Source organism: Myotis myotis, unplaced genomic scaffold, assembly GCF_014108235.1.
Source record: "Myotis myotis isolate mMyoMyo1 unplaced genomic scaffold, mMyoMyo1.p scaffold_m19_p_3, whole genome shotgun sequence".
Taxonomy (NCBI): Eukaryota; Metazoa; Chordata; class Mammalia; order Chiroptera; family Vespertilionidae; genus Myotis; species Myotis myotis.
Genome location: NW_023416335.1, coordinates 60,875,645 through 60,947,733, shown reverse-complemented (window position 1 = coordinate 60,947,733; position 72,089 = coordinate 60,875,645).

The window sequence follows — 72,089 nt, the reverse complement described above, 5'->3', positions numbered from 1 at the left end:
GCACTTTGGCTGGATGCTCACTAAGCTGAAATATCTGTGGACCCGCTCTGGACCTTATGAGAGCTTGATGACATCTCCCACATTTGGATGGTGTAATAATCACTGATATTGATGTTTGCTTAGACTCTGGATGCAAAAAAGGCTTCAGGCCATGAAATGAGAAGCAGCAGTAATGTAGAATGTGAGGGGAAAATCGGGTCCGCCTCTATTCATCTCAGTAATACTGGCAAGCATAAAAAGAGAATGTCATGGTTTCTCTGCCTCCACTTAAAAGAGCATGGAGGCCAGTGGAGGAAGGAGAGGTTGTGGGACTGCTCCAAAGGCTTCTAGCCCAGGCACAGAACTATCTTCTTGGGGTGTGGGTTGGGGGCTCAGTCTTTGGCAAAGGTTGGATTGGCTGCCTCTGCTACATAGATCTTCACCTGGAAGGTGGGAGGCTTAAGCTGAATACCACCCAAGAAAACAATAGGCCACATCAGCAGAAACCCCCAGAATAAATAAGAAGTACTAGTATAAATAAAACCAGCTCAGCCAGCATGGCTCAGTGGTTGAGCATCAACCTACAAACCAGGAGGTCATGGTTCAATTCCCCATTAGGGCACATGTCCAGGTTATGGGCTCAGTCCCCAGTGCAGGCGTGCTGACCAATGATTCTCTCATTGTTGATTTTTTTTTCCCCCCTCTCTCTCCTTTTCTCTCTGAAATTAATAAAAAAAATATTTTAAAAATAAAATAAAACCACAGGATTTAACAAAAACCACTCAAAACTACTTGATAAAAAGCAATACATTGCAAAACTTTAAGTGATAAGGACAGGAAATTGAGAGGAAAGAATATAGGGAGATTCAACTTGGGTTGTCTAGGAACTTCCTATAGCTCAGCTAACAGTTTTCAGTAATTGCAATATGCTGAGCATTGTGCAAATATTTCCCATAGATAATCTGATTTAATTATTACCATAATTTTATGAAGTAAAGAATGTTTTCTAAATGTTATACTTCAACATTGACTTTGAAGTTTAGAAATAGACTAACAGTAAAAACAAAAATCCATCTCCCCTTTTTTTCCAATTAAACGTCTTCCCAACTAGACTATATTTTCCAGACTTCCTTGCAGTTAGAAATGGACATGTGATGAAGTTCTTGCAAAGCTGCTGTGAGTGGAAGTGATGGATGCAATCTCAGACTTGGGCCTCAGGACATAGGGATTCCTACTTTACATTATCTTTCACTTTCATTCTCACAGGAACTCAGACATGGGAACTACCTACCTTCTATCACACATAGGACAACATCACTCTAGGGGTTGACAGAGTAACCTAATGTAAGGAATCTGGGTGCTTGCCTTGATGCCCTAGATCCATGGTTGGCAAACCACAGCTCAAGAGCCACATGCGGCTCTTTGGCCCCTTGAGTGTGGCTCTTCCACAAAATACCACGTGCGGGCATGCACGTACAGTGCGATTGAAACTTTGTGGCCCATGCGCAGAAGTCAGTATTTTGTGGAAGAACCACACTCAAAGGGCCAAAGAGCCGCATGTGGCTCATGAGCTGCGGTTTGCCGAGCACTGCCCTAGGTCATTCACCTCAGAACTGTAATAAACTGTATCTTTAAGCCATTGTATTTTTGTGGCTTTTTAATTATAAAAATTTAGCTTTATCTTAATAATACAAATACTATCAACTCCATTTTAAGATGTAAAAGTTGATGTTCAATGACTTTATATAAATTATCTTAAGGTTTCAAAAATTCAGTTAAAATTTAAACTTAGCTAACCTTTACACTATTTCTCCTGGTCACTGAGAATGACTACTCAATATTTGCTTGTACAAGTCTTACACTTGGGGGAAGTGGTGTTCTTGGTTTTTCTAAATGTTATACTTCAACATTGTCTTTGAAGTTAGAAATTTGGAAGATATAAAAGGAAATCTGTAAATAGTGTATATAAAGTGAAAATTTAAAGCAGAATATATTTATCTATACTAATAAAATGGTAATATGCAAATTGGTCAGGATGCCCTCATGCAACGATCGAACAGCAAGCTCGTGGGGCAACCAGGCTAGCAGGGGGGCAGTTAGGGGTGATCAGGCCGGCAGGAGGGCAGTTGGGGGCAACTGGGCCAGCAGGTGGAGCTGTTAGGGGCAACCCAGCCGGCAGTTACGGGTGATCAGGCAGGCAGGCAGAGGCGGTTAGGGGTGATCAGGCAGACAGACAGGTGAGTGGTTAGGAACCAGTGGTCTTGGATTGTGAGAGGGATGTCCCCCAAGGGGTCCCAGATTGGAGAGGGTGCAGGCCGGGCTGAGGGGACCCCCCCCCACCCAGTGCATGATTTTCTTGCACCTGGCCTCTAGTTACATTATAAAAATTAAAATCTGAGTGCCACTACTGTCAAGGAAAACCAGAACCAGACAGAAGTTAAAGTGGTAAAAGCAGACCTGCCCAGTATGGCTCAGCTGGTTGGGTATTGTCCCATGCACTGAAGGGTTGTAGGTTCAAGGCACAGCCAATGGAGGTCTCACTCTCACATCAATGTTTCTCTCTCTCTCTCTCTCTCTCTCTCTCTCTCTCTCTCTCTCTCTTCTTTATTCTTCTTCTCTCTCTAAGAATCAATAAAAATTCTGTTCGAAAATTGGTGAAGGCAATTTTTATTCAGGAATCATTGGGTAAAAAAGACCTCAGTGTAGAACTGGGATCAACTCCAAATGCAATAAGGGCAAGTGGATATTTATAGCCAAGGAGCAGAGTGAGGGTCAGTGAATGGAAATTTTCTAAGAGAAGGGGCAGGGGAATTCTTGCTAAACTGACTTGATAGATTTCTTGCTGAAGGCTGACCAAGGTGATAAGATACTGAGGGTGGAGGATGAGAAATTTGATTTGATATGGAGCTTGGTAAGATACCAAGGGTAGAAGATGACGAATTTGATTAAGATAGTAAGGGTGGGAGATTTTTTGCTAAACTGACCTAGCAAGATTCTTGCTAAAATTGTGCTGAATGGGTCAGGGACAGAGACCAAGGGCAAGGCCCAGTGGGGGAAAAAAGGTGCAAGAAAGCCTGACGGACTAAATTTTGGTTTGGTTAAGGAGAGAGTCTTATGTTATTAATATTGCCTGTTTGGGGGGGCGGGGGAGGGGGGAATAAGATTCAAAAAGGTTACACAGACTGTCACACTTAACAGGGAGAGATGGAGACAACTTCCCAATCAAATCAATTTTATTTCAAAGCCTATAGTTTATCTACCATTAAATTGTGCCTCTCAACATCCAGGGCATTTGAGTGTGTGTGCACATGTGTTCTACTAATATAAATGTTGCACGAAGAGGAATGTACTTCCAGCCTAGATCCAAAGTTTGCTTATTCTATCATTTATCATAGTAAGTCCTCTCAGTCCATGAACTGAGTTACCTTGTAATATGAAGACAAAAATTACACAAGATCTCTAACCTTATAATTGCACATCCTATTTGTGACATTATGTACGTTAATGCTTGGATCTAATGTACAATTAAAAAATTAGCACACTGAGAATAAACAACAAAAATGCATTTTTTCCACTTCTTGAGTAGCCAAAAATGTATGAATTATATGGGAGTAGAAAAGCAAAGCAAACATCAAAAGATAGAGTTACAGATATGCATGTGCAACAATGTGAGATATTGTGTATGACTAGTACATAAATCCTTTCTTCATAGTTTAAGATGCATCTGCTGAGTCCCCTTTACCTGGACTCTGGGGAATTAAAAGCAAATATAATATTGGTCCCTGAAAACTAGGTTTACACTTTAGTTTAACAACAGGCAACAAAACTCAGGTATAAAACTAATAGGCAACATGCATAAGAGCAAAATAAGATCAGTACGGCTCCTGATGAGCTATGCATGCAAGTCTTTCTTTTAAGTGCATGTCATTGAGGGCAATTTAGTTAGGAGGTTAAGAAAATAAGTATGGACTCATCCTTTTGGATTTTGATTCCTGGCTCTGGCTCTCCAGAGGACCTTGGCAAGTTATTTAATCTTTCTCAATTTCTTTATTTGTAAAATGAAATTGTTCTGAGAATTTAATAAGATATATTGATGAAGAACCTAGAATAGTGCCTGGTACATAATAAGCACTCAATAAAAGCTAGTTGTGGCTGTTATTTATATAACCACCTACCATGCTCCATGAAATCTTTTCTCAGATATGGTGTCTATTTCTTCTAACTCAACATGGGCAGAAATAAAGCAACCCTATATTTAAACTTTATTTTATTATTTAAATTACCCCCTTTCATTTCTCTTTTAAGCAAAGTCAAGCTCTTTTTAAATTATGCTGTTTCTTTCTTAAGGTATTATTTCCATTATTCTGAAAGGAGATATTTTTTGATGGAGTCATTTATGGAATCAGAAAGGACTTCAGAATGGGAAAATTGAAAAATTTCCTGGGCCATGGTTACACTGTGATTAAATTTTCACTCAGGTTAAATTTTAAATGGTCATGGGCTGCTCAATTATAAGCAACAGTGGAAAATAAGATGCATTCTACAGACATCACAAAAAGAGAGGCAGTCAGAATGCCATCAGGCCTCTAGACCTAATTATCGGTAGACAAGAAGTATAGAGGCCAGAAGAACCCATCAGATGACACCATGGAGATGCAACCTGCAAAATCAGAGATTCCACAGGATACATGCCTGGTTTCTTCAACAAGTAAAATACAGAAAAAAAAATATAGATTGAAAGATATTAAAACACATGTCAACCATTCACAATGTATAGACTTTATTTGGATTCTTGTTAAAATAAACATGCTGTAACAATATGACTTTGATCAGTCATTTAATGATAGTAAGGTATCATTAGGTTTTTAAAGGTATGAAATGATAATGTGTTTATATTAAAATAAATAATCATTTTATTTTAGAGTAATATACTAAAATACCTATGGATAAATTTACATAAAAGTGGGATTTGCTTAAACAGAGTATGTAGAGGGGGAAAATAAGTGAGAGAGAGCTAAACCTAGATAGACTATGACAACAATTGTTGAAGCTTGGTGACGAATATGTAGAGTTCATTATACTATTTTGTTTACTTTTGTATGTTTGAATTTTCCATAAAAAAATATTTATTTTAATAAATAAGTATAAAAATAAATTTAAACAGAAAAGATTATTTCTGGTCTTATAACAATGAAACATAATAAATATGTAAAAATTAATTATTAATTGCTCAATTCTCTAGTCTCATACATTATAATTTCAAAAATGTTTGAGGGTGGCCAATCAAAAACATTTTATGTTGATTTTGGTAGGCTACTATTCTAATGTATCATATTTTTATGATACATAAAAATATGATGTGGCTGTGATGGGGGAATCAGAGTGGGTGGTGAGAGAGGTCATTTTTCTATAGCTCCCAAGAGGTTATTAATACATATTTATTGATAGAAACCATCAATGCATTATAGCAGGGGTCCTCAAACTATGGCCCGCGGGCCACATGTGGCCCGCCGAAAACATTTATCCGGCCCACAGGGTGTTTTCACCGCCGCTGCCTGTGGCTTAGCAGCCAACTCGTCCCGGGCCCCCAGTGCGCATGTGTGGAAAGTGCGCCGCACCTTCCGACTACCCTCCTCCTCTCAGTCTCGGGTGTGATCGGACCAGTCACGAGCTTGCCTGTGCAGAGCCTGCTGCTGCCTGAGGACCGAGATAAGAACAAGTTAGGATTTATTTTTTTTTGAAGTTAGGAGGTCTATTTTTTTTTTTTTATTTTGCAGTTAGTAGGGACTTTTTTTTTGAAGTTAGGAGAGCCTTTTTTTTTGAAGTTTTTTTTTTTACTTCAAAATAAGATATGTGCAGTGTGCATAGGAATTTGTTCATAGTTGTTTTTTTTTTTAACTATAGTCCGGCCCTCCAACGGTCTGAGGGACAGTGAACTGGCCCCCTGTTTAAAAAGTTTGAGGACCCCTGAATTATAGAGTTAAGAGTATACCAATGTACATATAGTACATTACTTTTCTATTTTATTTTAACAACTAGAGGCCCAGGGCATGATTAAATCTTGCGGTAGGGTCCCTAAGGCCTAGCCTCCTGCAATCAGGGCCATCTTCTGCCCGTTTGCCAGTCCTCAGGCGGAAGGCCGCCTTTGCCACAGGACTGTCAGGCTGTTGGGATCACCAGCTCATCCCCATCTCATCCCCAGCTGCTCCGGGGCTCAGGCCTGCAGGAAAGCAGGTGCTGCCCACTTCACCACCATGCGTGTGCGCCGGGCCGGCTGTTGATGGAACGCACTGTCCGTTCAGGGCCACTCATGCTGGCACCGCTGCCGCTGGGGATGAGCTGGTGATCCCAACAGCCTGACAGCCAGCCCAGTCCCCCCACCACCCACCCTGATTCCCCTTTTCACCATCGCTGATCCATCAGAACCTGTGAGTCAGGGCAGGAACCAAGAGGTCAGCTGTTCAGCCCACTCACTGGTCCCCAGTCCTGCCCCTCACAGGCCAGTTGGGGAGGGAGGGGACCGAGAAGTGCTCAATGCACCTCATGGTGACTGGTTGTTTAGTTGTCATGGACACTGGCTTTTTATATATATACTAGAGGCCCGGTGCACAAAAATTTGTGCACTCTGGGGGGAGGGGGGGTCCCCTCAGCCTGGCCTGTGCCCTCTCGCAGTCTGGGACCCCTCGGGAGATAACGACCTGCTGGCTTAGGCCTGCTCCCGGTGGCAGAGGGCAGGCCAAATCCCTAGGTGCAGCCCCTGGTCGGGCTCAGAGCAGGGCTGATTGGGGAGTTGGGGCACCGCCCCCTGTCATGCACAGAGCAGGGCGGATTAGGAGGTTTGATGCCACCCTCAGTCACACTCAGGGTAGGGCCGATTGGGGAGTTGGGGCACCGCCCCCTGTGACACTCAAGGCAGGGTCGATGGGGAGGTTGCGGCGCCACCCCCTGTCATGTAGAGAGCAGGGCCTCTCAGGGGGGTGGGGCTCCGTACCCTGTCACGCACAGAGCAGGGTCGATCAGGGGGTTGGGGAGCTCCCCCCTGTCACACACAGAGCAGGGCCCATCAGGGGGTTGGGGAGCTCCCCCCTGTCATGCACAGAGCAGGGCTGAAAGGGGAGTTAGGGCACCCCCCCCCGTCACACACAGAGCAGGGCAGATCAGGGGGTTGGGGCGCCGCCACTGTCACACTCAGGGCAGGGCCGATGGGGAGGTTATGGCTCTACTCCATCACACACAGAGCAGGGCCCGTGTTATGGAGGGGTTGGGGCACCGCACCCTGTCACACACAGAGCCGCAGGGCGATCAGGGGGTTGGGGCACATTCCCCTGTCAGGAACAGAGCAGGGCGGATAGGTAGGTTGTGGCCCCACCTCCTGTCACACACAGAGCCGCAGGGTGATCAGGGGATTTGGGCACTGCCCTCTGTCACGCTGATCCCGGTGCCGGGAGGCCTGGAGGCTCTGCTGATCCCGGTGCTGTGAGGCATATTACTCTTTTACTATATAGGATAGAGGCCTGGTGCACGTGTGGGGGCCGGCTGGTTTGCCCTGAAGGGTGCCCTGGATCAGGGTGGGGGTCCCCACTGGGGTGCCTGGCCAGCCTGGGTGAGGGGATGATGGCTGTTTGCAGCTGGTCACACACCGTTCAGGGTGGGGGTCCCCACTGGGGTGCCTGGCCAGTCTGGATGAAGGGCTGAGGGCTGTTTTCAGGCTGGCGAGTGACTGAAGCTCCCAACCGCTCCTTTTTTTCTTTTTTTTTTATTCTGGGACAGCTTTAGCTCTGAGACTTGGCTCCAGCTCTTAGGCCTCCGCTGCTGAAAGCAGGTATCTGGTTTGTTTGGGTTCTATAATTGAAACACTGTTTCAACTCTAGCTCTGAGATTCCGGCTGGCTGAAAGCAGGTTTCTGGGGTTTTGTTTAGCTTCTATATTTGTAACAATGTTTCAAACTGCAAGCTCCGATGCTGGCAGCGGCAGGCGGGGAACGTTGGAGTCCTCCGTCACTGAAGCAAGCAAACCTCATGTTCGCTTCAAGCTGCCTGGCTGCCGGCCGCCATCTTGGCTGGCAGTTAATTTGCATATCTCCCTGACGGGTAGCGGATGTATGGCTAATTACCATGTTTCTCTTTTATTAGATAGGATAGATACAGTTGTTAATAACGCATTCTAAAATAAAAATAAATTGCATAATTATGTAATAATTATCAATTATATAATAATTAATTATATAATTATCAATAATTTTGAATTATATTCAATTACTAAAATTTTTGCCAGAGAAACAAACGTGAGATTCAATAGATTTAATCCAAGAATTTTTGCTGTAACAGATGAATCTTTTAGTAGATTTTGAGAAAACTGAGATATAAATTCATGAAAACAAAAAGTTGAAGGATGCTGTATCTTATCTAATTTCATGTTTAAAATGCCATTTTTATAAGGCTAATATTAAATATTATAATTTTATGAAATATTTTAATTTTTTTAAAGTAATCAAAATATGAGAATTCAGACTTTTTTCATTGTTCAGACATGTATAAAGCTATATTTTATAAAGACAAATAGCTTCTTATTGCTGCTCTAACAATTAGCATCATCTTAATGGGTTAAAACTACACATAATGATCATCTTATAGCTCTGGAGGTCAGGAGTCCAAAACGGGTTTCACTGAACTAAAATCAAGGTGTCCACGTGGCTGTGTTACTTCCTGAAACTCTAAGGAGGCAGCAGGTTTCTTGCCTTTTCAAGCTTCCAGAGGCTGCCTATTTTCCTTGGCTCATGGCACCCTTACAATTTCAAAACCAGCAATGGACAAGCAAATCTCTTTCACATAGGATCGCCTAACACTAACTTTTCTGCCTGCTTTTTAGATATTTAAGGACTTTTATAATTCCATTGGGACCACCTGGATAATTCAGGATAATTTTCCTATCCTAAGGTCTGCTGATTAGCAAACTCTATTGCATCTACTAACTTTACTCCATCTACTACCTTAATTTAACCGCATCACCTAACATAGTCACAGGCTCCAGGGATAAAGATGGATGTGGACATCTTTGGGGGGATCAACCCAAGGTGGGATCGGCTCTGCCTACCACGTAGCCCAACTAAACTCCATACTTTTTAAGACTTTGCTCACAGACACTTCTTTTTCACAATAAGTATAGGTTGTGTTTTACTGGTAGAAAAATATGGCTTCTTAAAATTAGTAGTGCTGCTGAGTTCTTTCAGGTGACTCAAATAAAAGCAATATTAAAGCCATTTTGAACGCATACCTGAAATCTGAAGAAATGTTACTGATGTGTGCAAGTGACATATCCATAGTTTTAAAACACTGAACAAAGTACAGGGGACTAAAGAATAAATACCCTTACCTCAGCAGCATTTGTTTAAGATTTAGGCGCAATGTGTGGTGCCGTCTGGGGGCTGTGTGGTTTCCCCGAACATCTAAAAGAGAGACATAACATTGCCAGGAGCCTATCCTGAGGTGTCAACGCAGATTCAGGCCTTTGCATCAGGGCTGACAATGCTGTGTCTTTTGCTGAAGAGGCTGTCAGAGCTTTTCAGAACTTGCTCTTTTAACAAAATTCACTACACAGGACAAAATGCCTTAAAAGAAATGATGGAGAAATACCCATTAGTCCTCAAGATAAAAAGCCCAAAATTCTACACAATGACATTCTTTAAAAACATTATTTATCCTAGGATAGTTGCATGCAAAATCATACGCTATGTCATGAATTAACATATCTTCTGAAAACTATTTTGATACTTGAGCCAAGAAGGGTACACGTAGACTCCTGCCTGCTTTCTTATTTAGACATTATAGTTTTCTGTAAGTCTTTCAAATTTAGATCCAACAGTCATAATAACTGCTTTCGGAAATATATTTCTTACATGGCCCTAATGGTCTGCTCCTAAAGTACTTGCATTTCCATGGTAACTCCTACAGGTCATTTGATGAAGTACAATATAGAAACACATTATATGTTTAGCTAAATCCACATTAAACATTCAGTATATGGGGAAGATACAAAGTAGCGTAATGGATATTACACTAAAATTAGAAGCCGCCTTTAACAACAGAGGTCCTCTCCACCATTTAGCCTTGTCAATTGTTTTAGTGCTCCAGTGTCCATTCTGTTTATTTTTCTTCTTTTCTTCCAGAGAAATCTATCAGATTCATATTCCAAACTTACCTAACTATGCATATCTGTGCTAGCTATTGAATAAAAACAAATTCAGAAAATTATCATTTAATGTGATATATTTTTACTAACTCAACCCTTTGCCTTCCTAAGTTCTTTCAATGGTACCACAATTCTCTCAGTTCCTGGGAAGCAAGACATCACCCATCTCCCATCTTCTCATCTTATCCCCAGGGGTAACAATAATAAAAATAATGATGTTCAATGCCACCTATATCCTATATTCAAAGTGACATAGTCTCTCTAATGCTTACACTATTTCAAGGGAGATGTTAGGATTCCTTTTTGACAGATTAGGAAAATGAGTAGCAAGAGGGTTGAGTGACTTGCCCAAGGCCATATAGCTAGCGTATACTGGACTTGAGATTCAAACCACCCAGGTCTGTTTGTTCAAATTATAAGCCAGTTCCATGGAACAATGATGTCTCCAGTCAGCAAAGACTGTCTCTCAAGTTACCTGTAAGGCTTCCTCCCTCTCCAGTCTCATTGCTTTGTTTCTTGTCCAGGCCTTTGTCACCTCTTATTTAGCCTCCTGAAATAGCTTTGCAACTGGTTTCTGCATTTCCAATATTTCAACTTTTTAAAGTCAGATTAAATAGCTTTGATCATGTCCCTCCCCTGATCAAAAACCTCCAATGGTGTCTCATGGCTGGTAGGTGGGTTTTCCAACAGACTGATCACAGACCTTCACCAGATGGATCATAAAACCACAACACCGCATTCTTTGCTGTCTTCCTCCTCTCCCATGTTGTGACTCACACATTTGAAATGACAGGGAGAGCTGCCACACCAGTCACTTCCTTGCATTTCAAATGCCCCAGATTAGAGAGAACTTGAATGATTAGAAGCTTTCAGCAGGCCCTTCTTCACTGCCCTTCCCATTCATTTGGGGGACCTGTCTGGAAACCACACAGATGGAGAGACCAAAGACTGCCTGAAAACTCTAATTCTTCCCTTGATCCATGTGGTATTATGACAGAATTTTTCTTTTGTCAAAATATCTTATAGTCTCTCAGTTTCTTGACAGTACTTCTGAAAAAAATACTTAAAATATCAGACTGCCTGATTCAAAATGCTGGCTCGCAGTCTATAGGATGCAAAGCAAACTTCTTACCCTGTATTCAAAGCTCCTTATGATTTGGGCTCTTTTAGCTTTATTTCCACAGCTTTCCAACATTCACCTGGCTCTAGTGATCCCTGGCTACATCACCATTATCCACGTGCATTCATGCTACTAGACATTGGCTCAAAACATCACTTCTGCTTAATTTGTCATCTACATTTACCTGGATGTGAAACAACTTTCTCTGCTTAACTGAAGCTGTAAAACAGAGAACAAAAGCCTCCAGTGAGGTAATGGCCCAAGTAGCCTCTGTGGTCCAATCCCGAGAACATGAGCTTCTAAATGCACCTTACTGGTTAGTATATGGGGAGAAGGAGGCTTCTCGATAAATATTGCCCAGAATGAGAGTATCTAGAGCACTCCTTGTTCATAAAGTGAATGACCCATTTCCAGGGTTATAAAGCTGGACTATTTTAGAAATAATCTCATCCAATCCTCTCACTCAACTGACACATATTATAACTAGAGGCCTGGTGCACAAAATTCATGCAGCGTGGGGGGAGGGGTCCGTCAGCCTGGCCTGAACCCTCTCCAATCTGGGATCCCTCTTGCAATCCAGAACTGCTGGCTCCTAAGAGTTCACCTGGCTGCCTGCCTGATGCCCCTAACTGCTCTCCTGCCTGCCTGATCCCCCTAACTGCTCTCCCCTCCTGGCCTAAACCCCCTAACTGCCCATCTGCTCTTCCTTCCTCTCTGTGCCTTCAGACCCTGGCACAGGAGTACTGATAGCTCTCTGCCGAGGCCCCACCCCTGTCCTGATGCCCCCGTCCAGGCTGGGTTGAGTGGCTAGCCTGCGCATGCTTCCGCCATGGGGGGCAGAGGAGGGGCCGCTCCCAGTGGCAGCCTCATGTCCCAGTGGTGCAAGTCCCCGCCCTCGTCCCCACCCACCAGCCCCTGTGCATGCACAGCCTGTTGAATGGTAGTGACTAGGACACTGTTAGGACCAATTAGCATATTACCTCTTTATATATATAGATTCCTTGTATTTATAGTTGTTTTGTGTGTGTGTGTGTGTGTGTGTGTGTGTGTGTGTGAGTGTGTGTGTGTGTGTGTGTGTGTGTGTGTGTGTGTGTGTGTGGTAAGTTGAATTCATCCCTTAAGGGAGAAAATGTTATATACATCTTTGTATTTTCTAATCATAGATATTGAATATATGATATATTGACTGAATAAAAATGCAGGATAAAGTAAGTGAATAAACATTATCAGAATTTACATTAAGTGTTAAACCTAATTAGAGAGTAGATTGTGTCCACAATTAAACATGGAAATGGCCAAGAAGAATAATTGTGTAGATTAATATGTCTCACATTTTCTCCAAAAATCTGAGCACAAGATATATACAAAAGAAAGCATATGAAGAAAGAGTAAAAAATTAAAATTTGGTTATGTTTTCTGAAATATGACTTTAAGTAAAATTGCAGAATAACATCAAAATAGAGCAGTAAGAACACGGTATTAGAAAAAGTGCAAGTTTAGTACAAAACCTTGGAAAACAAAGTTTAAAAAATGAAGTCTCTTTATGAAGTTGAAATTTTAACAAAGCCACACATAAAAATGCTAGAAACAATTATCTATAATTTTCACTAACCTGCTTATTTTAAACAAACAGTTGCTATTCTAAGGTGAATTAATTAGGATCTATATTTGTTTTCTTTGGATGTACAACTGCAACCAAGTCACGCGTAAAGTTTATTAAAGCTTGGGAATTTTTTTAAAACATTGCTCCAGGCTCTATATTCAATCCAAATACACATATACCAAAAATAGCCACCTCTACTTCAAGTTTAAAGTCTAAATGGGGTATAATTGTACTTTAGTTACTCAAGGTGCGTGAAATATATTTTAAAAGTTTGATTGTCAAAATTACTATCTTAGAAAAAAGAAACATATTTTAAAGACAAGGAGCTTCTAATATTGAAAATTAATCAACACATAACTATGTACCTTCCATCACTGAATCCTAAGTATGGGAAGGAGTTTTCCTTCTTCTCAGCTACACTGTGAGGAATTCAGGAAAGGGCCATATTGTGCTTGAGAGGAGGAGCACAGGACAGATCAGGCCACCTCCCTGAGACCAGATGGACGATGACAATGAGAGTCACTAGGACAATAGGATATGAGAATTTGCTGAAACGGGGGTGAGTAGTACAATTTGAGTTTCTATTTTTTCTTCCTCTGTATAATGGTTAGCTTTGACTCTAATGCTTAGTGTTTTTTACACTCAAACATTCCTAATGTCATATAGCAAGGTGGGGTTGCTCTATGCATAGTGACGTTGCCTGGCCTAAAGATTAATTATTAATATAATTAGTCTAGGAATCTACAGAAATATTCTGAGAAATATTTCAGAAGTTCATTGTAAAGATCAAATGTGATCATTTTGATAAAAAAAAAAAAAAGTTGGTTTGCTTGTTGTTTTTTTTTAACAAAGTGGCATATTTGAAAATTCAAAGTTCTTTGCCTGTATAGCAGGTCCTTGAATAACATCATTTCATTCAGTGATGCTTCATTATAACATTGATGAAGTGCCATAGAAAATTAACTCTTGTGTATATCAATTAGCCTATAGTAAATCTGGTTTCATTATACATTGAATTGCTTAAAGTGGGAGAACTTATCGATGTTGTTAAGTGAGGACTTACTGTATTTGCCATGCCTGGTATTGTGCTAGTGAGTAGAGATACACTGATAAATAAAGACATGTTTTTATTTTCCCTTCAAGCTCATAGTCTAGTGGGAGAACACAGATAATAGTAAAGGAATATAATGCGAGAAGAACAGTCAGGGTTCTATGGGAACTCAAATCAGGCATGAGTAATTGAGCTTTGAGAAGGCATGTACAAGGCAAGGGGTCACTTGGGCCAAATCTCAAGAGATGAATAACAAAATGTGAGTCGGAAAAAATGGGGAGGAAAAGGGCATGTAGGAAATAGGCATCAATATGTGCAAAGTATTGGAAACACAATAGCATATGTTGCAACAGGTGTAAATTTGCTCACAACTATAATACACACATAAAAATGTAATTTTGGGGATTTTTTAAAATGAATTTATTCTTGCACTGGACATCTCTCCCACCCCCTACCCTGTTTGCTGATTAGTAGGAAGAATACTGAAACAGAATTACTCAAGGATTGGTAAAGGCCCTCTGCCCTGAGACAAACTAGATCTCCTCTGAGAAATTTGTGTTTCAAGAGTTCTCCACCCTTCCCCTTCTCCTTTGCTTATCCTTTGGTGGCTTCCAGATGGCGCAGAGAAAACTCAGGCCATGTCATTGTGGAAGGGAAGAGGGGTCTTGTCTCTGTGTAGGCCTCCTCTACAGGCTCCTACTGATCTGCACTTGAAATGTCATTTTCTTGACTGTCTGTAGACATCATCCAGCAGCTGTAACTTGTGGGAATTCTCTCTGTATAGACTAGAGTGAATGAGTGTGGTTCCTGGAGAACTCAACTATTTTCTGTGTTGAGCTCCCTGAAACATGGCTCAATATTCATTTGGCCAATGATTTGGAGGGTCCAAACTCAGAGCCTTTGTTATGGGATTCACTCCCCCCACATACACATGTTGGCTTCCTGTTGGCTGACACACGTGGATACTCTCTGAGACTCCCACAGCCTCTCTCCCATGAATCTCTCCCAGGACATTTGGAGGCCAAGGGAAATAAGGGGTGCCCTAAGTCAAGTTATCTCACATCTCCACCCCATCCTGCCACCATTTCTGCTTCTGATTCAGGTACAGGGCCTCTCAAATGACCTTGAAATTTTCTCATTCTCTGAGCTTGGGGTCCAGAGGAACTAAATCTAAAATTGGCCCAAACCATTCTCTTAAGTGGGTGGAGGAGTTCAAGACAAGACATTCATGGCTAATTAATTGCCCTGAGCTTGTTTGCTTGCTCTATGACCTTTCTTTTAGAGAAGGATTTCCTTTGTATTCTTTTTATTATTATTTTCTTCATATTCTCCCACCTTTGTCTTAAATGGAGAAAAGGCTGCAGGAAAATATGTTTGATTGCTTAAAAAAAGGGAAATAAATTAGGAAGTATTTCAAAAATATTACCTTCATTAAACATATTTGGGGAATTATAAGTAGTTTGGTATAGAGACCAATTAATTTTTAGAAGCACAGACACCTGAATTGGGAAATAATGTGACTGGGCTATTTTAGCTGATACTGCAACCAGGAAAACAGCTGTACAATGACACATTTTCTTGATTAGGGAAGAGGTTTATTGGTTTGGAGCATATCATCGAAGCTCAAATCCTATATCCACCACCTACTTACTGTGCACCCTTGGGAAATTTGCATCACTTTTTTTATGCTTTAGTTTTCTCTTCTATAAAAGAGAAAAAGTACCAGTATCTACGTTAGATGGTTGTTACGGTAATTCATTGATTGTGTATAAAAAATTAGAATAGTGGCCAGTGTGCCAAGAACACTCAAAAGGGTTAGATTTATTAACCTTGATATACTGAAAATAAAACCTGTCATTTTCTAATCCAGTGAGTAAATCCATCATGACCCATGATGACTGTGGTATGATGAATCCTTGACCATTAAAGTTATCCCTTGAAATTTTGTCCATTTTTTTAGCAGAATAACAACAAATAAGCAGGATGCTGAATCACATCAATATTTAATCACGCAACCTAGAATGACAAGGCTTAGTCAAGTCAGTGTTAGATTTTAGATATCAGCATACATGTGTTTTTCCCTGGAAGGCAGTAGTCACCCAATGCTTTTATTTTTCTCTTTCTTCAATTTGAAAAATAAATTTTTCACTCTGATGTGTGTTCTCAACTTCCATTATTAGAGTTCATGGAAGCCTTGGTGTCAAGCCAGAAGGCAAATTTGACCCCAGGGGATTAGACAATCTGCCATGACAACTTGTTCACCTTGAATCATGTAGGACAACTTGAACAAGTATTATTATTGTATAGTTTGTTCCCTAGATGCTACTATAACTGGGAGGCACCTTGAAGTTATTCTGCAAATTATGCTTTAATGAAGATCTTTGTTTGACTTGACTTATCCATGATTATACTTTAATTTCTCTTTATTACTCCATTTTCTACATGAATTTGATTTTAAAATTAGCCCCCTTTTTCCATCAGAAAACTGTAAAAAATTGTGACAATTTTTGAAGTATATCAATCTCTGAACAATCTAGAAATTTACTTAATGAAATGTCAATGTGAAAGGAAATGAAAAAACACTTAATGGCCATTCAAAGCTGAACACGGGGAAATGTAGTAATAAACCCTTTAAAGAAAGACAAATAAATAACTGACATAATTTTCTTAAAATTGTTTAATACATTAGCAATTGGATAACTAAATGCCAATATAAAAGATTAAAATAGTATTGCATACCAAAGGTATTTTGAATTTTGAAAAGTAAACAAGCAAGATCCCTGTATTCCCTGTATCAAAATTCAGCAAACTAGTTGACTCTAACTGTCTACACTAATAAAAGAGAAACATGGTAATTGGCGTACGACCGCTACCCTTCCCATTGGCAAATCAGGGCAATATGCAAATTAACTGTCAGCCAAGATGGCGGCCGGCAGCCAGGCAGCTTGAAACTAACATGAGGCTTGCTTGCTTCAGTGACGGAGGATTCCAACGTTCCCCGCCGGCCGCTGCAGGCCTCTGAACCTGCAGTTTCAAACATTGTAACAAATACAGATGCTAAAAAAAACCCCCAGAAACCAGCTTTCAGCGAGCTGGGATCTCAGAGCTGGAGTCAGAGCTGGAGTTATACATTGTTTTGAACCGAAACAAACCAGTTACCTACTTTCAGCAGCGGAGGCCTAAGAGCTGGAGCCTCAGAGCTAAAGCTGGCCCAGAATTAAAAAAAAAAAAGAAAAAAAGGAGCAGTTGGGAGCTTCCGACACCCGCCAGCCTGAAAACAGCCCTCAGCCCCTCACCCAGACTGGCCAGGCACCCCAGTGGGGACCCCCACCCTGAAGGGTGTGTGACCAGCTGCAAACAGCCATCATCCCCTCACCCAGGCTGGCCAGGCACCCCAGTGGGGACCCCACCCTGATCCAGGACACCCTTCAGGGCAAACCAGCCAGCCCCACCCATGCACCAGGCCTCTACCCTATATAGGAAAAGGGTAATATGCCTCCCAGCACCGGGATCAGCGGAGCTGAGAGGCCTCCCGGCACCGGGATCAGCGTGACAGGGGGCAGCGCCCAAACCCCCTGATAGCCCTGCGGCTCTGTGTGTGACAGGGGGCGGGGCCACAACCTCCCTATCCGCCCTGCTCTGTTCGTGACAGGGGAAGGCGCCCCAACCTCGTGATCAGCCCTGCTCTGTGCCTGATACGGGGGAGCTCCCCAACCACTGATCGCCCTGCGGCTCTGTGTGTGACAGGGTGCGGCGCCCCAACCCCCTGATCGGCCCTGCTCTGTGGGTGATAGAGGGCGGCACCACAACCCCCCCCCCCCCCCCCCCCCACAGACCCTGCTCTGTGTGTGATGGGGTAGAGCCATAACCTCCCCATTGGCCCTGCCCTGAGTGTGACAGTGGTGGCGTCCCAACCCCCTGTTCGGCCCTGCTCTGTGTGTGACAGGGGCGGCGCCCCAACTCCCCTATTGGCCCTACTCTCTGAGTGACAGGGGGAGCTCCTCAACCCCCTGATGGGCCCTGCTCTGTGCGTGACAGGGGGGAGCTCCCCAACCCCCCCCCCCCAAAGGCCCTGCTCTGTGTGTGACAGGGGGGAGCTCCCCAACCCCCCCCAAAGGCCCTGCTCTGTGTGTGACAGGGGGGAGCTCCCCAACCCCCCCCCCAGGCCCTGCTCTGTGCGTGACAGAGGGGAGCTCCCCAACCCCCTGATCGACCCTGCTCCATGCATGACAGGGTAAGGAGCCCCAACCTCCCCTGATGGGCCCTGCTTTGTCCGTGACAGGGGGGAGTCCCCAACCCCCTGATCGGCCCTGCTCTGTGTGTGACAGGGGGCAGTGCCCCAACCCCCGATTGGCCCTGCTCTGTGCGTGACAGGGGGTGGCGCCACAACCTCCCCATCGACCCTGCCTTGAGTGTGACAGGGGGCAGTGCCCCAACCCCCAAATCGGCCCTACCCTGAGCGTGACTGGGGGTGGCATCGCAACCTCCCGATCCGCCCTGCTCTGTGCATGAGAGAGGGTGGCGCCCTAACACCCCAATCGGCCCTGCTCTGAGCCCGACCAGGGGCTGCTCCTAGGGATTGGGCCTGCCCTCTGCCACCCGGGAGCAGGGCTAAGCCAGCAGGGCGTTATCCCCCGAGGGGTCCCAGACTCCGAGAGGGCACAGGCCAGGCTGAGGGACCCCCCCTTCCCCCCCCAGTGCACAAATTTTTGTGCACCGGGCCTCTAGTAAACTATAAAAGGCATTGAGATGTGAAGTCAAACTTTAAAGGTGTAATTGCTATAAAAACCTACATTATTTCTACAGAATGGATGATTTGCCAAATAAAAGATTTACAGGCAAGAAGTATGTGGCCTCATGCACACTTAAAGATGTTTTAGTGTGATAAAGTTCTTTCATTCTCACAGAGAGTAAGGAAAGTCTCAGATTTGACACAGCAGGTTTAGAGTGAACTGCTCACAAAGTGAAATTTCTTGTCTCTGAATCAGTTTTTTTCTTTCATGTCATATTTTATAAGTGCCACTATAAGCCTCTGGGAAAGCTTTGCTTAGCTTATATGAATATTGGAAATAGCTGTGTATAAATGGCTTAAAGATAATTGGTCCAATCCTTGAGAAACACATCAGACTCTTCACTAATAAAATTTGGTAACACATTAGAAGTTACATTATAACTCTATGCTTAGTAGAAATAATCATGGGAAGTGTGTTTTAATGAATGAACAAGGAAAAAATAACAATTATCAATTTGTAAAATTTAATACTAAAATGCAGAAGCATCAAAATGAAGGCACATATTTAGAAGATTTATACATAACTGGAAAAAGAATGGAACTCTAGAAATAATATGTGTTTTTGGATTTTTGCCATTTCACCCTGAAAATGCTATACTCTATCCTGCTTAATGAAACAGAATGGATCAATGGGGCACCTTTAAAAAAAATTATCTTTTTTGCTGAAAGTATTACAGATGTCCGCTTTGCTGTTTTTTGTTTGTTTTTCCCCTTTGACCTCCTTTTCCCCACACCCGCCCTTCACCACACTATTGTCTATGTCATGGGCTATGCATATATGCATATACACAACCCAGTTAATCTCTTTTCCCCCGCCCCCTACCCCCACCTTCCCGCTGAATTGCATCAATCTGTTCATGGTTCTATGTCTCTGGATCTATTTTGTTCATCAGTTTATTTTGTTCATTAGATTCCACATATGAGTGAGATGATGTGATACCTATCTTTCTGTGACTGGCTTATTTCACTTAGCATAATACTCTCCAGGTTCATCCATGCTGTTGCAAATGGTAAGAGTGCCTTGTTTTTATAATGATTTCAGACAAAATTTTGGTTAATCTTTTAGTATCTGGAATAAGCTGAGAGATTGCCCACAGCCTCAAAGTGGTTTATGCACTCATCAGAACGTGAGACCATCAGTTTACTAAACTGGAATTACCTACTTTAGTCTCCAACTACTGCCCTACCACTTTACTAATCCTACTCCCCCAACATAGTAAAAACACATGACAAAAAAATTAATGCTCAAATCAGACAGGTTATATTAGTTACAATTTTCTCTCCCAACTGTCCGTGTCTTTGCCCTGCTTGCTCCTCTGTAAAATTGATACATTGTTTTCAAACCCCAGCGGGTAGCAATTTGTTGGTCACATGCTCTTCTTAAGGCACCCACTCTTGTATATTTTCTTTCTTATACTATCAAAACCAGTTTCTAAAGAGAGTTAGGACAAATGAAGATATAAACATAAAAAGAGGCGTACATATAACAGTACTCTAAAAGTAGTTTATGAGCTAAAATACAAAGAAACCAGAACGTACCTCAAAATCATTTCTCTTAATTACATAATTTCATCAGAAATTGTACAAGCATACTTTATAACCTGATGCAATACCAAACAAGACTAAATTCCCAACATGATATAATAATAGCAAATCCTATAGAACAAAATATATTTACCATCAGTACAACTTTTCAAATAACAGGTTAACAGGAAGATGTAGATAATGGTGTGGACAAAACAATAAAATCAATTTATGATGCCATGTTTGCTTGCATTGAAATCAGAAAAAAAAAAAACGTAATTAAAAGAGTTATGAAATCTGAAGGAAAACATATTTCTAACATTTTTTTAATCTGCAATAATATCTCTATACTGCATTCAATTTATGTGGAAAAATCACTATGCATTTTCTCTATGCAAATATACTTGCCTCTTATGCCAAGCTTATCATTTTTAAGCTTGCAAAAGTTAAGGTATTTTAAATGTTTCTTAAACTCATTTGACCCAAACAGTCAAAAACACTAAGAAATATTTCATTGGCCAATCGTTCTAACCTAACTATATATTACAGCTTGGACTAACCAATCAAAATGCAAAATATTAGCAAGGTCATAGTAGTATAACAAAACATACTACTATATTTCACAGATTACAAAAGACATTAAAATTCTGATACCCCATTCATAAGGAAAAGATTGTAATGAGAATAGAAAATGGCACAACATTAATTCATTGTGTGACAAAGAATATAATGAGAATGGGAAATAGTACAAACATAACTCATTCTTGTTACAGTTTTAAGATTGTAATGTCATGGTTCATATCACATACTTAGCAAGAAGGTGGTAGTCAACGTGTTGCAATATTCAATCGCTATTCTGGGTTTAGTAAGAGCATTTTTTAAACTATATATTTATGAATATATACACACAATGTTTAAAAATTCTTATTTTCAGGAATGCATATGTTTAAATATTAAACAATATTGCTAAAAAGTTTTATTTGAAAAGATAGCATGTGTATGATTAAAATATGAAGAGTGTGTTCATAAATCCACTGGACAAGTGAAAACATGAAACTAAAATGTGCTATTGGATACATTCAAATTAATATTTTAAAATGGAATAAAATATATTGGTAAGCAATTGCTTTAAATCATTTTATAAAGCAATGCATGATTTTATAAAATATTCAACTATTACATTGCAAAGTCAGGAATGTTTGCAACGTGGTTGCAAAATCTTCACCAGAAAATCAGTCTGCTCTCTGACTTCTCTGAGGAGAACAAGTCTGCTCTCTGGAAGTATTCTAGTAACTGTGGATCACTGGGAAAGCAAAGCTAGTATTTTGCAATAAACATATAATATTTAATAGCAGCATTAAAAAAATCTAAGAAGCACTTGTGACCAGGAAGATGTTACAAAAAGGGTCTTAAAAAGTTGCTTTAAAGTATTTTAATTATAAAGATTAAAAAATGATAACTCCATTTCATCAACTTTAAATTATCCATCTTAGTAGAGAACAGCACGTTGTGGATCAGAACAGCACGTTGTGTGGATCCACGTTGTGGATCATCACAAATATTTCGCGCGTGTGTGTGTGTGTGTGTGTGTGTGTCCGCGCGCGCTTAAAATCCATTCTTATTTTTCCTCCAGTTGATTATACTTTTGTAATTACATAAGCAGTGGTTAATATTAAGATTAGATTTAAACTTATTTTCATTTCTTAAATAAATATCCAATAACATGCTGAGATGTGGGGTCAAATTTAATTAACCCAGGATTTTAAAATTGACATGAATTATCCCCAAAATAGATAACCCACACATTTTTAATTGAGTAGTTGGCATGGGAATATTCCACTTTTAAACATCTTTAGTTTATGGAGAAAGTTGAATGTAAAAAGAATCTTTGTTAAATGTGTCCAGTGAGAGAAAAGTGCTAATTCCATTATTAAATCAAAATTCACACCTAGGAACATGCATAAAACCACATTTAATATTTTTTTTAAATATAGCTAAATAATGCTTTTTAAAAAATGTTTCATGAAGTCTAAAGTGTTAGTAACTTTCAAGGTTTCACTGATTATTTATTATGTTGAAAAACATTGAAAATAATAATGCCTTTGCTCTATCAATTAGATTTCCGTGTGATATCTAAAAATGACATGGAAATGTAGAAATAGCTTTATTGGCTATAAGGAAGGATATTACTCATTAATTAGATAGGTTGTAAAACTCTGATTTGGTGAAACTAACTAATACTGGTCTGAGGGGAACCGTGTCAATAGATTTGAAAGGAGACTTTAGAATTTAGGGATTATATTCTCTAAAATTAATTGTATATCCAATGAATGGCCAGCTCCTCTTTCTTAACAACTAACTGTATCGCACAGAAAAGCCCCTAAAAATTTTGGTTTATAGAAAGGGAAGAAAGCTGCATAACTCTACATTAGAGAGTCTTTTTATAATGATCTCAAAGTCCGGATTTCAAAAAGTGAGATGATTTCAATATTTAACATATCTTTTGGAAAATAAATTAGTTTGTCCAAAAATTTTAAAGAAAAAAAGAATGATGTCAATTGTGATGTATGTAAATAAACAACTACAACCACGTAAAGAGGATCAAAGGCCAAAGTTGATGGGTAATTACAATGCTTAAAAATAAACATGCTTTTTTTTTGTTTACTAACTGTGTATGTTTTGAATTTACTATGGGTAATTGGACACGTGCCTCTGTATCGCAATATGGACCGAAGATATTTATCCTAGTTTCTTCATTTTTCCAAATAAATGTTTCAAGATAAGGTAACTTAAAGCAGAAAATAATGTGATGCTTTCTTAACCACGGAATATTGTGCTCTGGTTGATGCACATAAGCAGGTTTATGTATCTAACATGACTTAGGCTCTTTAACTTTTAATGCACCAATTAAGATGTTCAAACCTCAGATTTAAGTAGCTGTCTATGGCTGCTGACGGTTGATTTATTTCCTGATAATCATTGGAGCTGCTAAGTGAAAAGCCAGAGGAAGCATCTCTTTAAGAACACTGCTCTTTCGTGTGTAATGCTTGCTGAACTCAGACTCTGTGATTGTGACGGGGCAAAAGGCGCGTGTGACATCTAAACCATCTGAACAGATTGCCCCTTTTCTTGGTGAATTGTTTTTACATCACGTAACATATTTTTTACCATTGTTAAAGTGCTGACTATTGCCTGTGGTTTGGATTTTGATACTGAACTTGGGATAGTAAGGTTGGAGATATGCTACACGGTTTTAAAATTTCAGATAGGCTATGAAGAAGGGAGTGTTGGTCAATCATTCAAGTAAGCAAAATATATCCACCCCTGTGGTAGGCAGAATAAAGACCCTCCAAAGATGTCCACATTGTGACGCCAGAACCTGTGAATAGGTACCTTATGTGGCAAAGGAGACTTTGCCTACATGATTAGGTAAAGATCTTGAGAAAGGGACCTTCTCTGGTATAAACCAGGTGGGTCCAATGTCATCACAGTGGAGATAGAAGAGTCAGAGATTTGAAGGTGCTTTGAACATGAAGGAAGAGATCAGGAACCAAAGGCTGCGGGAGGCCTATAGAAGCCAAAAGAAATAAACAAAAAAGAATAGATTCTTCTCTAATGCTCCCAGAAGGAACATAGCCCTGCTGGCCCCATAATTTCAACCAAGTGAGTTCTAGTTTTTATTTTGACTTCCATAATCTTAAGATAATAAACCTCTAAGTTTGTGGTTATTTGTTACAGCAGGAATAGGAGCTAATACTCCCCCCAACACTTTTTAAAGGGGATTGAATGTCTTTTAAGGGCCAATTTCAACATACACTTTTTAAGCCATGCAAACAGATGAAATTATTATTTTTTTAACTACAATTGAACAATAGCTGTATTAAAACTCACCACTACAAAGACATTTTACATTTTAGAACTTAAAAATTCTTACTTCTTAGAGTTCAAAGAATGATTTAAAATTACGTGTATATTTAAATGTCTTTCTTCTAAAAACCAAAGTGCAATTTTGAAATTTCTTCTTCAGCATAGTGAATGAAAGATATCATAATAACAGAATAAACCACATAAGAAACAAGAGTGTTATTTTTAATTCCTCTGTAGCTGCCTTCCTTATTCATTTGCTGCACTAATCCTTGGTGAATACATCTCATCACCTGATTGTACCCTTGGTAAATTTCCTTATTTTGCAGTCTTTATAGAGGAAAGATACCCATCATCATAAATCTTAAATATCTTTGCAAGTACAAGTGAAAATACAAGCTCATATATGTTAACAGCTGTACAACCGCCTCTTGGGATAAATGTATTATAGATGTAGAACAGTCATAATGGCACTCACAATTTCATTTTTCCCATTTCATAGGTTTTATACCTGTGCCATCTGGGCAATACACCTGGATGTACTACGGTATACTTACAAGGCCTGGCTTTCTAAACGCCCTTAGCTGGCCTCTGACTTTTGTGGAATTATTTTAATTTTTTTATTCACACTAAACCTAAGTGCCTTATATATATTGTCTGTGTGTAAATAATATTATAAGGAAGCATATTTTGTTGTGACAAAAAAGAACATAGGATTCCATCTTCTGAGACACCACTAACTGAGATCAAGCATTTTCTTTCATTCTCTTTATTAACAAAGAAACTTTGGATACGTGTTTTAAGTAATTGGTGCTCATTTTCTCTTCTATCTTTTCAATTAGAAAAACAATTGAGGTTATTATTAGTATTAAATGAGATAAATGTGCCTGGAAGGCACTTTTGAAGTAATGTTTACATAATGTCTTATGCTATCTCATTGGTAATATTTCTTCAAATTAAATAAAATATAGTTGAGTAGAAAAAATACTTTTACTTACTTTACCTCTCTCCAATTTTCCTTCTATTCATCAAGACTTTTTTCTTCCCACCCTACAATTACATCACTATCATGTCAGTTTTCTACATATTCTTGGTAGAAAAATTAGAGTTGTTAAAAATACAGGCTTATGCACCCAAGTGAACATAAATCAACTGTAAAATAGTTCTTCGTCATCAGCTATTCCTACTTGGCTCTTATAGAAGAGGCAACTTTATGACCTTCAGAGATAACCTGGCCTCAAGAAATGTCTGTGCATTCAAATATGGGTGCTATAATAGCATCATTATTTCAATTACACTATGTCTGGTAATGACAAAGTCGAATATTCATTTTAACAGAATTGGTCTGTGGTGTTCTTTACCTTTATTTGGTTCTGCCCTTTCATTTGAGTATTTCTGCTCTTGCAAAATTTTCCATCTCCTGGTGCCAAAGTCCTTCGGCTGTCCTTAAAGCCCGGGGCCACACTTTTCCTCCAGAATAGCTGCACTAACAAATTCTGTTGGAGGAGAATAGTTCTTCAAAATGTTAATTGATTAATAGGAAACAAGGCTCATAAATTATGCCCAATCTTATTTCATGTGTTGGACCTGGCATGACATATGACCTAATTTTTCCTACTGGGAATAATTTTAACGAAATTAATTGTCCTTTAATTTCTAGAAATAAATATTAATAAATGTAATGTTATTACTTTTATAAATTATGGTTATAGTAGATAAATATCATGTGGTGGGGAGGTGGGCAAATGAGCAGCTGAATCATCATTGTTTGTTGAAATAAAAGTATACACACACATATTTTTTTAATCCAGCTTTCAGAAGAAAAGTATTCATAGAAACATCATTATACATCATTTAAAATGCTTATCTTCAAGATACGATGGTTATATGAGAGTCAGTGTCTACACTATGGTTTTACCTCTGTCCTCCACTAGTTGAATGTGCAATTGCTGGTCATTGTTTCATCTACTTGGGGGTTATAATCCTGCAAAACAACAACAGGAACAACAACAATAAAAAAAACAGACAACTTTCTCCTCATTGCCTGCAGCCCAAGTCCCATTTGCAAATGTTATTTATAAGAAAGGCAGCAGGACTGGGAAACAAACCAAAGAAAATAATGTTATCATAAATGCTTCAAAGGAGACTTGTGGCTAATGGCTTTTGAGAAACCGTAGGGAGTAAGGGAGTAACACTTCCACTCGGTTGAGCGGGCTTCATTTTTTAAAGCCCTGTGAACTATTTGAAGAGCTTTGTAGAATCGCACTTCTGAATCAGAACTCTGTGGTTTTAAAAGTGGCTGTTACTATTCTAATAGCATGAATGGAAGTAAGAAAATAGGGGGAAAGTTTCAAGATGTAACTTGTGGAAATGCATTGGCCATTTGCATGGTGGTCAGGCACACATCCAGGGCAGCAGGCATTCTTTCATGGTGATAAATATAAAAGATGACTTTGAAGAAAACTATGCATGTAGATGAGGATCACACTAGGACAAAGTCATAATTTTACGTACAGCTTAGGGAAAAGGTAGTAGTTCAAACATTCCTCGACACCTCTTTTAAATGGATATACACCATCCAAATCAGTCCTGCAAATCATATTGGAGGGTTATTTTTATTCACTTTTTTAAAGTTATTAGAGTTAACATATATAACTCAGGTGGGGTCAGTTAATGAGATAGTAAGATCAAATCTTTTGTGTGGTGCTTATACATTACATAAAAGTTGCTTGTTTATCACTCAGGATGTTTGTATACATTTAAAAAATATTTATAAGAAAGGCATATGTGGTGAAAAGAGGGAGTCAGAGGACTTGCGGCCTAAAGATTTGCTGAATGAATGTATCTGCCATGAGCCAATGGTGTTACTCTGAGGGAGTCATTTCATTCTCCTCTTCTGGATATTTCCATCTGTGAAAAAAAAGCCTTTTTAAAAAAAAAAAATCAATTACCTGTGCCTCTCTCTATCTCCAGAATTCTATGGCTTTTATAATAAAGTTGTTATTTCAAATTAGTATAGACATTAAATTCAGAGGTTTGGAGAATAAGTTTAGAAGACATCAATTTTCAAACCTGTCAGTAAGAACAAACAAATGAAAAATCCTTAAGTGGGTTGTTCCCAGCCCTATTCTGGTTCCTGGGCCTAGCAAAATGCACTAACATCTCACCGTGTCCCAGGTCTGCCACCATGTCTGTGCTATCCACACTTGTCAGGTCATTTTAAATAATAGATATTATTGTTACTGGCTTTTTTTTTTTCTGTGACTTCCCAGCAAGACTTTGAGACATATATTACTTAAGCAAAAATTCTGACTTATTTCTAACACAGTTAATTTCTAAGAATTCTTTGTTTCTAATCAGAACCCCCAAAAAAAGTTTACTTAAGAAAAGGAAAGAAGAAAATAATTATAGAAAACCCAGGTTACTTTGTTTGTAAGTAAACACTATCTCCTCCAACTCATGTCACCAAAATTTACAGATTCTCAATTCATTTGAAAACAAATAATTGAGCTAAAAACAATTTGACTTACATTAGGCATAGATATAGTGTCTTAAAAGGAAGATCTGAAGCCCAAATGTACAGATTTTTATCTCATCCGTTCCTAAAGAAATGCCTGTAACTTTGAAATGGGCAATTCTTTGAATAATCTGATGACTAACTAGTAAGGCTTTACTGAATATCCATTTTGACTTCCAGATCATTAATTCTCAGCATTCTGTCCTCAGATAGAAAGTAAAATCTGCTAATGATTATGTAAAGGGGGAAAAAAAAAAGATGGTCTATCTGAAGTTCAAGTGAATATGAACTTTTATGGGGTGTCTGGAATTTCCTTCCTGTACTAAACAATGACAATAATGGAAGATAACTAAAGAAATTAGAAGAGTTTTTATCTTCTCTGGGTTGTGAAAGCTCAGTTTTCTAATATGAAAAATGCTTTGATAGTTGGGTGAAACATTGAGAGCATTTATTTTATGATTTTAATTGAGCTTTCCAGGTCATGCCTACTGAATTTTGGATCTTCCTCCAGCCATTCAGTTTTTGATCTTATAACTTATACTGTTTCCAGAAACTTTCAATAAAGTCAACCGTGAATTGTTCACTTGGATAACCTTATTCTTTCCTTAAAATAAAACAAGGAATGTCTCCCAAAATCAAATAGTTGAAAAATGTTATGAACAATTAAAAACTGAATTTAGTTTCAAGTCTCTCATATATATTAGATATTAACAAAAATTAAACATAGAATAGCATTATTTCATATAGGGGTAAATATTTTTGTTTTAAATCCTATACAAATGGGAACTTTACAGATGAAATTCTATTTTAAAGCAGATACAATATGGCAGTTATTTTTACTGGGAAGAGATGAGGAAACACACATCCTTCCCAAAAAAGTAAATCAAAGGAACATGGGATTTTTCAGGTTTCCCACACTCTTCCTCTTCCTCCCTAAAATGTGAATACATCTCGCCTTGGGCACATCCCAGCACCCACCTCAGAATACTACCATTGTCATTAAGGAGAGTTTGTACTGACCTCAAGTGTGATGAAGAAGCAGGTAAGTTGAGACCACTGCACCTATACTTTTTGCACAGTTAAATGCCTGTGTAAACTAGACACAATCTAAATGAAGGATTTGCAGGGGGGAAAGAATATTTTTTTTTTCTTGAAATTTGATTTTGCTTTCCCAATACTGAGAGACCCATGGGTACAGGAACTATTTCCATTTCCCCTGAATGCACCCTTAGAGAAACAATAGGGAAGGAGTGAGGAAAACAGAATTGCCACTTGGTCTCAGCCTTGTGGGCTCAATGGGTTCAAGGGGCACCGGAGGACAATGTCTTATCTAAGGACAGGCAGCTGCTACTCATTTCCTACTAATGATTACCATGAGGAAACATGGGCTCAGGATTGCCAGATTTAATTTTTTTTCAAAAGTTGCTATTTATAGATACTGTTAAATGAAATCTGATACATTTTTTAATGTTGACTATTAATTCAAAAATATTTTAATAGTGTAAGTTAGACAAAGCTCAACTGTAGGCTACCTACTGAGAACTTCTGATCTGTAATCTCATTTTTGTTTTAATATATATATACTAGAGGCCTGGTGCACAAAAATTTGTGCACTCGGGGGGGGGGGTGTCCCTCAGCCCGGCCTGTGCCCTCTCGCAGTCTGGGACCCCTCAGGGGATGACCACCTGCTGGGTTAGGCCCTCTCCCCAGGGGATTGGGCCTAAGATGGCAATCAGACATCCCTCTGGCAGCCCGGCAGCCCCCGGGGGATGTCCACTTGCCAGCGAGGAGCAGGCCTAAACTGCAGTCGGACATCCTTAGCACTGCTGAGGAGGCAGGAGAGGCTCCCACTACCACTGCTGTACTGGCAGCCATCAGCCTGGCTTGTGGCTAAGCAGAGCTCCCCCTGTGGGAGCTCACTGACCACCAGAGGGCAGCTCCTGCATTGAGTGTCTGCCTCCTAATGGTCAGTGTGTGTCATAGTGACCAGTCATTCCTAGTCCTTCTGCTGTTAGGGTCAGTTTGCTTATTATGCTTTTACTATATAGGATAGAGGCCTGGTGCATGGGTGGGGCCGGCTGGTTTGCCCTGAAGGGTGTCCTCAATCAGGGTGGGGGTCCCCACTGGGGTGCCTGGCCAGCCTGGGTGAGGGGATGATGGTTGTTTGCAGCTGGTCACACACCCTTCAGGGTGGGGGTCCCCACTGGGATGCCTGGCCAGTCTGGGTGAGGGGCTGAGTGCTGTTTTCAGGCTGGCGGGTGACTGAAGCTCCCAACCTCTCCTTTTTTCTTATTTTTATTCTGGGATTTATTTACCTTCTATGGCTGTCACTGGAGCTGAGAGCTGGCTTTAACTCTGAGGCTCGGCTCCAGCTCTGAGACCTCGGCTGCTGAAAGCAGGTATCGGGTTTGTTTGGGTTCTATAATTGTAACACTGTTGTGGTCCTGCTCGCTCCAGCTCTGACGGCTGAAAGCAGGTTCTAGGGTTTGTTTAACTTCTATAATTGCAACATAGTTGCTTAGAGTGCAAGCTCAGAGGCCGGCAGTGGCAGGCGGGGAACCTTGGCTTCCTCCTTCACTGGAGCAGCAAGCCTCCTCTTAGCTTCAGCTGCCTGGCTGCCGGCCGTCATCTTTGTTGGCAGTTAATTTGCATATCTCGCTGATTAGCCAATGGGAAGGGGGGTAGCGAAGTTACAGTTAATTACCCTGTTTCTCTATTATTAGATGGGAGATATATATATATATATATATATATATATATATATATATATCCTCAAAATCAGGGATGAAAGACCAAGGAAATTTTGTATAAGAGAACAAAACCAGAGTTAAAAAAATGATCTGTGTTATGGGTTATCTTAGACAAATCACAATTTTCTGTGCCTCTGTTTCCTCTTCTGCAAATAAAAGAGTTGGACTTCTAAACTACATTCCACTCTAATTTCTATTACTTAACATCCTGGAGGAGTTCTTCATAATAGATTGGAAATGCACGAGTGTCCAGGTAAGTGCATATTTTCACTGAGGTCAGGATTTACAAGCATAGATGTAAAGATGTACTTAATAGCAGCTATCAGTCCAATCCACTCTACTACTTTTCCATTGTATTGGCCAATGTCATATGTCCTTTAGACCCACACACTCCTAGCTACTATGACATATTGTATTAGCTGCTCAAGCGTCTATGGAAAGAAAATAGAACTGCTTATCTGCAAAATTTATCACTACAGAAAACAACCCAAAAGTTATTTTAGATTTTATTTTTTACTTAATTCTAAAGTCTACATTAAATAACTACAATGTTTCTAAAAGTCATTTTGTGTGTAATTGCTTTAATTTATGATGTTTGTATGTTGCTTTTGAACAACTACCCAGCAGTCTCCTTGAAATCATGTGTCCAGCTGACATGGCTCTGTTCACTTCCTCTTAGTGCAGATTCTTTAGCAGAAAAGCAGTATTGTACCTCTGGAGAGACAAGAGAGATTAGAGCTGATTACAGTTGTTTTATTAAAAAATAAATATGATAATAGGCAAGAAGCTTGCTTAGGTATCACTGTTTTGTCTAATCTAATGACTCCCAAAACTAAGTGATCATGTGAATCAATAGGTTGGTATTAAAAATATGAATTACTACCTAGTCAGAGTGGCTCATGTGGTTGAGTGCTTTCCTGTGCACTGAAAGGTTGCCATTTGATTCCTACTCAGGGCACATGTCTGGATGGTGGGCTTGATCTCCTTTCAGGATGAGTACAGAGGGCAACTGATCAACGTTTGTCTCTCACATCAATGTCTCTCTCTCTCTCTCTCTCTCTCTCTCTCTTTCTCTCTCTCTCTCAAGTATGTTTGCATAGCATTTTCTCTCTCTAAGTTTGCATGCAGGTCCTCTAGTGAGGATTTATATATATACTAGAGGCCCAGTGCACAAAAATTCATGCACTGGGTGGGGGAGGCCTCAGCCCGGCCTCCCCCCTTTCATAGTCCAGGATCCCTCAGGGTATGTCCTACTGATGGCTTAGGTCCACTCCTCACTAAGCTGCAGTCTGGCCTCTGTCTGCAGGAGGCAACCAGGCCAATCAGGGGAAGGCACCGCCCCCATCACACCACTGCTGCTGCCACTGCTGGCAGCCAGCCCTCCTCGGCCCTCACAGCCAACTCTGGCATGCTCGCTCTGGTGCAGATTATGCTGTGACTGATCAGTGGGTTGGCTCCACCTGGCCTCCATTGTGAAGGCCTGGACTTGCCTTGGTGTTTCTCTCAGCCTCTCTCTGTCATTTTGTTTGTTGTGGTGTCATCTCCTCGGCCTTCACAGCTACTGCGGCTTTGTCTGGAATAACGGCCAGTCTAATTAGCATATTACCCTTTTATTAGTATAGATACTAGAGGCCCAGTGCATGAATTCGTGCACCTGTGGGGTCCCTAGGCCTGGCCTGTGGGATCGGACGAAACTGGCTCTCCAACATCCCCCAAGGGGTCCCGAATTGTGAGAGGGTACATGCCAGGCTGAGGGACCCCACCGGTGCATGATCAGGGCTGGGGAGGGACACGGGAGGTTGGCCAGCCAGGGAGGGACCACAGGAGGGCTCCAGGGCATGTCTGGCCCATCTTGCTCAGTCCCGATTGGCTGGACCCCAGCAGGAAGCTCACCTACCAGTCGGAGTATCTTCCCCTTGGCGGTCAATGCATGACTGGTTGACCGGTTGACTGTCTGCCCACTGGTGGTCAGTGCACATCATAGTGAGTGGTTGAGCAACCTTAGCATATCATTAGCATATTATGCTTTGATTGGTTGAACGTTCGACCAGACAACCAGATACTTTGCATATTAGGCTTTTATTATATAGCATTTGGGCCTTATCCCTAGAGATTTGATTTCTGGTTCAAGTTAGGGGAACTACTTTTTAAATATAATACCTTTACTTACAGATGAGGAATTGGTTATGCCGTACTTTTTTACCTGGGGTAGCTTCAAATTCAAATCTTCATCTAAACTTCTTTACAGTTGATTTTAACCTCAAAAAAGTGAATTCTTTCCAATGCATAATTTTTAAGTGAATCATACTCAAAGGCTTACCATCACTGTTTGGTGACATAAAAATTGACAATTAAATATAAAATGCATGAAGTATTTGTTTTAGGCTAAAATCTGTCCTCCCAAAATCGATATATTGAAGCCCTACAGCCCAGTACCTCAGAATAAGACTGTTTTGGAGATGGAGCCTTTACATAGGTGATAAAGTTAAAATGTGGCCTTAGTGTGGATATTAATCCATCTGACTAGTGTCCTTCACAAGAGGAAAATCTGAGCACACTAAGCAGTACCAGGGATGCACACCACAGAGGAAGGACCACATGAAGATACAGTGAGCTTTCTCGCTCTGCCATGTAAGAATACAAATGAGAGCCCAGGAAGAGGGCTCTTACCAGAACCTACTCTTAGACTTCCCAGCCGGCAAAACTGTGAGAAATAAATGCCTGTTTTTTTGAGCCATCCAGGTTATGGTATTTAGTTGTAGCTGCCTGAGCTGATTAAGACAGTGAAGCTGTGTTACTTCAAAGGCTAGGTCATAAATGTCATTGAGCTTCCTCCTCTCACTCTCCCTCTCTCTCAGAGGTCCTGCACGGGCTCCTGAAGCTCACCTGTAAGAAACCTGGCTACCCTGAAGCCATCATGCTGGAGAGACCACAGGGGGTGACATGAAGTCAGAGGACAAGGTCTGAGGAGAGTCAGCTATTTCAGCCCCACCTGTCTGAGTTGTCCCAGCCCAAGAGGTAGACATGTGAGTGAGTGAGTGAGCCTTCAGGTGTTTCCAATCCCGGCCTTCCAGCTGCCTGGTCTAACACCAACTGGAACAAAGCTGACCCATCCCCAATGACCCCTACCCCAATATCAGACCCATTAGTGAAATAAATGCAGTCGATGTTTTAAGCCACAAGTGTAGGGGTGGTTTGTTACACAGCAACAAATAACTGGAACACTCTCAATGCATTTGATCTCAGCAGCCCTCCTCTTTCTGGAATCTTTTTGTGTTTGGACACCAGGTTTTAGGACTCCCCCTGCCCAGCAGCATATAAATGAATTCTAGATAATAAGATGGTAATACTGGGTGTCCCCCAAAAATGTATACACACTTTAACAGCTGATAACTCAATTTTGAAAATGAAATGTATTTTAACAAACACCGCCTTTATAATTATTCAAAGTGCATGTATACATTTTGCGGGAACCCTATATTTTGCAGCATTTTCTTTTTTCCACAATACTGCATTTTTTACAGATTATGCTTACAATAATTAACTATGGGAGGGGGAGGGTTATTAATACTGATTCCTCTCTTTATTACATAAAAACAACCTGATTATAGAAATAATTACTTAAATGTAGAGCCCACACAGAAGATAATTCTAGCCACTTTTGATTTGGGGAGCAAAGATTCCACAGTGAGGCCACAAATGAATTGGAATCTTTGCTTTTATTCAATTAAGCAGCTTTAAGGACCCAGTTAAAACATGGAAACAGAGTAAGAAAAAAAATAACTTTCCTGTGGGACTCCAGCTCTCCACAGCAGAGTCATTCACTTTTTATGATCGTTATAATTATTAGCAGTGACGGTGATAACAATATATCATTTATATAGCACTTTAGAACTGCACAGAGCTTTCCCACCATCATTTATTAGCTCATCTTCAGAACACTCTTTAGTAATAAGTTAATATTTCTGACTCCATTTAACAGGTAGAAATTGAGGCACAAGGGGCTCAAGTCACTTGTCTAACTTCAGTCAAAAGTCAATTGGTGGCCTGAATTGTACACCCAGTAATGTTTGTTAAAAGATAAACTGAGGCATATTAAAAAATGTAAGAGTTTGTTTTGAGCAAAAATCAATTCAAATCAAGCAGCATCCAATCGAACAAACAGTAAGGAGTTCCAAGGAACAATGCACAATGTGAGAGTTTGATTGGCAGAAAGGAACAGTAACAAGGAAGCTATACTAGGCAAAAGTCTGATTGGTTGTTGCAAAATTGTCAGTATCAGGCAGACACCTAACTAGTGCTGATCAGGCCATTCCTGATTGACTGGCTTAAGGACTCATTTTTGGGAGAACTGAAACAAATGAGGTTAAGTCTCAGTTTCGTAAGGTAGCATAAGTGACTCCATTTTGGACTTGCTGTCTTCTTTTCAACATGTTACTAAAAGCACCATCCTTCCAGAGCAGCCTAAACCTCACTCAGCAACTCTCACTTACTACTTCTAACAGAAGTGACAAACTTGATTTTTAAATCAGATTCTCTGGTATTTTAGCATGCAATCTTAATGAGGTGCCCCCAAAGTGAAATTTTTTCTCGACTGAGAGGATAATTTGAAGACAAAAATAAGTGTGTAAGCTATACCTCTACCTGTATAAGGTGCATTACTTAATTAAGTAAGCCTTTCAAGGTTAATGCCAGCACTCTTTGAAAATAATGGGAGAGGTGAATTACATGTGAGAAAGGTATCAAGTATAACCTAGAGAGGTCATGGGATTATCCTACTTAGTTAATTTTAAGAATAGCCTACCTCAATGGAGTCTCATGTACAGGTAAAGGATATGTAACATTGACTAATTTAAATAGGAAAAGTCTAATTCAGTAGGAATGTTGATTCAATGTTCAGGTCAAATTTTAAAATCTCTGTTGTTAAAGATACTAAAGTTGCCTAGGTTTTACTAATAGGTGCCAGGGCTATTAGCCTAATTATTCAGTTCCCTATATATCATGTATAGCAGTGTGTATATTATCTTGGGATATATTTCTTTATAGGGAGAACACTACCTTTCCTTTCTCTATCTCTCCCTCATGTCCTATCCTTCTTCCAATTATTGCAGCATAATCAGTATCTAGCTAGAGTGGACCACCTAGGTTTTCCCCAAACCAAACTGACATTCTGTTCTCAAAAAGTGGAACAAAATAGGATATCTTAATATGCTCTTGCAAAACTCATTGAAACTTAGCATTTGTGTTTTGAGCATGAATATGACAAGTCAAGGACCCATTCTCCTGGCCTCCCCCTCAGAGATGCCCATCACCCAGCATCCATTCCATGTCTTGTGGCTGACACGCTAGCCCACACACACACAATCGTGGCACCGTCTCTATGGAATCAGAAGACTCCTTTTCTTTTGCTGGCTTCCTCATCCTCCAAGCAAGAATTCAAATGTCAATCACTTCTAGCTGGATTTCATGGAGCAGCATCATAAAAATGGTCACCAATCCAAGTGCAAATCACTTGATGAATCTTCTTTGAAGAGCTGCCAATAATGCTAATCGTCAGATGGTTGACTCCAGCTTTGTAAGGATGCGTTTGTGAAGAACAGCAATCTCTGTGACTTTGACAAAGGAACTGCTGACTTGCATCACTGTTTGTATTTTGATGTGAAAGAGCAAATCGATTTATAGAGCTTTTGCTTGCAGATGTAGGATATGATTAGTATGCAGAAAGACCTTTCCACAGTGTCATTTGTTTATTTAGCTGCCTCTGCACTCCGCTCTGATTGTGTATACCTAATTAATGTACACAAAGCTAAAAGGAATAAAACCATGGCTCCACCATCACAGCATACTGTAGAGCATGGTATTTGTCGCCTTTGGGTAAGGGGGGCCATTCCAATTTTACTAGCTGCACACCAAATAAAACATACAGATTTATAAACCATAACAATACAAAATGCAAGATTTTTTTCGTCAGTGTTCCTCTTAGCTATTTTAAACTCAAATAGGTGCAAATTAACGTGTTTGAATATGAAAAGGATGTGCTTTCTTCTCTGTCTTGTATTTGAATTTTTATTCAAAGCAGTTGTTGAGTCTGTATGAAAAGTACCTGTGATTTCTTCCAGAGGTCAAAGTACTTTGTAAAACATCCTGTGAGACCTGCATCATCCCATTCTTCAAGGCCTCACTATTCAGATGCTTGGAAATTTTAGCTGAGAAAGAGTTTAGAGTGAAAAAGCAAAGACGCTAGAGACCTTCATGTCAATAATGAATGATCAATAGAAGACACACACTCGAAAATTGACATTCAGTCAGCAGTTCCCTGTTATTCATGCACATTTCACATTGTCTATTCAGGTTCTGCAAGAGGCACTGGTAGCAAAATGGCAAAGCGGCTGAAATCTTTAGACTACCAAATAATGAAATCCAGAGTGACATCTAGTGACATCCTACATTAGAAGCACTTGCTTTGCACCTTGCAAACCCAGCCACCTTATCCAGCACCATCCGCTAGTTAGCCTTTCTAAACAGGGACCCGCACTTTCTGTCTCATCACTGGCAACACTCTGCAATCATGTTCTTAAATACTAGTTGCCCCCAGTGTTTGCCTTGGCCTGATACAAACTTCTCTTACTTTTCAATCACCGAACTATGAAGACTTCAATCATTGATGACAAGTTAAAATTGCTCTTTGAATTTCTCCACCGCTGTTCAATTCATGGCGAGCAAGCCTCTCTCCAGGTCCCGCCCGGCTCTCGTCTCTGTGTCTCTGCTGTAGCAGGAGCAGCAGCCGGGATCATTGCCTTAAATCATGCAGTGAGCTGCCGGAACGTTCAAACCTCTCCCGGAGCACAAGCCGAGGGAGCTGTTATCTTATTGCTGAAACCCAGAACATGCTATCCCATCTAAATCACGGGTGTCACGGTCTCATTTGCAATAAAATCTCTTTGATCTTTTTTTTTTTTTCCTAACGTATTAGGGATTCTTCCCGCAAGGATGGTTGTTCTGAATAATTTGGCTACTATAGAAAGAGAAAAAGAAAATTTAAATAAGGGGGTGAAACTGATATAGTGTTAAAAATAAAAGACCCAACACATGTTTTTCATGAATAAAAGGCTTTTTACAATGACTCTTTAACCTGGTGTGAACCTCACTTGGAGTATAACAGAGGCATGTTCACTAAACTTCTCAGTACAATGGCTGTCTTTTTTTTCTTCTTCTTCTTAAGTATCTTAAACAGAACTGTTCTCTTTTCCCTAGGCTCCTCCCCAAATGGGACATGAAGAGCGCGACACACATAAAATTAAAATAAATAAATTCCCAAGTGGAAAGCACAAAGGTCTGTGGGCAAGACAAGTTTCCTGCAATAACCATAATTAAGAACAGAATGATATAAATCTATCTTGTGATTTCGTAATAAGAAAATAGTTAAACAATATTTTCTCCTAAATACCATTTAAAAAGCTGGATAAAGAAGATTATGATAGCATTAAATTTACTTTCCCTAGGTTTTCAAGTATGAGATTCATGCATTAACTCATAGAGATATGCCACGTGGGGCGGGGGTTGGGGTGGGGGGAGTAAAAGATAGAATAAGTCAGTCAAGTTCCCTGAAGTCCTGTCTTTAAGCTTATATCTAAAGACAGCAATTCCTGCCAGGACTCACAGCAAGGAAGAACATCTAAACTGATGAATGAGCCTCAATTTACCTTTGCACCAGCTCCTTATATTGGCTTTGAATTTCTCAAGATTGCTCTTTACTTCACAGAGTCATCCTAATATTTTTGCTCAAGTCCATTTCATTCAACTGCTTTGTTTTACAGATGAAGAAACAGCGGCCTGAGGATTTAAACACTTTCCTCCAATGTTGCAGTTTTAACACATAGAAGACCTGGGAGAGAATTTAGGCTTCCTGATTTGCTGTCCATTTCCCCCGACTATATCACTTGGTTGCATGCTGTCATTCTTTAAGGCCAAGAAGAAAGTATAATTATTGTCAGGACTATGATAATAAACAATTTCACAATTTGTTATTCTGTTAATTTTTTGCTCTTCTCTAGATTTCTTTGGAATTTATTTGCAGAATATATATATATATATATATATATATATATATATATATATATATCCTATCTAATAAAAGAGAAACATGGTAATTAGCGTACGACCGCTACCCTTCCCATTGGCGAATTAGCGCGATATGCAAATTAACTGCTAGCCAAGATGGCAGCTAATTTGCATATGTAGGCTCCAAGTGGCAGAGCAAAGCCTGGTGAGGACGCAGGTGTTCTGCCTCAACCCACTGGTGGAGGGCCTCTGGGCCTGCTTGGTCAGCACTGCCGGGGGGATGGAGGAGCAGAGACACAGCCGGCAGGGGGGCCGGCACCCAGAAGCCCCAAGCCCTGCCTGGGCAGTGGGGTCAGAGTAGCAGAGACACAGCCCGCAGGGGGGCAGGCACCCAGCAGCCCCAAGCCCCATGGCGGAGGAGGCTCTGGGGCTGCTGGGGCTGCTGGGACTGCTGGGGATGCTGGGGCCAGAGGAGCAGAGACACAAGCCTGTAGCGGGGCCCAGAACCCAGCAGCCCCAAGCCCCACCTTGGCGCTGGGGTTGGAGGAGCAGAGACACAGCCCTCAGGGTGACCTGCACCCAGCAGCCTCAAGCCCCACCTCAGTGCTGGGGTCAGAGGAGCACAGACACAGCCTGCAGGGGGGCCGGCACCCAGCAGCCCCTAACCCCAAGGCCGCAGAGGCGCTGGGGACACTGGGGCTGCAGCAGAGACACAAACTGGCAGGAAACCTGTGGAAAGGGAGATAAACTATCATAACTTTATCTCCCTTTCCACAGGATGAGAAAACTGACCCTGATTATTTAGTGATATGGCCCACACCTTTCTACAAGCACAGGGTATGTTATGATCACTCCCAGGAAGTGATCAGAATACTGGTCAGAATACTGTTTCCAGGGAATAACGCTACGGTGGCAAATTATCTAAGAGAGGAAACAAGCTTTTGTTGGGTTTATTCTGAAGGTCAGAGAACAGACCACCCCAACATATGCCATGTTGTTATATTGACGCTCTTGACCTGCAGATGCTTGAAAAACAGCAAATGCAAGGAGAGGTTTTCACTGAAGTCTCCTTCTCTGCCTAAAATCAGACCCCCCAAAAGGTTCCCTTGATGGGAAAAGTGCCATCAGCCAGTGAAGACTGACTCCTGTCACAGGACAGGAGACTAGAAGTTGACATCACATCCAAACTTTGTTACAAACTATCTCCCCCACCCCCATTCATCTTTCCTAAAAATCATGTACTCTCCTCTAAGAGGCCTACATATCCCGTCCCCTTTCCCTAGAAAGAAGGTATTTAAATCTGGATTCTAAGCCACTTTGGGAAGTTATTCATTTTTCCCTGGGATCTCCCACATATACACAAGGTACACATGTTAATGAACTTTGGTTTTTCTCTTGGTAATCTGTCTTTCATTACAAGGGCCTCTGCTAAGAACTCAGAAGGGTAGAGGAAAACTATTTTTCCTCTTCCATAATTCTATCTCGGGAAATCAAGTCCTGGGCTGAACAGTGAGTTTGGCTCAAGTGCCCAGCAGTCCCGGCTGAGGGGAAGGAAGCTTCTAGGGGGAAATCAATGATACTGGCATCAAAGTAGGACAGAGGGCACATGCATGGTTGCTGGTGGGAGTTTAAAGTGATTCAACATTTTTGGAGGATGATTTGGCAAAATCGATAGAAATGTTCAAGGTACATCCAAGAGTCTTCTAGGAATCTCATCTGCTGAGATAAAGCACGAGTGCATAAGCCCTGGTCAGAACCCAGGATGCTACTGCGGGCTCTCCTTCCATGTTGGGAAAACCTGCTAACAACCTGCATTTTTAGGCAAGGTGGCATCTATACTAATAAAAAGGTAATATGCTAATTAGACTGAACATCTTCCAGACGAGGTTCTGGACGTCCTTCCGGACAAAGCCATGGTGGCAGGGCTGAGGCAGAGGCAGTTAGAGGTGATCAGGCAGGCAGGGGAGAGCAGTTAAGGGTATCAGACCATCAGGGGAGAGCAGTTAGAGGGATCAGGCCAGCAGGGGAGAGCAGTTAGGGGGGTCAGGCCAGCAGGCAGGTGAGCAGTTAGGTGCCAGCAGCCCTGAGGGGTCCTGCATTGGAGAGGGTGCAGGCCAGGCTGAGGAACTCCCGGCTCCCGTGCACAAATTAGGGCAATCAGGCAGGGACGCAGGTGAGTGGTTAGGAGACAGCGGTCCAGGATTGTGAAAGGGATGTCCAACTGCCGGTTTAGACCCGATCCCGGCAGTCGGACATCCTGGGATCAGGCCTAAACCAGTAGTCGACATCCCCCAAAGGGTCCGAGATTAGAGAAGGTGCAGGCTGGGCTGAGGGACACTCTCCTCCCGTGCACAAATTTCGTGCACTGGGCCACTAGTATATATATATATATATATATATATATATATATATATATATATATATATTCATAGGCCCTCTAATTTGAAGGAAGCAGCATTTTATAGGGGATAAAGAATGACATGAGAGAAAAAGATATTTGGGTTTTTATTCTTATCTGTTTTAGTAAATATTTGGGAAATTCTGAATACCTCTTTTATCTGTTATAAAAAGACATTCATGCTATGATCTCTAAAGTCTCTCCTAGCTTTATATATTTACCCTTTGTACCTTATCTACATATCTTGGAATTTTTAATGTATAGTATAAAGTTTGTTTCTCACATAACTAGGCAATTATTTTAAGCTGTATACATTTTTAAATATAGTGGTGCAGATTTTTCCTGTGAATTTTCTCTAATATTTAAATTGAAACTGCTCACTGATTGGAAATCTATATTCAAAAAATGAGCAACAACTCATTTTTCTTAGATAGAAAAGGATTTTTTTTCTTCATCTTATATCTTGCCAGTTTATTTCATCTTCTTCTTGACAAAATCATTCACACAAATTCTTGCCTAATTTTTATGCACTTGCTTAATATGTAATGCCATTCTCATTCTTCAGTATCTTTTCAATAAACTGATAGATTGATAGTATACTTCACTCTCTTTTTCATCTTTATATCTCCACAATTTAGAAGAGTGCTTGCTCTTATATGTGGCAGGTATGCAATGTGTTACAATAATAAATGAATACACAAAAATTAGGACCAAAAGAAACCTTGGTGTTACTAATCCAGCTGCTTCATTTTAAGGCCATATAAACATTGAGTCCCACAGAGATTCATTGACTTACCTATTGTTACCTAACAAAGTCAATAGAAGGACCTCTTGACTGATAATTTCATATTCCTTTCACTATTTCTTTCCTTTTACAAAGATACTTTGGAAACATTATTTTAAAGCATTTGCTATGTAAATGATGATTAGTTATTTTCCTCACATTAAGTTCCCAAATATATCTCACATATAGTTAACCCAAAACCATATGCTTTTTAATATATAATTAATAAGCTCATCAATACTACTTGATCAAGCTGGGAGCATGGCACATGTGCTAGGCTGGATAATGGTAACAAAAGATATCCAGATTTTAATCTCCAGAACCCATGAGTGTTCTTATTTGTCAAAAAAGATGTTGCAGATATTATTTGGTATCTTGAGATGGGAGATTATCTTCAGATAGATTATTTGGATGGACCCCTGAATTTCAGAAGTGTCCTTATGAGTGTGAATTAGAGGGAGATTTGATTACAGAAAAGAAGGTAATATGAGGGCTGACACAAGATGCTGCATTGCTAGCTTTGAAAAGGGAAGGAAGGGCCAGAATGTTTCAAAAGATGATATGTGACCAAAGTTAATTTTCTTCCTAAGATCTAAATTAAAAAAAACAGTTTCCCATCCTATATAATAAAGAGAGAATATGCAAATTGACCATCACACCCTTGCACAAGATGGCCACCCCCATATGGTCACAAGATGGCCACCACAAGATGGCCAGCAGGGGAGGGCAGTTGGGGGTGACCAGGCCTGCAGGGGAGGGCAGTTTCCCATCCTATATAATAAAGAGGTAATATGCAAATTGACCATCATGCCCTTGCACAAGATGGTCGCCCCCATGTGGTCACAAGATGGCCACCACAAGATGGCCAGCAGGGGATGGCAGTTGTGGGCAATCAGGCCAGCAGATGAGGGCAGTTGGGGGTGACCAGGCTGGCACCAGGCCTGCAGGGGAAGGCAGTTAGGGTCGACCGGGCTGACAGGGGAGGGCAGTTAGGGGTGACCAGCCCAGCAGAGGAGGGCAGTTGGGGGTGACGAGGCTGGCACCAGGCCTGCAGGGGAAGGCAGTTAGGGTCGACCGGGCTGACAGGGGAGGGCAGTTGGGGGTGATCGGGCTGGCAGGGGAGCAGTTAGGCATTGATCAGGCTGGCAGGGAGTGGTTAGGGGGTGATCAAGCTGGCAGGCAGAAGCAGTTAGGGGCAATCAGGCAGTCAGGCAGGCAAGCGGTTGAAAGCCAGCAGTCCCGTATTGTGAGAGGGATGTCGACTGCTGGCAGTTGGACATCCCCCAAGGGGTCCCAGATTGGAGAGGGTGCAGGCTGGGCTAAGGGACACCCCCCCCCCGCCCCCCCGCATGAATTTCATGCACCGGGCCTCTAGTAAAATAAATAAATGAATACATGCTCAAGATGAAATGGTCCTGAAAAAGAAAATGCTGGGAGAGAGAAAGATGTGCACTGGGAGAATATTCGTGTTTTCCAGAGAGAGGATGTGAATATAAGGAATGCACCTCTAGAAGATGGAAAATTCAAAGAGATGGATTCTCTTAGAGCCCCCAGAAGCAGCATAGCCCTGTGGACACCTTGATTTTGACCCAGTGAACCTGATTTTAGACTTGTGATCTCAGAACTGCAAGAGAATAGCCCTAGCTTATTTGGCTCAATGGACAGAGCGTCAGCCTGGGGACTGAAGGATCCTGGATTCGATTCCGTTCAAGGGCACATGCCCTAGTTGTGGGCTGAATCCCCAGTAAGGGGCATACTAGAGGCAGCCAATCAATGATTCTCTCTCTCAATTGATGTTTCTATATCACTCTTCCTTTCTCTCTGAAATCAATAAAAAATTATGTAAAAAAAAAAAAAAGAAGAAAAGAACTGTAAGAGAATAATGTTTGCAGTTTTAAGCCACTGTTTCTGGTAATTTGTTACAGTAATAAAGGAAAGTAATACAGTAGACACAGTATTGGTTGGGGAGTCAAGAGCTCTGGCTTAAACTTGGCTGACTTATGCCATCTCTAGATGTTAGCTCTACAGATGCCTTTCTGTGGCTCCCAGGAGTATAATGAAATTTCTCAGTGCTGTATTTTTATTCAAGGTCGGCGACCCATCTCAATGCAAGACAACACCTTATCCTCTGGCAGATAAGTTAGAAAAAAAAGTCTTCAGAGGAAAAATAAAGTCCCTTCCTTCTTGAAACAGCTGATCAATGATTCTCTCTCATCATTGATATTACTGTCTCTCTCCCCCTCTCTCCCCCTCTCTCCAATCAATAAAAAATATTTTTAAAATAAAAAATAAGTAAAAAAGTATACTTATTTTGAGGTCTCATCCAGTTCTCTGGGAACAGGAAAAAAAAAAAAAAGATGATTTGTTGACCACTTTGATGGAGATTTAGCAGGACTCAATCTTCCTCCATTGGTGACATGTTGAATTATGAGAAAGCTGATAAAGCTCAAGGGTTAATCCAAACCATGTATTTGTTTTAAGCATTACTCTACTGTGGAGTATTATTTCAGAGTGATCTTCTGCTTGAGAAAATGATAAGTTAGTGTCTACAAATTCTATAAATGAAATTAAAGTACACACAATACCAGAAATAATAGTGTATTATAAATAACTAGAGGCCCAGTGCATGAAAATTCATGCACTTCCGGGGGTGGGAGGTGGTGTTCCTCAGCCGGCCTGCACCCTCTCACAGTCTGAGACCCCTGGGGAGATGTCCACCTGTCAGCCTAGGCCTGCTCCCCCAGGGAACAGCAGTCAGACATCCCTCTGGCAGCCCAGGAGCCCTCAGGGGATGTCCAACTGCTACTTAGGCCTACGGAGAGCAGGCCTAAGCTACAGTCAGACATTCTTAGTGCTACCAAGGAGGCGGGAGAGGCTTCCGCCACTGCCACTGCATTCACAGCTGTCAGCCAGGCTTGTGGCTGAGCGGAGCTTCCCCTGTGGGAGTACACTGACCAGCAGGGGGCAGCTCCTGCATTGAGCGTCTGCCCCCTGGTGGTCAGTGTGTGTCATAGTGACCAGTTGTTCCCAGCCATTCTGCTGTTAAGGTTAATATTCATATTAGCCTATTATTATATAGGATAGAGGCCTGGTGCATGGGTGGGGTCCAGCTGGTTTGCCCTGAAGGGTGTCCCGGATCAGGGTGGGGGTCCCGCTGGGGTGCCTGGCCAGCCTCGGTGAGGGACTGAGGGCCATTTTCAGACTGGCCACACCCCCTTCAGCGTGGGGGTCCCCACTGGAGTGCCTCTCCAGTCTGGGAGAGGGGCTGAGGGCCATTTTCAGGCTGGCCACACCCCCTTCAGGGAAGGGGGTCCTGCTGGTGTGCCTGGGTGAGGGGTAATGGCTGTTTGCAGGCTGACCAAGCCCCCTAGTGGGGACCCTCACCCCATAAGGGTGTGGCCAGCCTGGGTGAGGGGCTGATTATTGTTTGCAGGCTGGTCACAGCCCCTTCAGGGTGAGGGTCCCCGCTGGGTTGCCAGGCCCACCTGGGTGAGGGACTGATGGCTGTTTGCAGGCTGGCCACAACCCCTTTAGAGAGAGGGTCCCCACTGGAGTGCCTGGCCAGCCTGGGTGAAGGGCTGAGGGCTGTTTTCAGGCTGGCCAAGCCCCCCAGTGGGGACCCTTACCCTATGAGGGTGTTGCCAGGGTGGGTGAGAGGATGATGGCTGTTTACAGGCTGGCCACGGCCCCCAGCCACCAATGTAGGCTGGCTGGAAGCAGGTATCTGGGATTTATTTATCTTCTATAATTGAAACTTTGTTGCCTTGAGCAGAGGCCACAGCCCACCAGGACAGGTGGGAAGCTTGGCTTCCTCCATCACCAGGGCAGCCAAGCCTCCTGTTTGCTCCAGCTCCGTGGCTGCCAGGCCGCCATCTTGGTTGGATTAATTTGCATATAGTCACTCTGATTGGCTGGTGGGCATGGCTTGGTGTGTAGTGGAGGTGCAGTCAATTTGCATGTTTCTCTTTTATTAGATTAGATAGATACAGCTATGATTTGAAGAAATGACGGAGAACTATGAATACCCCCAAAATTTTGAGTTGCTTTCTTCTATAAACTTATATGGGTTTTAAGCAAGACTCCTTGCTGTGTTTCCTGGAAAAGTTAGTCCCTTTGATAGTGTTGACTATATGATTTGCAATACACTATTATGTTGTATATTCTTTTTTAATATTATAACCAATTTTAGACCAACAGGCAATCCTCCCAAGAAAACAATGACTATGTGAAAACCATATTCTAAAAGAAAAGTATTTTTTATCTATAAAAGACATCATTAATGGACTATTCATCCATTTTTATATTTTGAATACTATAGAAGAATTATTTTTAATTCAATTTAAATAATATTAATGCAGTTTTAATTCCTCTATTACAATTTACTTGATATATGTTTAATTCTCATTCAATTTTACTAGCCTAGAATAGAAGCTAAGGGGGTCTTCTAATATAAAAATTGATGGAAAAGATGAAAACATTTTTCTAGTTACCAGATATTGTCCCAGCTGAGGTGGGAGGGGCAATGTGCATATAACTTACCACATAAAATCTCATGAAGCCAAAGTCTAAAACTTTAACATTAGAAATTGCTAAGATATGTACACCATTTAAAGAGTAGTGATGTAGCTGAATACTCTCACTTTCATTTCTTCTCACTGCAGTGTTCAGGCTTTGTGTTTGCCTTGGAAAACAGAAGTATATAACAGATAAAGACATCTTTGTACATTAAAATAGTAACTTGCAAATAAGCAAAAATTTTTAGACACCAGTATTTCCTCCAAATTTTAAAATGAACTATAGATGTTTCTCCATTGAGAACTTGGAAGGCCAGGAATGAACTGAATAATATGGAGGTCCCACCTACTTCTAGACTAAATTATGTTTAGCAGACATAATTTGTACAGCTCATCACTGACTATCAGAATCTATGTGCGTTTTTACTTTCATATTAATTATATCAAGATTTATATTGAGTATTAACATTAGCAAATTCATAGAATCTATTTGTTGTGCTGTGTTGTCCACCAGCATGACTTATTGTTCTACTAGAGGCCCGGTGCATGAAATTTGTGCATGGGGGTGTCCCCTCAGCCCAGCCTGCATCCTATCAATCCGGGACACCTCGAGGGATGTCCGACTGATGGTTTAGGCCTGACCAGGCATCCCTCTCACAATCCTGGACCGCTGGCTCCTAATCACTCACCTGCCTGCCTGTCTGGTCGCCCCTAACTGCCCCTGCACTGCCAGCCTGATTGCCCCTCACTGCCTCTGCGTCCTGGCCTGATCTCCCCGAACTGCCCCCCCTGCTGGCCTGGTCACTCCTAACTGCCCCCTGCTGCCGGCCATGTCTCCCCCAACTGCCCCCTCCCTGCCAGCCTGGTCACTCCTAACTGCCTCCCCCACCAGCCTGGTCACCCCTTACTTCCCCCCCTGCTGGCCTGGTTGCCCCCAACTTCCCCCCCTCACCAGCCTAGTTGCCCATCATTGCCCCCCCTGCCAGCCTAATTGCCCCTAACTACACCCCCTGACAGCCTGGTCACCCCCAACTGCACCTCCCCCTTTGGCCTGGTCGCCCCTAACTTCTCTCCCCTACACCAACCTGGTCATCTTTTACCGCCTCCCCATGCCAGCCTGGTTGCCCCCAACTGCCCCTCCTGCTGGCCTGATCACCCCCAACTGCCCCCCCTGCTGGCCTGGTCTCCCCTCATGTCCCCCCACTGGCCTGGTTGCCCCACACGGCCTGCTGTTCAGTCTTTTGGTTGTCCCTCACTAACCCCCCTGCTGACCTGGTTGTAGGCAGCCATCTTGTGAGGGCATGAGGGTTAATTTTCATATTACCTCTTAATATATAGGATTTTTCTTGGGAAGCAGGTTACAGGTGAAGAAGAATAAACAACAAAATTTTAAATTTGTAACTTTTTGAAAGGTAAATATGGTGTTTTACTGTATTTATATTTCTATGATATTGCTCCTAAATGCCCAATGAACTTGTGAAGTTTTAAATAGAAGTATTAGATTTAGTTTGTGGGCTCATACAGTGTATCAGACAAGAGTGTTAAATGATGCGCTTACATAAAATAGCTCATTTAATCCTTACAACAACCCTATAACTTAGGTGTTCTTATTGTCCCTACTTCATAGATAAGAAAAGTAATATTAGATTAGGATGATTTATGTAATGTGTTCATAGCTAGTTAGTAAGTGGCAGAGCTGGTACATTGCTCAAATTCAAGTCTCTCTGATCCCAAAGAACATGTTGGGGGTTTTTGCATTACTGGTTACTAGTTACTTTTTAAGTTAGAAAATTCATACTCAGTAAAAAAGCAATTATAATTATTTGGTACAGTACTTGTTATAAGTACTACTAAAAACTATTACTTATTTTGTGCAGTATTACTGTGTGGATGTTTGCCATAGAAATATTTAGTTCATAGGAAGATAACTTACAGCCAACTAACTTATAATTGGAGCATTTGTTTCTGTGTTTTAAAATGTATCTACATTACCAAATTAGGCAATCTTTATTAATAAAAATATCTTTCTGGCACACAAAAATGAAATGTGTGTACAAATCAGAAATTTGAACCTGTGTGTTATGTGCACTGACATGGTTTTCTATTGAAATGTTCTTCTAGTTTTCATTTCTCATAATTGTCAGAGTCTGTACGCTGGTCCCTGTCCTATTCAGTTATTCCTATATTAATGAAACTCCCTGCAAGATTTTGAATAGTGGTTTAATAGCTAATGTGTTGCATTAAACACAAAATATCCATTGGTGATGTTTAAAAATAAACACCTGTGATTAAATTAAAATGTACACTCAAAATAAAAGCTGTTTATAGGGGAGGCATGCAAATTAGTTGCTATCATTACTAAAAACTGTATACTAGACAGTAGTAAACATTTAATTTTTGAGATAATATCAAAATAAAATTTCAAATGATCAGACAATCTGGGTGAAACACTCTACAGGTAACATTAACTTTGATAAAAGTATGGAAAGGAGTTAAGGAATCTTAGTTCATGATGCACTAAGACCTCATCACCTTTTTTTGCTCAGGGCTCATGCTTCAAGAGCTAGGAAAGACAAGGTGAGAGAAAGTGAGTGGAAAAACTGGGATGATGTCTTCACTTTGGTGTATTTTATCTTTCTTTATTGTCCTCTGCTTCCACCTTCATCTGTCTTCCCTTTTCCATGTACTTTTAAGAAAGGTGACAGGACTGAGCCTTAGAAAGGTCCAAGTAAAATTTAATCTGATCCTGAAAAATGGTGAAATTAAAGCAGGATGGCCACGCTCCTTGACTTATTTAAAGTTTATTCAAACCTGTCATGCTCTCCTTTTGGACCTAGTAGTGCATGGATTTCTTAATGATGTGTAAATTAAGAGGACTTTATCAAAGGCTCAATAAGGCTGTAGTCCATGCAAAAAAGAACTAAAAGAAATTCTGTAATAATCTCAGGAGAAATATAATATACTGCATCATATATATCTAGAACAGATTTTTAACAAACAAAATATCCCAGCTGAATAGTTTAAATGATTGCATTTCTCCTATAATCACCCTGGAGGAACATCAAAATTAGATATTCCCTGTTAGTCTCCCCACTATTTAAACTCCATTCCTTAGATTAATATTGGAATAAAAATATTTAATCTCTATAGAATTAGGTACCACAATAGTTTTGTTTTCAGGATCATATCAGTGGATCCCTATCACTGTGGTTCTAACCTATCATGTAATTGAAGTAGGCATATTTGAATTATGATATTAAAAAAGTGATTCCAAATTTCAACCATATTCCACAAAAATGTTTGGAGGGAAGCTAGAGGCACAGGAGGGGCATTTTGGTAAGTTGATTTCAGAGACATTCAGGGTCATCAGCTACGTAGGTACGAATTCACCCAGAAATGTATGTAAGTGAAGCTCAAAAATAAGGTAGAGTAATCTGTGGGCAGCACCCTGAAAGAACTAGCAAAGAAGACATAGGAAAAAGATTGATCTGATGTCTAGGAAACCCAAAAGTACAGTGTCTTAGAAGTCAGGTGAAGAGGACACATATCCCTTTTGGTCATTGTGTTTGCTTGGTTCACTGTTTGGGGAATGTACCACTGTGTGGGTCCAGGAAATTGACAAGGTTCATTCTCAGTATAAAAGATGGAAGAGCATATTTTTGTCCTCTCTCAGCCCTGGTAACTAGACCAGGAATGATGACCTGTGCTTGGCAAGCTGGAGGTTCCCAAACAGGAAGGAGTTTGAATTGGAAGCAAGTGTAAGGAAGACTCAGCCCCTGGTGGCAGAGGACAGCAGCATTGTCTAATCATACTTTTCCCGTGGCAGGTTCTTACCTGGAGATTGAAGTACCCAGGAGTTCCTAGCATTTTCCAAGACTATTTCTTGAGGATTGCCCTTGACCACTGGCCACTAATATCCTTCCAAAGAATTTTTTCTCTGTGTAAGTCTGCAACTGAAAATGCTGACCAATACAGGGTCTGATGCAAAATGAAAGTGCATGGCCTCCTGGTAAAAAAAAATTTAGAATTTTAAGGTAACAATATCCAAGCATGAAAGCAAACATCAGAGGTTTCTAAGTGTGGGGCGCTGTGCAGTTGCACAGTCTGCACACCCACGAAGCTAGCCCTGCTGGCACATCACAGAAGGAAGAGCCCTCGATAATGTTAGGTCAAGAAAAAAAAATCTCTGAGAAAGTGCACCCTCAGTGCTCTGTGTGCATGTGTGTGTGAGCGGTTGGTAGCCAACGAATGTTACAGTCAGAATCAAGCTATCAGTTACAGCTCATTCAGAGCTAATTGAATTGCCAGTGTATTAGTAAGGTTTGGCAGAATGTGCTGTGTCTTCACAAAATAAAGGTTTTTCTTTCTGTGCACGCATTTCATTTGGAAAGTTCTTGGGTGTGATTTATAAACTTCGAGATGGAAAAATGAAAAGTGAGTCAAGGGTATTTTGAAAGGTCCAATGCAAGCCCCACCTCTGAGAGAGGCACAAGCAGTGGGGCCCTGTACTCTGCCCCGGAAAGATGCCCGTGCGTCCACCATGGTAGGCCACACGGCTGCTGTTGACACACTGTTAACAGGTCTTCTCGAGGGACTCTGAATCGCACAGTGGCCAACACATTCATCCAGGGCACAAGCCAGCTTCAACCAGCAGATTTGTATTTCCAGGGCAAGTCATCTGTTTGGATTCCTACCCTAGTCAAACTGCCCAGCTTGGACATGTTCACCCATAAATTTTATGTCTGAGCTTAAAATTCCATGAGACTTTGTATGTAGTAGAAGAAAATTTCCACAAAATGGACATCAAGTGAGAAAATTCTGCTAACGATGCCTTAAATCACTGGAGGCTGCAGGTCAGCCACACCCAGGTGTGTATCCAGTGCCATCTGTGCATCCTGGGAAATGGATGGCTGTCTAACAACATACAAATGGTCCAAGTCGCTACAGTTATACTTTCCATTGTCAAACAAATGCCTTCTATTAGCCCCCGGAGAGTTTTAGACCAGGTCTCACAATCTTTGCATTAATGGAAGGGGAAGGGAGAGAAGCCTGCAGGAGTGTCAGTGGCTGGCAAAGGCGGTGGCAGTTTGGAATACCCCTGTAGTGACATGAAGAAACCTTTCCACTGCACACAGTCATTCAACACAGCAGCACGGGCTTAGCAGACACGTCAGAAGAAACCAGCCTGCTCTGCAATGAGAAACATGAAAAAATGACTACTCCTTGGCCCAGGGCCGAGCCACTGAAACTTTTAGCCCAGAATAGAAAGAGTGCTTATGTGCCTTCCTGGCCTTTTCCTCCGTCTCATACAACATCTCTGAGTTGATGTTGGTTTGTGCAAATTAGTACATAATTGAAACAGCTGCTATTTTATAGGTGACTGGAAATCTTAATATTCTTTGGAAAACATGCAAAATTAAATGAGTTAACATAATTCAATATCCATTTTTTGACATTCATCTTTTTTCTTGATTTTAATTACACAAAGATCTATTTTCATGGAGCACCTACTCCATGCTAGGCTTCATAGTATCAAATATCAAGTACTTTTTCTGTATTCATTTATTCCTCCAAGTTCTATGAGCTGACTATTTGGACAGTAAAACATATAAAAACTTGAGTGTAGAGAAGATATATAACTGTTTTAAAGTCACACTCATGGATGAAAGTGGTAGAATCCAAACTCAGTTCCTGATATTTTTAAAGCTATTTTCTGCTACTCACCCCTAACATTTTTGAAGTATCACATATATAAAACATCCTTATAGGAGCTGAGAAAAAAATCAATATGAAAAAAATATCCTGGGCCTTAATAAATAAGGTATTTATTACAGTGAGAATGAGGTAAGAGTATTTATAAACTCACACATATGTAGTCAACTGATTCTTGATAAAGGTCTAACGGTAATTTAAAGAAGAAAAGGTAGTCTTTTCAACAAGAGGTTCTTAAAAGTGGACATGTATTTGCAAAATTTATTTTAGAAAATGAACCTCAACCCATATTTTAAGTCATACACAAAATGTAATTCAAAATGGTTCATAGATCTAAATATAAAACCTAAAATTATAACATTTTTAGAAGAAAAGACAGAGGGAAAAAATCTTTTATAGCAGATTGGGAGAAAACACTTATAAACTGAACATCTGATAAAAGACTTATATCCAAAATACATTTATAAATACATAAATTCACTAATAAGAAAACAGTTCAACAAAAATAAATGGTCACAATAGTTGATGGGCACTTCACAAAAGAAAATACATGGGCGTAAAATAAGCCCACAAAAAGATCATTAATCGTTAAAAAATTCAAATTAAAGGCACAATGCCCTCATTACACACTTTTTAGAGTGTCGAACTTATTTTCTGATGACAATACCAAAGTGCTGGAAAACAGTCTGGTAGTTTCTTCTGAAGCTAAACATCTACTTACCGTATGACTCAACAATCCCACTGCTAAGCATTTACCCAAGAGAAATGAAAAGTTACATTTATGAAAACACCTGTATGTAAATGCTTGTAACAGATTTATTCATAATTTCCCCAAACTAGGAAACATATTAAAGTTCACCAACTGATTAATGGATAAACAAATTTTGGTTATACCCACAAAAGGTAACACTATTTGTCAAGGAAATTAATAAGACATTGATACTTGCAATAACAACATGACTCTGGAAGTCATTCATACTAAGTAAAAGATGCCAGATTTTTAAAACTTGCAGACTGTATGATTCTATTTATATGACATTCTAGAAAATAAAACACTATAGAGACAGAAGATGGACTAGTGATTTTCAGCAGGTGAGGATAGGAAATTCGCTCACAACAAAGGGCACAGGGAATATTTTGGGGTGATAGAAATATTCTCCATCTCTGTTTTGGTGGTTGTGCATGGAAGGTTATATTTGTCCCTCAAAAGTCATAGAACTATATACCAAAAAGGATAATTTTGCTGTCTGTTCATTATATTTCAACAAACCTAACCTTAACTATTCAGCATGTCTACAACTGAGGCGGTTCTCTTTCTACCTGAGCCTTGCTCCCTCCCCAGCTCAGAGATAAGCACCATTCCCCCTCCACCCCGTCTTCAGTGAATAGCTCTTCCTCTCACATTCCCAACGCAGTCAGCTTTTAATGCCCAGGAACACCTATCCCCGGCTATTTCTCAGAAATGTTTCTTTCTCCCCATTCCTGTTGTCACTTCTTTGTTTATTCCTTCAACATTCCCAGCCTAATTTCTGCCAAGGCTTCATGACAGGTTTTCTTCCCTGAGTTCCATTCCATTTCAATCAGTCCCCCAGTACACTCTGGCCTGAATGATCTTTAGAAAACGTATCCTCATCAGGAACATCATGTGCTCAAAATATTTGGTTCAAACAAATCCTTGGGGTTATAAAGGAGCACATGTGCTAAGGCAGGCATAATATATAAAGCAGATCAATGGTGGGAGAAATACAAGAAGGTTTCAGTAAGGACACTGTCCTATATGCAAAGTCCTCCATAAAGGTGTCCATAGGATATTCATGCTACTCATGCATAGGTCAGTCCTACTCTGAAGTGAGACCAACTAGTTTCTGAGCTTGCTATTTGGGGGACCGGTGGACTCAGTGAAGAGAGGTTCTTCGGACATGCATCTCTCTTCATTATGCTCTGATAAGCACGGACATTTGCTTTTCTGGGCCAGAGAGTAGAAGCTGATTTTTTTTTGGGGGGGGGGGTGGAGGGGGAAGGGGGATGTGTTTATGTGGCCGTGCCCTGAAAAGGGAGTAGAGATGAAGAGAATCGGGGCATGGTGCACCTCGGAGTTCCGCTGATGGAGAAAGGAGTTAGGGACAGACACCGAATGAAGTGTACAAGTCGATAAAACACGGTGCACGGTGTGTCTGTGCACACACACAGGGCTCCTGCGGTGTCTAGGAGCCAACAGTCCCACAGTGATGGCGATGGCAGAGGAGAGGCTGTTCATCCAAACCCCTAATTCTACTACAGACCACAGGGGTCAGACAGAACGGATATGTGCAAAATCAGTTCCTGCGAGTAAATAAACGCTCCACACTCACAGGTTGTTGGTTTTTGTTTTCCCTTTTCTTGGAGGAGGAAAGATGGGACTAATTAGGACATGTCAATGCACAATAGAGTGGTTTGCCTCACTTTATTCATCTTACTCGATGTCTTCTCTTTTTCCCCAGAATCGGAGGAGTGCCTTCTCTCTCTTTTGTGTTGCAATTTCTAATTCATTTTCAGTCAATCTGCTCTCACAGTTTATTCACTGGAAATGAATTAGAAATTACAAAAACTATAGATTATTCATTTTCAACCAAATCATTATTTGAAACAAATTGTTGCGCTGAGCAGCGTGATGAATTTTAATCAAATTACATTGTGTCAAGCTGGAGTCGGTGAAATCACATTTTGTAAATGGTCCGGGGGCAAATTGATTAACGATTCATCGCTGGGAGCCCTCTGAGTGCAGTGGCCCCCGGGAAGCACCTGGGGCCCAGTGGAGGCATTCGCAAAGCGGTGGTAGCAGAGGCCCCGCATGGGGTAGTGCTGGCAGCCGTGCAGCTTGCTCCTTTGTATTTTCAGCTACCGCCCAGGGACTCCCCAAAATACTAGTATATGAAGGAGTCTACATTGAAGAACAGCATATCCTTCTTTCCTTCTTAGATTATGCGGTGAGTATCCTGGGCAAGGCTGGTGACAGTATCTGCAGAGCCCAGTACAAAAGGAAACTGCAGGGCCCTTATTCAAAAAAGCAGAAAAAGTACTGTTAATTCTACTCAAATCTCAGGGAGATTTCCCCCCCTTTCTTCTGTGGTCTCTCAATTTTCATGGTATTTTTTTTTATTTGCTATTTCATGTCATTCTAAGTAAAAGAAAATTAAAAATTTTCATTATCGGCATGAATTTTGCCATTCTTTCTTATATGATGCAATGCCAGTTTAAAATGCAAATATAAAGATTTGTAGTGGAATTACTGAAAATTGCACAATGTGTACTTTGTAGCTTGTGCATGTATATGTATCTGTTCTTACCAGAACAGATAAAAAGCTATACCAAACTAATGCAACTGTTTTTATGTTATTTCTTGATAAAAGTACATTTTCCCCAAGAATCTGTACCCTAAACTTACTGATAAGAAAGGACTGAAAGGTAAAGGAATTATGGGTTGTCCCATTATTATGAGGTTTATCCTTTTTATCATAAGTGGTTGGCTAATACAGGAAAGTAACACGTTTTTAAAAAAAGATGTGATAGGGTTACCTAGCTTGCATTTAACATTCCCTTCTTTTCTCATTTGAAGCAAGTTGTTTTCTAAGAAAAAGTGGGGCCCCTAGAGCTGTCAGCATGCCCAGTTTACTCAGTCTCACTGTCAGAATAAACAAAAGATCAGAAAACAGATTTTAAAGACATTTCAGAAAAGAAACAAACACTGGAACAAACTAAATGTCTTTCAACAGAATGGAGAGACTGGATATCCATGCAATGGAATATTACTCAGCACTAAAAAGGAATAAACTGAGATTCGACAAGGTGGCTGCGATATAGGCAGACGCGACCCAGGTCTTGTCCTGGAGCAGATGGAGTAAGCAGCTGAAACTAATATCACCCACCCCAAACTGGTGAAATTACTCAGCTGGTGAGACGGTTTGCAGTCAGGAAGGGCAGAGCTCCCCTGGAAAGCAGATCCAAGCAACATCAGCCTACTGATCACCACACCCTCTGAGGATCAGCAGCTGAATGTGAAGCCTCCCCCCATCAGCCATAAGAGCCACCAAAGCTGTGAACAGCACCCACCAGAGGAGCTGCTGCCAACTGAGGAGCAGCTGCTACCACAACCGCCCGAGGAGCAACCACAGCCCAAGGAGCCACTGCCTCCAAGGGAGCAGCCACTGAACAACTCAACATCTAGATATGTCAGTGAGATCAAACATGGGTAGACAAAGAAACCCCCAAGGGAAAGAAAAGGAGGACTCGCCAGAAAAGCAGCTAAGTGATAGAGAGGCATGCAACATGACAGAAAAAGAATTCAGAATAAGGGTCCTAGAGTGCATAAACCGGATGGGGGGAAAAATCAACAACATATACAAGAAGCAAGAAGAAACAGATGAAAAAATCAACAACATAAGTAAGACCCAAGAAGAAATGAAGAGCGATATAGCTGCAATAAAAAACACCATTGAAAGTATCAACAGTAGACTAGGAGAAGCGGAGGACCGAATTAGTGAATTAGAAGACAAGGAAGCAAAACACACCCAAAATGTACTGCAATTGGAGAAAAAAATTAAAAGACAGGAGGAGAGCCTAAGGGAGCTTTGGGACAACATGAAACGAAACAACATATGAATAATAGGGGTGCCAGAACAACAGAAAGAGGAACAACGATTAGAAAACCTATTTGAAGAAATGATATCAGAAACTTCCCTGAGATGGGGCAGAAAAAAGTCACACCAGTACAGAGAGTCCCAAACAAGGTGAACCCGAAAAGACCCACACCAAGACACATCATAATTACCATGGCAAATGTTCAGGACAAAGAGAGAATCTTACAGGCTGCAAGAGAGAGACAGAAAGTTACACACAAGGGGTCTCCCATTAGATTATCCAATTATTTCTCAACAAAATCACATCAGGCCAGAAAAGAATGGAAGGAAATTTACAAAGTGATGCAAAGCAAAGGACTGAATCAAAGAATACTCTATCCAGCCAGGCTATCACTCAAAATTGAAGGGGAAATAAGAAGCTTCACAGACAAAAAAAGGCTAAGGGAGTTTATCACCACCAAGCCAGCAATGCAAGAAGTGCTAAAGGGACTGGTGTAAAAAAAAGAAATAAAAAGCTCAGAAAGAAAACAGCCACACACACAGAAAAAAGGAATGGCTACAAACAAGTACCTTTCAATAATAACTTTAAACGTAAACGGACTAAATGCTCCAACCAAAAGACATTGAGTGGCTGAATGGATAAAAAAACATGACCCATACATCTGCTGTCTACAAGAGACCCACCTCATTAGAAGGGACTCACACAGACTGAAAGTGAAGGGATGGAAAAATATCTTTCAGGCAAATGGAAAGGAAAAGAAAGCTGGGGTAGCAATACTTATATCAGACAAAATAGACCTCAAGGTGAAGGCCATAACAAGAGATAAGGAAGTCCATTTCATAATACTAAAGGGATCAATACAACAAGAAGATATAATCCTGGTAAACATATATGCACCCAATGCAGGAGCACCCAAATACATAAAAAAAACTCCTGGAAGATATAGAGGGAGAGATCGACAACAATACAATCATAGTAGGGGACATTAATACACCACTAACATCACTGGATAAATCCTCTAGACAAACACTCAGCAAATAAACAGCAATTCTAAATGACTCACTAGATCAGATGGACTTAATTGACATCTTCAGAACACTTCACCCCAAAGCCACGGAATATACATTCTACTCAAGTGCTCATAAGACACATTCAAAAATAGACCACATATTCGGTCACAAAAAAAGTCTCCCCAAATTCAAGAAGATTGAAATCATACCAAGCATCATCTCTGACCACAATAGCATAATATTAGAAATAAACTACAATAAAAACAACCCAAAATACTCAAACACTTGGAAGCTGAATAGCATGTTATGAAATATTGATTGGGTTACCAATGAGATCAAAGAAGAAATTAAAAACATCCTGGAAACTAATGACAATGAAAACACAACAATCCAAAACCTATGGGATGCAATGAAAGCAGTCCTGAGAAGGAAGTTTATAGCTCTACAGGCCTATTTCAAAAAACAAGAAAAAATGTTAGTAAATCATCTAACTCTACAACTCAAAGAATTAGAAAGAGAGCAACAAGAAAACCCCAGAGTGAGCAGAAGAAAGGAGATAATAAAGATTAGAGCAGAAATAAATGACATAGAGACCAAAAAAAACCAATACAGAAAATCAATGAAATCAAGAGCTGGTTCTTTGAAAGGATAAACAAGATTGACAAACCTCTAGCCAGGCTCACCAAGAAGCAAAGAGAGAGAACCCAAATAAACAAAATCAGAAACGATAGAGGCAAAATAACAACAGACCCCACAGAAATACAAATGATTGTTAAAAAATACCATGGACAGCTCTACTCTTACAAACTAGACAACATGGAGGAAATGGACAAATTCCTAGAAAAATACAACATTCCAACACTCAATCAGGAAGAATCTAAAAATCTCAACAGGCCAATAACTATGGAAGAAATTGAAGCAGTCATCAAAAAGCTTCCAGCAAACAAAAGCCCAGGACCAGACGGCTTCACAGGGGAGTTTTACCAAACATTCAAGGAAGAACTAAAACCTATCCTCCTCAGACTACTACAAAAAATTCAAGAGGAAGGAACACTTCCAAGCTCATTCTATGAAGCCAGCATCACCCTAATACCAAAACCAGGTAAAGACAACACAATGAAAGAGAATTACAGGCCAATATCCCTCATGAACATAGATGCCAAAATCCTCAACAAAATCTTAGCAAATCCGATCCAGCAGTACATCAGAAAGATCATACACCATGACCAAGTAGGATTTATCCCAGGGATGCAAGGATGGTACAATATCCGCAAATCAATAAACGTGATACATCACATAAACAAATTGAAAGAAAAAAAACACATGGTCATATCAATTGATGCAGAAAAAGCATCTGACAAAATCCAACACTCATTTTTTATAAAAACTCTCAGCAAGGTGGGAGTAGAAGGATCATACCTCAACATAATAAAAGCTATATATGACAGGCCCACAGCCAACATCATACTCAATGGACAAAAACTAACACCATTTCCCCTAAGGACAGGAACAAGACAGGGATGCCCACTCTCACCACTCCTGTTCAACATAGTACTGGAAGTATTAGCCATCACAATTAGACAAGAAGAAGAAATAAAAGGCATCCAAATTGGAAAAGAGGAAGTAAAACTGTCCTTATTTGCAAACGACATGGTATTATACATACAAAACCCTAGAGACTCCATCAAAAAACTACTAGACTTAATACACGAATTTGGCAATGTAGCAGGATACAAAATTAACCCCAAGAAATCTGAGGCATTTCTATATACCAATAGTGAACTTTCAGAAAGAGAGACTAAAAAAACAATCCCATTAACCATTGCACCAAAAAAATTAAGCTACATAGGAACAAGCTTAACTAAAGAGGTAAAAGACCTCTACTCAGGACGTTGAAAAAAGAGATAGAGGAAGACATAAACAGATGGAAGAACATACCGTGTTCATGGATTGGTAGAATCAACATCATTAAAATGTCCATACTACCAAAAGCAATCTATAAATTCAATGCACTTCCCATTAAAATACCAACGGCATACTTCACAGATCTAGAACGAACTCTCCAAAAATTTATCTGGAATAAAAAAAGACCCCGAATAGCTGCAGCAATCCTGAAAAAGACCAAAGTAGGTGGGATCTCAATACCAGATATCAAGTTGTATTACAAAGCCACTGTTCTCAAAACCGCCTGGTACTGGCACAAGAACAGACATATAGATCAATGGAATAGAATAGAGAGCCCAGAAATCGGCCCGAACCAATATGCTCAATTAATATTTGACAAAGGAGGCAAGAACATACAATGGAGCCAAGATAGTCTCTTCAATAAATGGTGTTGGGAAAATTGGACAGATATATGCAAGAAAATGAAACTAGACCACCAACTTACACCATACACAAAAATAAACTCAAAATGGATAAAGGACTTAAATGTACGATGGGAAACCATAAAAATTCTAGAAGAATTCAAAGGCAATAAAATCTCAGACATATGCTGAAGCAATTTCTTCACTGATACAGCTCCTAGGGCACTTGAATCTAAAGAGAAAATGAACAAATGGGACTACATCAAAATGAAAAGCTTCTGCACAGCAAAAGAAACCATCAACAAAACAACAAGAAAACCCACTGTGTGGGAAAACATACTTGCCAAGTCATATCTGATAAGGGCCTAATCTCCAAAATTTATAGGGAACTCATAAAACTTAACAAAAGGAAGATAAACAATCTAATCAAAAAATGTGCAAAGGATCTAAATAGACACCTTTCAAAAGAGGACATTCAGAAAGCCAAGAGACATATGAAAACATGCTCAAAGTCACTAATCATCTGAGAGATGCAAATCAAAACAACAATGACGTACCACCTCACACCTGTCAGACTGGCTATCATCAACAAATCAACAAACGACAAGTGCTGGAGAGGATGTGGAGAAAAAGGAACACTCATGCACTGCTGGTGGGAATGCAGACTGGTGCAGCCACTATGGAAGACAGTATGGAGTTTCCTCAAAAAACTACAAATGGAACTCCCATTTGACCCTGTGATCCCTCTTCTAGGAATATATCCCAAGAAACCAGAAACACCAATCAGAAAGGATATATGCACCCCTATGTTCATAGCAGCACAATTCACCATAGCTAAGATCTGGAAACAGCCTAAGTGCCCATCAGTAGATGAATGGATTAGAAAACTGTGGTACATCTACACGATGGAATACTATGCTGCTGTAAAAAAGAAGGAACTCTTACCATTTGCAAGGGCATGGATGGAACTGGAGAGCATTATGCTAAGTGAAATAAGCCAGTCAATGAAGGAAAAATACCGCATGATCTCACTCATTCATGGATAATAAAGACCATTATAAACTTATGAACAATAATAGATAGAGAGGCAGAGCTGCCTCAAACAGATTGTCAAACTGCAGCAGGAAGGCCAGGGAGGGTTGGGGGGCAGGAGGGAGGCGGGTAAGAGATCAACTGAAGGACTTGTATGCATGCATATAAGCATAACCAATGGACATAAGACACTGGGGGGTAGGGGAGGCCAGGGGATTGTCAAGGGCGGGGGGAAAAAAAGGACACATATGTAATACCCTTTGTAATACTTTAAGCAATAAAATAAAAAATAAAAAAATAAAAAGGAATAAACTGATATGTGCATCAACAAGGGTGAATCTTAAAAATATTCTGTTGAGCAAATGCAACCAGGCATAGAAGGGCAGGTGCTGTCTGCTTCCACGTTTATGGGCTCCTAGAGCAGGGAAACCTATGTGTGGTGAGGATAGATATCAAAGTGTGCTGCTTCCTCCACAGGGTTTCAAGGATAATGGGAAAATGACCTGACGAAACTTCCTGGGGTGACAGAAATAGTCTATATCTTGAGTAGGGTCTGGGAAACATATGTATATCCTTTTATCAAAACTCATCAAAGTGTACATATTTCACTCTGAATTTCACTCTATGTAAATAACACCCCAGTAAAGAATAAGTTACTTTGTATTTCTCTAAAATCTTATTTATTCTTATACCTTTTCTCTTTTTTAAGTTCAAATGGTCAAATGCCACAAGAGTTATGTTAGGATTGGGATTAAAAAGGCATTCAGTTTGTGTATTTTGGGGGGCAGGAGGCAGTCTTACTGTAAGTCATCTGAATCATACTGTTTGTCAATAAGGTTTTTCTAATATTTAATTTCATTAAAGTTATTTCTAGAGAGGATTTTCACAATATGGTTAGGTTTATTTACAGGTTGTTTATAAGTTGGCTTATTTTAACATGTAAATTGATTCCCCAATTGATTTTTTTAATTGACTATTTCTGGCAATAAAGAAATTAATAATTTTTAAAGATTTGACCACCTTATTACATGCTAGTATTAGCTCTATATTTTAGATGATTCTTTGCATTTTCTGCATAGTCAATTTTCATTTATATCTGCAAACAATAACAATTTTTCTAATATGTTACTATTCATTTTTCACTCTGTTGCACTGACTAGAATGACTACAGTATTAAACAGTACAATATTAAATAGAAGTGGTAGGAGATGGCATCCATGTCTCACTTATGAAAATATTTTTATTATTTTGCTGCTAAGATAGTTGATCTGAGTGTGTAACAAATAGCATATATCAGATTTTTAAAATTTTCTTTATTTCTGTGAAGATTGCTTTTTGGTTTTCTTGTTTGTTTAATTAAAATGGTGATGAATTTTATCAAATTTCTTTGTTAGTATAATAATCTATATTAATAAATATCTGAACTTGTAAACACATCTAATTTCTGAAAAACTCTATGTATCAATAATATAGTAGTGTTTTAATAAATTCGTGTTTTAACATGTGGGTGGCTTTTATTTGTTGAGATTTTATTTAGGAACCTTCCACTGATTTTTATTGTTTAGATTGCTATTTGATTTCCAGTTTTTCTCTCAAACTATGTCTGGCTTTGATTTCAGGGCTATGTATGTCCCCAGTTAACTTTGGGATGCTGCCAATTGTTTTCCATTTTTGAAAGGATTGAAATACAAAAGAAAATTTGGCACAACTTGCTTGTAAAATTATTTAGGCACTGTACTTTTGTTAGAAGTTACCTCCTTTTTCAATTTCCTCCATAATTATTGGCTTATATGTTTTTTTTTTACTCTTCTTAATCTATATATTTCTAGAGAATCTTTCATTTCTTTTAGTTTTTCAAAATTATTGGCATATGTGTAGTTGTAAAAATGATTACATTTTTTTCTCATTTATAATGTTATTACTTTTCCCCTTTCTTTCAGAAAGTCTTGCCAAGGTTAGTCTACCTTATTGATCTTCGTGCAGAACTTTTTGGTTTTATTGGTCAAGGCTATACAATTTTTTTTTTTAATCTCATAAAATTCTGCTTTTACCTATATTACATTTTTCTTTCTACTTTTCTCTTTTATTTTTGTTTTGTTCTTATTTATTGGTCTGAAAATCTCAGTCTATTTTACTCAAGGAAACGCATTATTTTCTTTTTAAATTAAATTTATTGGGGTGATATTGGTTAATAAAATTATATAGGTTTCAAGGGGGTTAAATATATGGTAATAAGATTTGACTTGAATGATAAATACACAATGCAATACATAGATGATATAGCATAAAAAATGAAATGTATTTTGAAATTACAAATTCCCTCTTGAATACTGCCGTGGCTGCATCCCATGGGTTTTAATAGGGTCATTCTTTTTATTATAATTGGTAATTTGATATCTTTTTATATCATGTTTTTGAAAAGATCATTTTTAAATTTTTTATTACAATGTGATCACAGAATATAAATTTTATAATTGAGAGCTGTAGAATTTATTTGGATTGTCTTTGAAATGAAGTATATGTGGAGAGCTTTTGTGACTGTCTCATCATCTTTAAAAGGATGTATAGTATCCATTTTTTGGGGAAATATATTTTGACACATAAATTAAATTATTTAAATACTTTATATTTTATATATTTTCAACTTTTTGTCATTTGATCAGTAAATTATGAGATATGTGCTTTCTAGCAGTTTGACATTTTATATAACAAAGCTAAACCATGATGTTATTCAATGCTTATGGCTTTTCATATATCCTTAGTAGATTTTTAACTCATCAATACAAAATATGATTTTCATTTAAATTTTTCTGGTAATCCATTTTTTTTTACCTGCTTTCTTCATTTTATATTTGCCTCACACATATTTTTGCTACTTTAAAATATATTCCACATTTTTTTATTTTAGAAGTATGTCTTCCAATGATCACATATTTGTATTTATTCTTTTTATTCTACAAAGTTTGATATCCTCTGAACTTAACAGTAAAATTTTACCTTTTTTCACATTTTATTATTTTTTTCATTCACATTTATGCCCTCTTCCATCTCTACCCACCACTTTTCCCAAAAACATTTATGATTTTTTAATTTTTATAGTTGTATATTTCTAAATGTTAAAGTAAAATTGTATATATTTAAGGTGTATAACATGATTGTCTGATATACATATACATGGTAATATGATTATTATAGTCAAGCTAATTAATAATCCATCTCATGTACTTGCGTGTGTGTATGTGTGTGGTGAGAGCTCTGAAATCTATTCTCTTAGCAAATTCTTAGTACTGAATACAATATTATTAATAGTAATCCTCATGTTGTTCTTTAGATCTATAGACTTATGCATTCTAAACAACTGTAACTTTGTTCCCTATCACATTTTTATCTACTTATGACTTTATATGTTACATTTTATTCTTTAGAAATGTTTTTCTTTTGTTTTTGCAGTTTCCAATTATATTTTTTAGTGATTTTTATAAGTTTTGTTGATGGACAATTCTCCATGAATCTCACACATTTCTGCAAATCTTGTGAGCTATAACTGCCCTTTGTTCTAAAGTATCTGTTCCAGAATGTTTATATAGTGAACAGCCTTAGAAGAAAGAAAAGTAGGATTTTTCTCAGGAGCAAAGGGCAGGTTTGATTACCACCATGGAAGGTAGAGATTGTTGTTTCTTTTGTAGGCAGAGAATAGGCATGTTTACTGTCCATTAAAAAAGATTCAGGTTCCCTAAACCTATGGTTCCTCATATGTAATAAAGATCATTGCATGTGCCTCTGCAATGTGTTATCTAGTTCTCTTCATGTCATCATCTGGAAATTAGAGCTCAAGTAAACAGGACAAATATGCATATGTTTATTCTACTTGCTGTAATACTAGGTGTACTAGTTAATAATGCAGATTTTTTTCAATAGATGGAGTTATACATATTTTGATATATATGTGATTTGATATGTATGCTATTTTGTTGTATTGACAGCAAGCTGCTTCAAAACTTCATATGTCAAATTTGCTGAAGGTGTTAACATCATAGATATTTCTACACTTAAAAATGCCAAATTTCGTGCCAAAACAAGAGCATTTGAGGGAAGTTTTAATTCATTACTTTATTTTGAAGAAAAGGTTATCATATACTTCTGGAAGCTTATGGTGAACATGCTCCATCTCAAGATACTTGTGAACGCTGGTTTAAACGCTTTAAAAGTGATGATTTCGATGTGAAAGGCAAAGAACGTCCAGGTCAACCGAAAAAGTTTGAAGACCAACAATTACAAGCATTATTGGATGAAGATGCATGTCAAGCTCAAAATCAACTTGCAGAAAGATTAAATGTTGCTCAGCAAACAATTTCCGATCATTTATAAGCAATGGGAAAGATTTTAAAGGAAGGAAAATGGGTGCCACATCAACTGAAGGAAAGACAAATGGAAAACCGAAAAGTCATCAGTAAAATGCTGCTTCAACAGCGTGAAAGAAAGTCTTTTTTGCATCGAATTGTGACTGGCAATGAAAAGTGAATTTATTTTGAAAATCTCCAAATGCACAAAATCATGGGTTGATTCAGGTCAACCATCAACATTGACAGCAAGGCCAAATCGCTTTGGAAAGAAGACAATGCTCTGTGTTTGGTGGGATTAGGAAGGTGTGGTGTATTATGAGCTTCTAAAACCAGGTGAAACCATTAATACTGATCGCTACCGACAACAAATAATCAATTTGAACCACACTTTGATCTTGAAATGACCAGTATGTTCCAGAAGACATGACAAAGTAATTTTGCTTCATGATAATGCACCACCACACTCTTCAAAACCAGTTAAAGACACATTAAAAGATCTTTTCTGGGACCTGTCTAGTTTGGCTCAGTCAGGCCATGGACTGAAAGGTCCCTGTTTCGATTCCAGTCAAGAGCATGTACCGTGGTTGCAGACTGGATCCCCAGTAGGGGGTGTGCAGGAGGCAGCTGATTGATGTTTCTCTCTCATTGATGTTTCTAACTCTCTATCCCTCTCCCTTCCTCTCTGCAAAAAGTCAATAAAAGTATATTAAAAAAAAAAAAAGATCTTGCCTGGGAAGTATTAACTCACCCGCTGTATTCACCAGACCTTGCTCCTTCAGATTACCACCTCTTCTGATGGATGGCACATGCACTTTCTGAGCAGCACTTCAAAACATACGAAGAAGTGGAAAATTGGGTCTCTGAATAGTTTGCCTCAAAACAACAAAAGTTCCATTGGGACAGTATCCACAAATTACCTGAAAGATAGGGAACTATGTAGCTAGAGATGGACATTACTTTGAATAAAGCACTTTTGATATTTCTCTTGAAATTATCGTGTTTTCTTTGATTACAAAATCCACCATTATTAACCGGTATACCTAGTACATAATAGCTGATTTGGACCTAAATATCAACCAGTGTTGTAATCTAAGTTTCTCTGTGACAGCTCCTATGGTTTGAAAGGCCTGTGGTATATGGTTATACATATTTACAGTCTAATACTGTTAACATAATTATTATAAAGAAAGAAGCCTATTTGAGAAGGGCAGCCTGAGTCCTCAGAAAAGTGGCTGCAGAATAGAAATATAAGCTGGGTCTGAGTAAGGGGGAAAGACAAGTCCCTAAATTATTGGCAGAGTCAGCCCCACATCTGTCTATGTGGCACAGACCAAGGGTTCCTGAGAGGAAATTGCCAGGATCAGCAAATCCCAGACTCACTTTCTTTCCCCAGATGGTCCATAGTGGTGCTGACTATAGTGTCAAACCTGGGGATTCACTCTAGAGTAGCGGTTCTCAACCTGTGGGTCGCGACCCCTTTGGGGGTCGAACGGCCCTTTCACAGGGGTCTCCTAAGACCATCGGAAAACACATATATAATTACATATTGTTTTGTGATTAATCACTATGCTTTAATTATGTTCAATTTGTAACAATGAAAATACATCCTGCATATCAGATATTTACATTACAATTCATAACAGTAGCAAAATTACAGTCATGAAGTAGCAACGAAAATAATTTTATGGTTGGGGGTCACCACAACAGGAGGAACATTATTAAAGGGTCGAGGCATTAGGAAAGTTGAGAACCACTGTCCTAGAGCGAAAGTCTTAATGGGAGATGCTTGGCACCCAGCTCCAGCTGATGCTAATGGAAGCCATTATCACCTGTTGCTTGTGAAAAAGCAATGACACCCAAGGACTGGTTCTGGTGTTAGAACACCAGCAATGAATGGGCTCCCATTCTACCACTTGATTTCACTGCAGGTTTCCATAGTTACAGGCCCTGAGGCTCTGAAACACACATCCTGCCAAGTCTCCATCTGGTGCCACTTACATTCCCTGAACTTACACTAGTACCTTTGCAAGTACCAGGCAGCACTGCTGATTTCCAAGCCCACTGGATCACATGATAAAAGCTAAAGGATTGTAGCAATTGAACAGATCACTGGCCCCAATTATTATGAATGAAATGGACTTCTCTCTTGCTGCCTTTGGAGGCAAATGTCTGAAGCCCTACTTACTGAGGTTGTTGTTTGCTCTGAGATGTGTTAGCAGAAGTATCTGAAACCTTTGGCTTTGGAATACTGGATCTGAACTTGGTTCTGGCCACTTTGGGCTAAAGAATAGGAACCAGGCAATCATGCTAAATGGCTGATGGTGATTGTTGGAAATGGAAGGCATAAAAAAATGAAAGTAGCTTAGGCTAGTACATACAGTATACTTACTATTTCTTTTTTCATTACTGGAACCATCACTGTTAGATCTGTGGGTCTGGATCTTACTGCCCATCTGAGGAAACAATGCACTCTGGACAGGATGCAGTAAGGTTCCTAAATTTTGAAGTTGCCTTTCCTCCAGGATGGTTCAAAAAAAAAAATCCTTTCTCATTTCAGTCTTGCTACAATAGGGGTGGAAGCAGAAACAATGAGATGGAGATGATGATTGATTCAAATTATTGAGGGGCAGGACAAGGCGCCTGCAATGGAAACCTTATTAATGCTGTCAGTCTCGCTGCAGTGTTCAAAATCACCAATAATTGCATTCATATATCTGTAAAGTACTTTTAAGCTTGAATTTATTTCAGGACATAAAAGAGACATTTGTAAAAAGGAGCTTGTAACCACAACCAGAAATGAGCCAAAAAATTGTAAAGAAATTAATCACCAATCATAGGTACAAACTTCCTCACTTTTTTCTAGTTGTGCTTAATTGTTTGGGTTTGATTTGTGAGAAAACAGGATTGCCTCTGCTTCAAATGGAGTTACTTTCCATTTTTTTCTCATTTGATATAATCTTGGGGAAAAACATAGATATCCCTTAAGAGAGACAAACAATTCACGTCATGAAAATGGGCTGCATAAAACTGTAATAAATACATATTCAAGGGCATAAATATGTAGTAACACATTGCAGCTAAAAATCAAATATGTGGTAGGATTTCCTCTAGGGAGGGAAACGAGCTGCATCAAAAGCAATTTACTCCTTCCCTGAAGGCCCCAAATGTCCCACATTCTCAATTCACACATCCTGCCTTCTGGACCACTTTTGACTTTAAGAATTGGTAATATGTTCATGTGTTCTTGTTTCCAAATCATGGTGTCACTTCTAGGCAGGTGGGGTACAAATTCGTATCTCTTAGAGTAATAGCTATTGCCTCGCTTTCTCTAAATGCTCAAGACAGTAATTTACATCTTTCCTCTCAGGATGTACAGCATAGATTCTCATCTCCCACTCCAAATGAAGTTTTATCTTTCTGTCCACGGTGACAATGGGAAGAAAGCTAAGTTCACTTTGCTTTTCATATTTTCCTCCAATATAAATCTTGTCAATACTTTTTAAATTACAAACCATATAGCAAAACAATCCTTTTGCTCTAACTCCATGTTACAAGCTTCAGTCTTTTCACCAGACACCAATTTCTAACAAATTTGCTGTTTAGGTGAGGGCTGGGGAAAGAAGGCAAAGCATGGGAAAGCCCATGACCTTTACGCAAACAAGAACTTTGGTCCCCAGCCCAGTAGATCTTGGTGAGGGTTCATACTTCCAGCTGCACCTGCACTGTCTCCCCGAATACGTGACTTCTAACCTAATCCCCAGCTTTCCAGACTTCAGCTCAGTGAGATGGTTATGCATTTGCCTTTCCTGCCCAGCAATGAAGTCCAAGTGAATGCCTGGTTCAAAGCTCCACCTCCCTTGCTGGGCTATAGAGTTGTTCTGATGATGGAAAAGTTATTTTTTTAGATTCTTAATATGGTGCAAGATAGGGGTTGGCTGCTGTCGTCATCATTCTTTCTATCATCATCATCACAGCTCTCTTGTGTTATTATAGTGGGGTTATTTTTAGCTCTTTCTTGTTTTATTCTATTGCATTCTAACCTTAAAATTTTGACCTTTTGTTTCAAATTTCGGGGTGGAGTATTCTTTAAAGATAGCCTAATGCCTTGTTTCATCAGGCTCCACAAAATTATGTCCTAATTTTGTTTCTTAATACCTTATTGTTCCATAAGGAATCAGCCTTATCTCTTCACTTGAGAAATATTCATCAATGCTTTCAAATAATGACATGAATGGATGCTGCACACAGCTTTCACTTGATATTAAATGTTTTCTCAAAGAAGTGAGCAAAGTACAAGTAGTAAAAGTAACCAGTAAGTGAAATAATTATGACTAAAATTGTTTCTGTTGCTTAAGTAACAAAGAAATTTAACCCTGCAATTGTGGAGGAGAGCTAGTTGTTGAAGAAATAGTTAGCAAGCTGGTAGGAGAAGCCAGAAGGAAGGTCCCCTCTTAAAGGTAGAATGCACACACTTTTAACTTTTTGAAGAAAATAATACCCAATGCTTGAACTGGAGTATAGTCTGCTCTATCTTTGTATTATTTAACTGCTATTTAACATAGAACTTGAATAGCTTAACATAAAATTATGTCCTATGTGGATGGGTGCCAGTCTCATGCACTGGTTAATTGCATCATCTTTGAATTCAGAGAGCCATAGGTGCTACTAGTTCCACTATTGTCTTTATCCATTTTCTTTCATTATTTTTCCCCTTATATTTTATTCACCTTGATTCTTAAGGTACATGCTCGATACAGTTTTCTTCTGTCTCTATTGTTTTTCGAATGAATGTATTTAGTTATAACTTTTGTGACAGATGTTTTTATATAGGTTTTTACTCTTCTTGTTTCCTTCAAATCTCTTATTTTTTCTTCTACATTTTCCATCTCTTTGTCCCTTTCTGGTGTTTTCTTTAAGAGTCCTTCCACCTTATTTTCTAGCTCTTTTGTTTGTTTTTGGTTGTGCCACACTGCTATTTAATCCATCTATTGAGTGTTTATTTTAATTAATATGTATCCATATACCCAGTATCTCCAACTGATTTATCCCTATAGCTGCTTCATGTATTTACTATTTTAATATCCCCTTTCATATTTTGCATTTATTTATCAAGTTAATTTTAAATTCTTGTTCTGTCTTGTCCTTTTATTCTAATGCAACTGGTTTGGTTATTCCATTTGTGTTTTGTTTTTCTTTTTCTTCCACAATGCTTTTGATCATTGAATGTCTATTTTTGCTGGGAGAGTAGTACAGGGATGTCAGCTTTTGAAAGCTTTTGAGGGCCTGTGCCTTTCCTGGGGAGAAAGGGATAGGGTACAACTCCAGATGTCTGTGCCCCCATTCCCACTAGAAGAATCTGAATCTCAGACCTCAGAGAAATTCTCTGTACCCACATTGCTCCTTTCCAGGAGTTGCCTTCCTCAGTGTAATCTCTTACCCACAGGCTGATGTTTGGACTATCTCGTTGGACCCATGCTTACCCCTGCTCCTCTTTGTCCAGGCTCCAACACCCACAGTGTTACACTACACCAACGCCTCTAACTGACACTGGTATGATTCTGCTGTTTTTTCACATGACATTAGAGACAGGGCACAACATGCTCAACGCAGGGCATATAGGTCGACAACTGATTTTCAAGAGTCTCCATGGATTTCCTGCTTATATCAATGGTGCACAAGAGAAAGACTTTCTGTTTTGCTTTTATTAATCTTCATAATAAATAGGATGGCCAATTCCCTATATCAGGTTAATTTTAATCTAATAATTTATGAAAATCTTTCCTCAAATATTAGTATGAATAGATTTTTAAAAAGAATACAGTTTGCATTGTAATTACATTCAGAACAAGTACAGGGTAAGTATAATAGAACATGAGTGGTATAATAAGGCAAGGCAAGTTTCCTTCACATCTCTGGCTTTTCTTTTGCATTTCCTTTTGATAGTTTTTTTCTCCATCTTTAAATGTCCAGTTTCACTCTTCCCACTCTATACTTTTTACCCCAGATGGATTCAGTCATTACATACCTTTACTTTCTATAATTTTTGTCTTATAAATGTGTTTCTTCAGCCCAGGAAAATTATCTAAACATGAGCCCATATACACAACTGCCTATTGAATTACTGTCTTTGCAGATGACTCTGGACTAGCTTCTTGGACAGGCAACCTGTGCAGTCACAAGGGCCCGGTGCTGGTTGAATGCTCTGCTGCCTTCACCTTGAAATTAAAACAAGGACCCTGCAAAATGATATAGCCAGTTCTGGTCTCAAAGTAATGTTAAACAAAACATGCTCACATCAACTCCCTCCCTCAACCGTTTCTTTTTCATTGGTTTCTGGATCAGTGAAGGGCAACCTTTCACCCAGCTGTCCTTGCCAGAGACCCAGGGCTAACCCTACTTGACCATTGCCTATTCCTCACACCACAGACCACCAATCTTCAAGGAGCCTGAATGTTAATTCCTTAGCATCTCTAGACATCTACTTCTTTCTAATCTATATGCTACCACCTACATCAAATGACCATCTTCTCTTGTCTGCCCTCCTGCAGTAACTTCGTCTTCCCACCTATACTTCCTGTGCTGTGTGCCTCTCCCACACATTCCCTTCCCTGGAGGACATGATCACTGGTCTTCCAACACCAAGAGGTTTATGATCTATGGGGAATATAGAAGAAAAAGAAACCTGTAAAATGGGATAGACCGACATACATGCTAATAGACAATTAAGTTGTATGCTGTAGGACCCTTTTGAATGAAGGCATCCTAATTTTGAGTGATGGAGGAGAGGGGTCAGGTAAGGATTTTCATTTTAATATTATAAAGTTGTGATATATTAATTTTAAACGATGCTTTAAATATTTGATTTAAATAGTTTTTCTGCTCAAAACAAAATATGTCTAATCCTGGTTTTTTATTGGTAATTAA